Genomic DNA, 72,089 nt, shown 5'->3' on the forward strand with positions numbered 1-72,089 from the left:
CGAAATTTGCATTTGTCGAGGCGCAGTTTAACACCACTGTCGCGAAAACGCTGTAGAACAGCTTTTAGCACGTCGTCACTTCCTGCTCCTTCGGACTCTTGCGCGCCTGATAAGCCTTGTAGAAATGTTTTCATTCTGCGCTGAAAAATGGCTGGCGCAGAGGCAATGCCGAAAGGTAATCTGTTGTAGCAGAACAGACCTTTATGCGTATTAATCATGCATAACTGGCGCGATTCCTCATCGAGAGAGACTTGGTTATATGCGTCTCGTAAGTCCAGTGTGCCGAAATGTTTTCCGCCGCTTAAGGACGCGAACATGTCATTGATTACTGGCAACGGGTACTGCTCTAGCTTACATGCTGAATTTAAAGTGACCTTGAAGTCTCCACAAATCCTAACGGTGTCGTCCTTCTTAAGGACGGGTACAATGGGCGTAGCCCATTCGTAATGCGGCACTGGTGACAAGACGCCTAATGCCACAAGCCTATCAAGCTCTTCAGATACCTTGTCGCGTAGAGCGAAGGGAATAGATCGCGCCTTACATAACTTCGGCGTGGCTCCCTCCTTCAGCTGTAGATGTGCCACGGGTCCTTTGATGAGCCCAGATCCGAGCTGAAAACATCTGGAAATTCGGCGAGCACGTCAGCAGTGACCTGCGTGGTGGTAGACGACTGTGCGGTCTGCGGCTTGGCTGAGAGGCTAAGGACCGGGGAGCCTGCGTCGCTCAGGAGGGAAATTAGGTCTCGACCACATAAGCTTGGACCGGGGCAATCTAGCACCACCAGTGTGCATTCTACAGTTGTACTGTCGGACGAAACCGGCAAGAGGAGCGCTCCAAGAACTGGCCATTTTTCGAGGTAGCACGATAACTTCATGCGTGAAGGCCGTAGCAAAGGCCAAGTGTTTTTGTGCTGCTCAAATAGCTGTCGGGACACTACGCATACCGGGGAACCCGTATCGATGAGCATCGAAACGTCCACACCTCCCCATGTGAAGGTGCGTCGTATTGGGGGCTTCACATTTACCTCCCGTGTCGATTTTAACGTCCAAATGTGCATGCTATCCTCTGTGTCTTTATCTGTCTGCCCTTCCTTAACAGCCAGTACTCTGCCGCGAAATCCCCGGGTTCCTTCTCGAGTTCAAGATCTTGCGCTTTCTTCGTTCCGGCATTTTACTTCTAGGTGACCACGTCGACCGCAGTGATAACAACGAGCATTACTCCAACGGCAGGCATTACTGTTGTGCTTTGTACTGTCACAACGCCCACATTCGGCCAGTACCTCTTCCGTTAAGGTTGACTGCACCTTCATTTTAAACACTGCCGATGTGTCTGCGGCCATTTTATTGGCATCCTTATCTGCAGCTTCAGCCGCCAGTGCCATCGTTTCAGCGTCCTCTACGGACAGATCTTTCTTTGTCAGGAGTTGTTTCTGCAGGCCACTCGATCCTATGCCGCACACAATTCTATCCCGTATCATTTGGCCGAGCAAGGTACCAAAATTGCAGTTGTCCGCAATTCGACGAATTTCCGTGATGAATTCTTGAACGGACTCACCGTCAAGCTGGCAGCGGTTGAAGAAGCGGAAACTTTCGGCAATTTCATGGCGATTGGGATCAAAAAACTCGTTCAGGACTTTCACGACGTCTTCGTACTACAAAGAATTCGGCTTCTTCGGCGCTACTCGCCCTGCTAATATTTGAACGGTGCGCGTGCTTAAAGCTGCTACCAAAAGCGCCCGTTTCTTTGCCGACTCCGTCACTCCCGTTGCCTCAAAGTATGCCTCTGCCTTGATAACATAGGCCTTCCAGTTGTCTCTTTCGTCGTCGAAGTCGGGCAGCTGCTGGTGTGCCATCTTCGAGTCGTCGCTCCGTAGCGTAGCTGCCGTCCGGTGCTTCAAGGTTTTGCCGGGGGTTTTGATTTCCGTTTCTCGTCGCCACTGTTACATCGTAGCTCGGACACTGCGCTTCAATTCAATTCAATTTATTCAACATCTTGAGGATGTTGTGTGCGTCGACAAAAAGCCAGAGAGAAGGCTTGACAGGGGTCGACGCACCCTACAATGACTAGACAGCAGCATCAGGATGGTATACAGAGTGTCATATATGTTAATAACAGGATCATTACATGAATATGAAAATAAAATAAAACGGCAAGTACGCATACAGGAAAGAAAATACAAATAATAAGTACAACTCTCAGTTGATAATAAGTACAACTTTCACGGTACCTAAGTGCACACAAATTTAGATGCCTTATTTAATGAGGACGGAAGTGTGTGTGAAAGCATTCGCCGACCATAATTCGTACGAGTTTTCGGCATGAACCACGTGAAACCAGTACGGGTGGCATACATCAGTTCTTTACATTTTAAGTTCGACAGGTGCGCCATAAATAGATTATTTTTTCTAATACTTGTTTTATACCACCTCAGTAGTATAGATTCAAAGACTTGGGGAAGGGCGGTGATGCGAAGCGATGCAAAGATTGGTTCCGTATGTTCAAAACGTGAAGCGTTAACAATATTTCGAACAATTTTCTTTTGAAGTAAATGCAACCGTTTGATATTCATAAATGATGTTGTTCCCCAGACCAAAATAGAATAGCTAGCAACAGAGGAAAACAGTGCGTTGTACAGCATCAGCTTAATATGCTTTGGAAAGAGGTATCGCAGGCGGGACACCATACCAGCAGCTTTGGACAACTTGTCCCTGACTTTTTCAACATGTTCATCCCATGATAAATTTTAATTAAAAAGCACTCCTAGGCTTTTGACCGTAGGAACTATTTGAATGACGGATGAACCCATTTTTAGATGAACTTTTGAGACAGCAGGATCCTTATTACGAGGTCTAAAAAGTACAGCTTTGCTTTTTCAAGTGTTTATGATCAGTGAATTGGACTCAGACCATTCGTGAAGTTTCTGCAAACAATCTGTAGCTTGCTGTTCAAGATCTCGCACATGTGCTGATCGGAAAAATAGAGTGGTGTCATCTGCATATATGACAAAAGTTGGAAGTTTACTAATGCCGACTATGTCGTTTACATAAAGAAGGAAAAGCTGCGGTCCCAATATACTGCCTTGCGGCACACCAGAAGGCAGATGTATAAAATTTGATGACTCGTTGTCTACTGTTACTTGTTGGACACGGCAACTAAGGTATGAGGTAATTATTTGATGAAATTTTCCGCGAAAACCATAGTGTTCGAGTTTCGCCAAGATTGTGCTGTGATTGATGCGATCGAACGCTTTCGAAAAATCAATAAAAATGCCGAGAGTGAAAAGTTTTTGTCCAAAGGAGTCTAGAATTAGTTCTTTTTGGGTTAGAAGCGCAGTTTATGTAGAAAGTTTTTCCTGAAGCTATGCTGGCTAGGCGTTAATATGTTACATTTCTCGCAGAAACTGGACCTTCTCTTGTATATTATTTTTTCAAAACACTTCGAGAAAATGGGGAGGATAGAAATTGGCCGATAATTGGACAGGTCATTTTTTCTCCACCCTTATGGACAACGGTTACTTTGGCAGTCTGCAATCGTCGGGGAAACATCGCATGTTCGAGGCAACAATTAAAAATGTGCTCTAAAACTGGGCTAATTACATCGGCTACATATTTGATTGGTTGGAGTTTAAGATCGTATATGTCTCGTGACCTGCTGTTACGGAGAGTGAGTAGGCAAGTTTTGATATCATTGGCGCAGTCGAGGCAGACACAAGCTGACAAGCTGGAAGAATGGGCGTTTATTTGCAATGCACGTCCAAATATATAAGACAGCTTAAGAAATGAGGGGAAGGGAAACAAAGTAAGAAAACAAGATAGGCAACCAGATTGGCACGTGTAGCCGTCGACATCATCTGATAACTGATAAGAAGAACATTGCAGTTATAACAGAAAGTGCAAACGCAGACCATAATGGGCACCAGGAATTTGCCGGCTGTGCCCCATGTTACACGGGCGAAGGTGGCCGCAGTCGCTTCAGAGGAAGTCAGGTTTTCATGTTCCAGGACAATGAAGTAAGCTATGTTCGTGAGGACGAGCAGACCGGTCACGAGGAACACACCGCCCATGAGAGACCTTGGGATTATCCGAGATGGACTGGACATCTCTTCCGCCATGCAGGCATTTATAGAGCTGAAAGTGCTTGGCAAGATTTAAACAAAATCGACTGATGCTGGACAGAAGTTCATACCTTCCAGCTTCAGTGAATATGGCCACCGCAAATGCTTTGACTAGATTTCCAGGAGTCGTGGGGCCATTGAAGGACACCTTGCTGAGCAAGGCTGGACCTGTAATCAGAGTTATAAGAGGCATGATTTAAAAAGCGAAAACTTTAAACAAAACTCCCAGTGCCTGCGGGGCGCTAGTGAGCTGCCAGATTACTGTTGTTTTCTGGGCATCTAGCACCCCGTACCCATCTTGGGGGATCGGCCAAGCAGAGAGTGCAGTAGGGAGGGGGGAGGTAATGAGCAGTATATTATTTTGGACAGAAAAATATTAGGCGATAGTACCGTGACTGTGCTTCACAAGAATGATCTAGCAAAGTTCAAAGGAATGGAATGGTGGACGAGCTCGTTCATGGCTTCCTGAAACAATGTGTGCGAGACGGTTCAAAAACGGGTGAAACAAACGGGCAGAGACACGGCGCTACTGCAGCTGGCGGTTTATTGGGCATGTTTCGCCTTATATGTGTAGATAGTGACCCCTTGTATTTGTGCCGAACCGGTTGTGTACTGCGTGCGGCTACCTTGAGGAAGAAGTCACATGGGCGAACGTGTACATGCTTAAATGAACGGCTGGTCGAACACAAGTGATGCGCAAAAACTACCATAAAAAGGCGATGTCGCTGCCTACTTTAGGCAGTGTACGCCCAAGTATTACAACGCACGAGTCATTACAAAGCACAAGCATAAAGGGACCACTGAGATCATCGCAAGATGTCTGATTAAAAAATGAGGTGAGACTTATGGGTGCACTGCCTAGATTAGATTCACTAAAAACGACCATTCATGTCTGGCCAAGTGTGCGCCATGGCAGTGACAACATATTGATGACCAAGATACGCGTTATCGCTCTGAGTTATCACCTTGTTTCTTCTTTTAGCGCCTGGCTATGTTCATCAGACAAGACACGTGCAGTTAAGCCTCGGTTGGAAGAGCACCGTGCCCTGTTCATTCTTGCCTCCCTGTACTCTCTTGTGCGCTTTTTTTTTTCGAGAGGTCTCACAAAAGCAGGGCGGCGAAGAGCGAGATCAACCTTTTTTATCGACAACCGCTTTGTTGCTTCTCGTGCACTTTTAATGGCTTTCTTTTCCATCACTTCATTATGACATTGTTTTATACGACAAAAACATGCACCTTCAGTAAAAATATCGGTGAAAACCTATTGGGTGCCCAGTAAGGTTATGTTTTATGTCGTACTCGTCCTATTACAGTGAGAATGTGTTGAAGCATTCATATTTTGATTTTTCTGTACATCATTTAAATCCCTTTTATACCCTTTCCTAATAAAATTCTATTTGCTGAGCAGCATGTTAGCAGCAATCTGGAGGAGCTTGAGCAGCATTTTATGTGAGGGTCCTGTATGGTAAAAGACTTGAAAAGTCGGCGTGTTGCGACTCCCTAATCGGCAGTGCAGCAATACTCGCCATCGCTGTGCTTGTTGTGCGCATTGCGGAGTTTTTATGGTAATTCATTTTTATGCCACCTAGTTTTTAGCTAGTTACCCGGTGAAAGGAGCTTCTTCTATTTGGAATAAAGTTCATATAGGCGGAAGGCCGGTAGGCAGTTCCAATCCTTTAATTCCTCGCTGATTTGAATAAGAAATTTTTGTGCAAAAAGCACTTGAGTTCACACCTCTGAGTATCGTATGTGTTTTTTCGTTGCCAAAGAACTACGAACTGAGTTTTGATTTGGAATCTATGCACTTATAATGATAATGGTTACGGTAAACCGTCAGTACAGTTTGGCACCGAGAATTTATAGTTTGCTGGCAGCGGTTATCAGTCTGTGCCTTGGCATTTCTGACATTCCACCTATTCAGATATTTGGGATCATTAGAGAATAAATATATCGGCTATAATTATTTATGAAATATTTCTAGTAAGGAGGAATAACAAACAAACTTAGGTTCAGACAGTATTACACGGATGCTATAAAAGTGAGCGCACCGTAAAAGACCGCGCTGGAGGTGGGGTCTTAATGAACGCTCAAAGTGACTGTACTGCATATTGACTACCCACCCGTAGACAAACCCTTCAAGGAAGAAAGGTAATTCAGAGTTTTTCCAATTGCTCTCAGCCTCTCGTCATTCTCGGCAAAAAGTGTCCTGTGAACGCCTCGCTTATAATAAGAAATTTCCTTGTTCCGCCCGATGCCGATGTGTGAATGTCGGCAACAGAAATGAATGGTATGCTATAGCCTGTTTACCTAGCGTGCTGGTACGAGCGTACGACGCTCACCGTTGGTATAAATTAGCGCGATATTGAGGACCGGATCGACAATAGAATCTGAAGAAGCGCGTCCTCACAGAAATTGAAGACGGCTTGGGAGGCGAGAAGTGGCGGCGGCTAGGCGACAACACGGCGGCAGTTTCCGTTACTTTGAGGTTTCTACTCTGCATGTAACCGATCCCCCTTCTTTTCGACTTCAGCGCTGAAGGTGGCACTGAAAAAGCATACTTTGTACTAGCTTGTTTATCTTAGAGTGGTGTGTAAACACTAAAAACAACTGTCGGCATCTTTACGCATTCATGGCTGGTAAAACGCGACCGAAACACATGGAAAGTAGGAACGACATGGACAGGCGCTAACTCGCAATTGAAGTTTATTCGAGAAAGAACCGGGGATAAGTAAGAAAGCGAACCAAAAACCATACACACAAAAAACCAACCACCAAATAAAGGCGCCAATCTTTTCCCGATACCTACACAAAAGAATCAAACGGACACCTCTAGATTATCTTTGAAACCCCAGCGATGCGGCCTAAAACTCAATTCATTGTCAGTCAAACAAAACGAAATTTGGCTGATGCACTTGTTCTTATCTAGACGTGTATAAAAGGTTTCCATGATCTCGCGAACTATTTGGTCACGGTGTCTGAAAAAAACCGTAGTTCTTCCAAACGCTAGCGCCTTTCCATGCCGTTCCTTCTATCTATGTATTTCCTTTCACGCTTTAACAGCCAGGAATATGCACCAACTTGCCCAAATTTCTGCTCTTGTAAGTATAATCCTTACGTATTTATGAGAAAGGTAGAAAACAAGCCTAGAAGAAACAGTGCGGCGTACTTCGTAGAAAGATATCACGTTGATGATTTATGCAGAGATTTGTGATGATAGGAGAAAATTAATATATGCATGTCACTCGCAACAGCAGGAAGGTAAAGAAACAGCTCGGAAAAGACTAGTTGTCATTGGGCCAGATCAGCAGAGGTAAGAATATACGAATCACACTTTACTGAAATAACAGCAGTGATCGGTGCACATGCCAAACGGTACGCACCTCAAACGCGCCACACGCCGCTAGTTCCAATGACGGCTAGAAGCACGCCAAGCTTCACCACAAAGAGTGCGTTCTGTATATTCATGGATGTCTTCAAAGAAAAAGTGTTCACGACTGCAGCGAGTACTGGAAAATGAAAACCATTTGTAAACATGAGAAAATGAGAGACCACAGTCTGCTCGTTGCAGGGTTTAGTCACGCGAGAAAGAACGAAATCAATAGAAGTGAAGGTGCGATGAATGCCTCAGAAAGCAAAACAAACAAATATGAAGTAATCAATCAAGAACAAGTCTGACTACTTGCTTCGAATAATATCCAGAAAATAATGGTTATGTTTGTGAGTTGCTTGTCCAGAAGGGGAGTTAATATGTTTCATACTTAAAACGTGCTAGTTACATTCCAAAACTACTCTCAAGGCTTGTCGCCACTAAAGATGACGGTGACATATCGGCTCCCAAGCTTTCTTTTCTCGAGAATTAGAATCAGACGCAAAGAGATGAATGAATGACTTACCATTATGGTGCCTCATTTTTTCCTTGATAAATCATTTTGCAGATTTTCGTTTCACGTAACCCGGACATTTTTTGGAACACTCAGTCCAAGGTTTCCGACAAAACTACTTTTGGAAGCTGTGTTTAGTGTTGACAGGGAATAATGAAATGACATCGAATTCACTCCGCTCTACTGTAGGCTTTGAACAAGCCTGTGGTTCAAGGCACCGTGAATTCAACCTGCAGGGATCTGAACGCGCCAGTTTAACAACTGAGTTCTACAGAGTTAAGAGCACATAAGCGAGAGCATCGCCAGCTTCAACGCCCTGAAAAGCTGCGAGAGACGAACTCATGCGCAGCGCACGTCCGCTGTGCTGCGTTTTAACAGGTGTTCGAGCGCGGCGAGTGCATGGCCACGATCCACTTAAAACACCACTTGGAGTCCAGCTGCACAATCTTCGCCTCGACTCACACGCGACACGGAGAGGAGGGGAAATTGTTCGTGAAGGCTTCGGTGCCAGGACGTGAACTTTGGTGAGGTTTTTAATAGGTCGCTTTATTTAACCACCATGATCTGTGAGCGACGAATTTTTAGTGAGCTCAATATTTCGAGAATGAGGATGACGTCACTGTTTGACAATATTTGGCGCGCACTAAAATTGGCTAAGCAGGCGTAGCGTGCAGAGTCTTAGTTCTCTGTTATTTCCAGAGACCCTCAAGGTTTTTGACGCGGCCCGGCAGGTAAAGTCCCGGCTATGGTATTAAGGAGCACGCGTTTGCGATCAAGCTCTTCTCAAACTTTACATAACAAAAATTAGGAAGTGCGTTACATATGTAAGTCAATACTGTCCAGGTTAGGTTCGAAAGAACCTAAATAAACTCTAAATTGAAAGGTTGAAGTTGCCACCTCCTTAGCTTAGTCAGTAAAGCACGTTACTGAACATAAGCACCTCTGGGACTGCCAGACTGCATGCTGCTATGGTAGGGTGGCTAGCTGCAGCACCGTGAAAGGACCGGTCATATACTCTGCTACTCTGCTGGGGACTGCGCTTGAATCCCACTGATGCTACCAGAGGTGAAGACGGAGGGACCCCTTGGGTTGACTGACTTGTTCAGCACCACAGGTCCCGGCTCCGAAGGATGGTGTCGGACTGCGTTAAGAGGAAATTGTACAGTAGGTTTATTTTTGCATATTTGCAGTCGAGACAGGAGTGTGTCTGTAACAAACCAGCACCCTGCTAAATACCCTTCTTATTCCCCAAGTTCCTGAATGGGGAATAAGGTTCGAAGAATGAGGCCCAATCAAGTGAGCAGATGAAGAAAGTGATGGTACCGTCCAAGGCAGGTGAGGGTGCTGATGCTCTCTCGCAGCTCGGTCGATAGAAAGGGGAAAAGCCAATGCCCCAACACTGTTGTGTCGATGACGCCATGGTGACCAGGCCGTTGCATTTGTTGGAAAGGAAGGGCACGCAGATTCCCAGCAGTTGGAGAGGGATAAAGAAGTAACCATTGTGGCGGGTTCGGCGCCACCGTAGTAAAGGAATGTCAAGCCGTCTCCAAACAGGTTGATTAACGACCTTCTAGTACCCGACCTGTTGTGCGAAACGCGGGAACTATCTCGTGGTCACAGCCGTCTTTCAATTGACAGGCGCAGCGTAACTGTTGCAAGCCCCACTCCGTCCGGCGACCCGAGGACAGACTCGGCCTCCTGACGCCGCCATTGTCGCCGTTGCTTCCGCGAATGCCAATCCTCGCAGCTGCGTGTCTTCTCGACGACTCATTGACCTCCATGTCGGTCTTCTAGGAACTCCTTCCAGGTCCGAGTTCGGCAAACTCAACAGCTGTGCCTTCACGTTGGCCTTCTAGGAAACCTCTATGGGTTCGAATTCACCATTCTTAACAATTTTTGAAGGGCTTTTGCTATCCCACCTCGAGACTAACGTCACGCTCATGCAAATGAAAAAAAAAAGAAGTTATTTGAGAATAAGAGCACCTGATAATTTTTTCTCTCCACACTATTAGCATAATGATGGTTTCTTAATGTGTGATATTCGTTTAATAGAACAGTTCTTTTTTTTTTGTCTGCTAGCACACGTAATCGGACGGAGCGGGTAAGACAGACAATATTTCAGGCGTCAGAGATAGTTTATTTCAACTAGATTAGCAAGACATACGCGAAAAGTTTAGAAGCGAGTCACTATAGATCTTTTTCGTAAGGCGTCGGAAATTGAAAGGGAAAGAGGTGTCAGGTTTTCGTGAGCTACCGTCTGCGATGTGGCCTTTTCTGGCGGTAAAGAATATGATCGCTCCTCTTTCATACTGATATGAGCGCACGGCTCGCACACGAAGAGTTTCTGCAGAAAAGTGGACACATCGGACATATAGGGGAAGACGCACTTCCAGACATGAAAAACAACATACACTACAATGCCGGAAAGAAGCACGATACCTAAAACAATAAAGATGACGTAATCAGTGGCGTGCATCACTTTCACGATAATTAATATAAGGTTTAAAGAAAACGTTATAAATACAAGAAAGCAAGGGACACTAAACGGCCTCGGAACGTCCTTCATAGTAAATCGCAGCCTGGCCTGAGCCAACGATGTCAAGATGTTAAATAGAGCTGCGACCAACTGGAGGCTGCTTACCACGGATTCAACAGAGCCCATTGCCGTGAAGGCCACAGCACAAAGACCTCGAAACAATGTGGAAATAACGGGAACTGAGGACTTAACAGAGATCAATGATAAAAATGAAGGCAGGTGGCCTCTCCTAGCGGCTGCAAAACCGAGGCGACTGTTGCTAAAGAATCCTAAAGACAGAGTTCCGAAGGTGCTGATGGACGCTATTACTGATATGATGACTGCGCCAGCCACTCCCCAGCTTTCTTCAGCAAAAATTAGTGCTGTGGCTTCGGAAGCAACAATTGCTTCGGATTCCAGGACAACGAAGTAGGCGACGTTTGTGAGGATGTACAGAAATGTGACTATCCCCACGCCGAGGATGAGAGCTCTTGGAATAGTGTGGAACGGCTTCTTGATCTCTTCTCCAATATAGCAGATGCTGGGCCTAGGAGAGAAATGGAACGTAATGTAGAAGTCACCAGAGTCAGTCATTGTTACAACTACGCGGACATCTAAATCTCTGCAATGGGTGTGTAGCGATGCACCTTCCGGTTAATCTAAGGCAGTCAGTGCTGTTTACTACTCTTAGGGGTATGCTATGCCATGCGACTACAGCTCTTGGTTTCAAGCATAATTGGTTGCTTTTTCAGGTGTAGTTTAGTTCCTTCTCATCAAAATAGAATTTTAGAGTGCTAAAGTTGTCATGAGAAGGCGTTTTGGGGAATTCGAAGAAGCTAAGGTTATGATGCTGAAATATCAGCTCCCCTACAGAGACCTCCACAGTTACAATTCGCTTTCCCCCTAATTTAGATTGCCATCAAATTCACATTTGTTTTGAAACCGAGGGCAAAAAAGTTTTAACCTTCTTCAGAGACGGCTTGCTTAATATCACCTTTGGGTTTTTTTCAGAATTGTTAAAATTTGCACCTGACTGGCAATGCAGTAACGCAGCCAAATTTGCTGTGCTGCCATACTTGAAGACCTACGTCAAGCGTGAATGCTATATCACCTTGGACAAGGTTTTCTGAACACATGTATCTCTTTACTTATGTTCTATTTATGGCCTTCAACGCAACAAATCGACTCAGATTATGAGGGACGCCGTAGTGAGGGTCTGCGGGAATTTCGACTACCTGGGGTTCTTCAAATAGGTAATCGCGTCAGGAGGTGAACGCGACAGCGGCAGAATCTGTGCCCGGACGATGTGGATCCGAAACCGGTGCATGGTTGCCATGGGAACCAACCGATGAGTAGTTACCCTGGTAGGGTATGCAGGGTTACTGTGGAAGGAGGAGGGTACTGCGAGAGCGCAGGAAGGCGTAACCAGAGGGTGTTTACCCCATTATCGTCCATTCGCACAGTATCGGCTACTGTGCAAGTAGAATTATTATATAACTACCTAGATTTGCGCGTTTATTTTCAATGCGCAGCTCGTGGACTCTATTAGCTAAACACGATCACATGGTTGAAAAGCATTCATTCTTTAGGGAGAAGCAGCTCCTTTGCATCGTTTCGCACTAAATCGTCGCTGACAGTCCATTCATACACTGGCTATTCTCCTGCTTTGCTACATTTTATGTTGCCCGAGTGCGCATGTTGACAGAAAACGACGTTTTCTTTTCAGTAACGCGCAATTTTGTAAGAAGTGTTCGCCGAATGTTAAAAAAACGATTCTGATTGTGGCTTTAAGAACGATTGACTGGCCCATTTAAAAGCACAAAAGAACAAAGAAATTGCCTTTATTTTCGATCCAGTAGTAAAAACAGTTGCAAGAAAACAGCGCTTACTTGCAAAATATTTTTCATTTTCCCAATGTCTCCATTCCTAGTTTTCTGACTGCCAGTTATTTCCAAGCCGATAGTGGAAACTGCGCGGTTCCAACAGCACTTGTTCTAATGCCATGAGATCTGTACCAGTGGCACATCCAGCGTGATAAAGCAAATTCCAGCGTTTTTTTCATCGTACCAGTGGAAACAATGTTTTCCCGTCGCATCTCTAGTGAATTTCGTCTACCGCCAGCGTGCCCTTCTGAAAACAATGCGAAAAACGAAATGGATTCGCACTGCGAGGCGCTGAAGGAGGCTGGCAGCAAGAGGGCCCGGTTGCCACTGGAGCGAAACGGAGGGAAATTATTTTTTAAGGACAAGGATAAGGTCAGAGCGTGGGAGAGCGTAACCAGAAGGCGGTTACCCCGGGAACTGTCCGGAAGTTCGTTACTGCAGAAGCAGCAGGACGTGGCGCCAACGGGTATTCGCCAACCGGAGAATGGTTACCGCGGAAGGAGGACGGTTGGAGACAGTGGAGGAAAACTTTACCGCAGGGTGGTCCCCGTCAAAGAAAGGTATGGCTAGGGTAAGGCCCACGCAAAGGGTGGTTGCAAAAAGAACCCGCCTGAGGGTCGTTGCATTCGAAGAAGGAGGGTTACCATGAAGAAGGCATGGCGAGAGCGTAGGAAGGCGTAACTGGAAGGTGGTTGCCACGGGAACTGTCGGGAAGCTGGTTACCGTCGAAGCAGGAGAGTATGGGGAGAGCGGAGGAATCGCCGACCGGAAAATATTTGCCGTGGAAGGATCGCGGTATGGCGAGCGTAAGGCTCAAGCGGAGTGTAGCTGTTGTGAGAATCCCTCCGAGGGTAGTAGCGTACCAAGAAGGAGGGTTACCGTGAAAGGTGATGTGGATAGCGAGGGCGTAGGAAAGCCTCACCGGAGGATGGTTGCCACGAGAACCATTTGGAGAGTGGTTACCGTGTAAAAAAGGAGAGTATGGCCAAAACGGACGAATTTAGCCCGGTCCCTCTGCAGCAGCTATTGCGAAACGCACCGCCCGAGGAGAGGATTATCGGCGGATGTCAAGCACTCCACGATCCTCTACAACCTCCATAGCACAAACTGTGGCCAGCGAGTCTACTCGTACATCTGCGATTTCTTTACAGGCAGAGCCGTCAACCTCAGCACCGGCACAAAACAAACAACGCAAGTGAAGACGGGCACGAGAGACACTCCGCAAGGGTCAGTACTATCCGTACCTCTGTTCGACATTGCACTCCTGAATCTCCCAACCCCTCTCAATCAGGGACAAGCGCGAGCCGAAGCTATTAAAACGCATTACGGTGGGCGCGAGGGCGTGTTCTATGTCTATGATGCGGGTCCGGAGCAGGGAATGACGGCCGTCGCTGTAGTTCACCAATATAAAACAATGGACGGACTAACACTGGCTCGCCAGGACGTATAGCTGCGGAAGAAATGGCGATTGCTATAGCTGCAACACCATATAGACAACCATGAGAAGTATGAGAATGTTTGAAGAACAACTACAAACAGCGATCAGCAGCAACAACACTTCAGAATCAAGCACGGGTGTGTAAACTAACATGCTCTCTCGACTAATCTGAACTCATAGTCTTCCGTCACCGCAAGAGTCAGGACACTATCGACATCCACGCTGACAACTCACCTATCAAAGAAGTTCAGACCCTCAAAATACTGGGCCTGTACGTAAATTACAACGGCAGCAACCTCCCCATCTTCTAGAAACTGCGTATCGTGAGCAAGCAAGTCGCCAGAATGATCGCCAGGATAACGACGCGGAAATAAGGAATGTGCGAAGAAGATACTCTGCGACTGGTGCAGGCTTTCGTTGTAAGTCGCGTCCTCTACACAGCACCTTATCTCCGTCTCAATAATCTTGACATCAAGAACCTCAACATCATAGTCAGTAAAGCCTACAAAAAGACCCTGGGTCTCCCTCTTGCGACATCGGCGGACACGCCCTTAAGACTGGGCGTCCACGAGCTGATAGCGGCGCAGGTGGTACGGCTCTCCAGTACTCGGACTGACCGACAAGTCCTCAGCGATTTAAACATCAATTGCCCCCGACAGCTAGACAACAAAAACAACATCCCAGCCTCATGGAGAAGACAACTGAAGGGAGCTCCACTACCAAGCAATATGCACCCCGTTATTAACCAGTCAAGACGAAAAGCACGAGCCGGAGCTATGTAAAGGCACTACGGTGGGCGCGATGGCGTGCTCTATGTCGATGCTGCTAGTCCCGAGCAGGGAATGACGGTCGTCGCGGTAGTGCACTAAAATAAAACAATGTACGGAATAGTAATGGCTAGCCAGGATATACTGGCTGCGGAATAAGTGGCGATTGCTTTAGCTGCAACATACATTACCTCGGAATGCATTCTCACAGATTCACGGACAGCGTATCGCAATTACCTCATGGGCATGATAGCACCGCTAGCTGCTAAAATCCTGCAAATTAGCAACACCCGTGGCTACCAACCCGCAAATAAACACTTAATATGGGTACCAGGTCATCAAGGAATCCCAGGGAACGAGAGCGCCCATGCCTCAGCCCGAGCACCCAGTACGACGGTCGTGGAACCTCCTACCCCACTACTAACTTACACCGACATACTTCAGCACTTAAGATTATTCCGTCGGGTCTAGCCTCCGCCGGTTAAGACACTGGACAAAGGGGAGGAATTACACCTCCGAAAGCTACAGTTCAACTCTTACAACAACCCTTGAAGTCTGAACGTAATAGATCCGGAGTCATTTTACTCGCCATGCAAATTCTGCGGGGAGAAGGCGGATCTGCACCGTACGGTATGGGCCTTCCAACGAAATCAGGCGGTCACTATTAATAACCAGCCAAAGCAGGAGGGGTGGGAGGCAGCTCTGATCAGCTCGGATGAAACGAGTCAAAAAGAACTCATCGACAGAGCCCGTACAGAAGGCTACGCGATTGCGGTTCCGGACTGAGAGCTCCAACTGCCTCTGCAACCTCCTAAACATTTTAATTAAAATATATTCACCACGACCTATCGGCGGACTGGAGAAGACAGGTATTGGAAAAAGCAGTATTTGGGGAAAACTAAAATTAGTTCACTAGAACTATACAGATAAGAAGTCGCTCTTATAATCTCGAACTGAATACGTCGTGAAATATAAATGCATTAAGAGCTGTCGCTGGATGTCAGGTTACAGAGCGGTAAACATCTTGTGAGTTTTTTTCGCCCATCGCATATATGTGAACAGTACTGGGGTTCCTCTCTTCTCTTTCTGCCCGCGGGGTGGAATCAACTCTAATATTGCTATCGCCAAAGAAGGCACTGCGAATTCAGATATTTGCGACACAATTTTCCTTTTCTAAAAAGCAACCACCAACCACGTCAAGTGTAAAGTGTGAATATAAGAAAACCAGACGTGAAGTTTTTAAGGTATGCTACGCCTTTACGAAAATAGAAATTACTACTTGCAAATGAGGGGCCTGTTTTAAAATCAATAATATATTAGCCTTATCGTGATGTTTAACTATCAAAAATTAAATCATTTATATTCAAAATATGCGCTTTTCATCTGACATTATTCATAACATTAACAGATCTTATCCTAAGGCAAATTGATTTCGTAAGTGTACACAAAAAGACATAACCTCGCCAACAAACCCCAGTAACTGCGATCGCATAAAATTTCATAGTATAATAGTCGAATTATATGTCACTGTAGTTTTCGTTTAGGAATTTTTCAGGATTAATTGCCACAAAATAACCACACGATTTTAATTATTGTCGTTTGTTTTACGCCTAGATATATCAGAAATACTAAGTTCAGGTACTCGCAATAAAGAATTATGTAGAGGAATAAAGTTAGGACTACTCGCGTTAGAAGGATTGTCAAGGATTTGAGGTGCGAGAAAAATGACAAATATGTTTGGGAAACACTTCAAATGCCATGAAGCCAGGTTTAGGAGGGTTATTAACCACGGAATTCGTAGTTAAGTTCTTCCTTAATTTTGCTTTCCGTTATTTTTTCTTGCGTGGAGCTCCTCTTTTCTTCTGTGTTTTGAACGCATCAGTAGACGGACATGAACTTTTCCAGATACGTTTTTGGTCAACTGTCATGGGATTTTTCCGCGTGTGCAGACCAGCTCGATCCAGTGCGGTGTAAAATGTCTAGTGTCTTCGGTTGCCATTATTGAAATGCCTCTTTCTATCCTACAAACCATCTTGTAATGGTGGTAGGCTGACATAACCATCCATTTCAAAAGCGTCGTGTGTTAATTTTGTGTTTTATTTAATTACTACTTAGAAAAATGAGCGCCGATGGCAGAAACAATGATTACTAGTGTACAACTGAAAATTGAGCAAAAATTGACTAGTATTGCAAACGTGGCGCAATTATTTGGGTAGAAAACTTTTAGTTTCGGTTTCGCGAGATTTGGAGCTGGTTGCAGCTATGACCCTAGTTTGGGAACGGCGTTATTTAGAAGCATATTTTTTTTTGGTGAGCTAAATCAGGAATGAACACTTATTTTGAAGGAAAAAAATTTATTTTTTTTTTAAATTTACGTACTTTTGAACTGGCCTCGTAGTTAAAAGCGAAAGAAACAAAACTGGTCTCAAGCTATCAAATTGCGTTTTTTGCACATTAAGACAAGCACACTCACGCTCCATGCACGCATAGCAGGGCGGCGAAAAAAGCCTCAAGCAAGCCACCAGCCGTGGTATCAGGGCTGAGGAAAGGACCGTTGATATGATTCGTTCCTAGAAAAGACAGCAGATGAAATAATTGCCATGTCTTCGAAACATTTTCTTGAAAGGAGCAGTAAGGGACAAAAAAATTAACGAAAGGCGTCAAAAGCATTCCTTACATATAGAGTCATCACTAGCATATGCTGCGATACTTTTACATCGCCGTAAACTTTCATTTAGGTTTGTCTTCCTTCTTTATAGCGCTTCTACTTAACGCCCACCTAAGCACTTCACTAGATGCGTGGTTTCTTAACTTCTTGTGAACACTTCCTGAAGTAACTTCACTCCATTCGCCAAGCAAGTGATAATACAATGGAAATGTTTTTTTTTCAGTTCCAACATCAGAGCTGGAGAGTATTTGTTTAGAGTAAACATGGCGTTTTGTTAATAGTGTTCTATTCCCTGATCCGGAGTTCCCGGGTTCGAACCCGACCGCGGCGGCTGCGTTTTTATGGAGGAAAAACGCTAAGGCGCCCGTGTGCTGTACGATGTCAGTGCACGTTAAAGATCCCCAGGTGGTCGAAATTATTCCGGTGCCCTCCACTACGGACCTATTCGTTCCTATCTTCTTTCACTCCCTCCTTTATCCCTTCCCTTACGGCGCGGTTCAGGTGTCCAACGATATATGAGACAGATACTGCGCCATTTCCATTCCACCAAAAACCAATTATTATTATTATTATTATTATTATTATTATTATTATTATTATTATTATTATTATTATTAACATTATTATTATTATTATTATTATTATTATTATTCTCTTCTCCTGTTTTACTCTAATCGTCATGAACATCATAAACATGAATAGAAATTCCACTCGCGCTGATCTCTAGTTAACCCTAATCTGCTCCCGCTCTGGCCACGTGATCACTGCTAAGTCGCAAATATTATCCGTCCTCCTTAATCTGCGGCCCACATGTACCCAACAATTCTGAACGAAGCAATTTTGAACGGGATATTGTTTATCAACGCATTTTTCATATATTGTAAGCTGTCTTTATAACAATCAATATATCCGCCTTATCTCCCGGTGCCAGGCTTGCACTTCTTTGCTGTTTTAAATTTTTACGAGTTTTAAAAGTATTCGCCATTGTTGTTTTTTTTTGTATGGCAGTCTTAACTGCTCAATGCGAGCGAGAGAAAAACTTTAAAAGAAAGATTTTACTACATATAGGAAGAATAGAGCATTACCTGCACTGTTTTCATAACAGTAGCTTACAATTTTCCAGTATTCAAAATTTTCGTCAAAGAATGAACGAAATGACAAAATTTGTCATATCTTCCAGTGAATTCCGTTATCTCTAGCGGCCGCCAGCAATTATCCCTTCGCACTGCCGGTTAAGGGAAGCAAGGATATCATTAACTTATGCTCTTCTCTCACCCACTGTTCCTACTTCCAGTCGGATTGCATTAATCTTCCCATTATCTTCTGCACAATATGCTACGCTGTCCTAAGTTTTATTTCAACCCTTTTTCTTAACCGAATTAAATGAAGACAACATTCAATAGATATAGCTTAATTGCTTACCTTTATCGGGGGGCTTCAGCACTAAGCATTAAGTGCTCATATAGAAATTTAAAAGGTTCAAACACAATACTTCCAAAATCTCGCATATCTCCCGCATAAAATTAGTCCAAGCAGCAAAAGAAAACTTAATAAAATGAGGCGTCAAAACATCGCACTTGGAGGGCTCTGCCTAGAGAGTCTTAAGCTTGTGAGTGCCAGTTTGCGGCGTCAAGAAAGATACATCGGAGGACTGAGCGATGTTCAGCACTAATTTTTGAAGGAAGATGTTTTAAAACGTAAAGATCGCTTTTGAGGTGCAATAATACGAGAGACCTCCAGCACCGTCTTACTGGTAGTGAAGCTTCCGAAAGATTTTCATACAGGGACAGATACTGCCGCTAGGGGCGCACCGGCGCTCCAGGAGACAACGATACGGCACTGGGAATGCAGGGATGTGGCTCAAGCTACCGCTTTAACAGGAACTTCTACGCATTTATTAGGAAATTATTATGCTTTTATCGTGTGAATATAGGCAAGCCACGACAGCAGGAGAAATATTTCTTCGTGCCTTTAGGAGAACAAAATTACCGGAGACGAGTGCACACTCAAGAAATACATAGCCGCCTCGCACACCTCAAAGCTGCTTGAAGGTGTGGCGTTCACTATTTTGTTTCCTTTTCATCTCTAAGTTGTGGTTCTTACAAGGAATCAGTTTGGCAGAACTTCGCCGGACCGCGAGAAAGAACGCAAAATTTTACCCCTGAGTTCCGAAGTCTTCGTAAGATAAGTTACCGCAGCACTGCCGGAGTGGTCAAAGGCTAAAGTGGCTCTGCAGATATGCGGCAAGCGAGTTTAAATAGAATTGCAAGAAATTAATTTATTCCTACAGTAGAAATTTATTCCAAAAAAGCGAAAAATTATAAAACCAAAATGCATGCAGTAAAACCAAATGGGTAATTTATTTTCATCCCATGGCCAGTTATAAAACGTAGTCAAGAAATCCACATGAGAAAAATATTGATCGTCCTTCCCTAATGGCGTGTTGGGTGACAGCTAGACGCGTGCTATTCTTCCGAGTTAGCTTTCTCGCCCTGTCAAAAGCGCCGCCTGTGACAGTGATGGAGACGCTGTTAATGGAGTAGAAATGCACTATATCTTACAGCAGGGCCAAGGTGCAGTATTTCGCCTGCTCCGTTGGGCATGCCGCACTTACATCTCTGTTCTCGCCTAGACCGAAGCGCGCAGGTGCTGCTGCGAATGTACGTACTAGCAGTCGTTTATATCTGCTTCATAATCAGCCGATCAAGTACTGGATAAGCATAATTTTCCGCTCCATCGTGAATATGTGACGCGTCTTGGCGGCGTTCCTTGCGGGGTTGTCGAGCCACCAGTAGCGATTAAAATTTCGACGTCGACAAACACAACGCCTGGCCTCCGGTTGCGGGTCGGAGCATCGAAAAGAGATGCGTTCCGTCCTCAATGCCTACCAGCGCCAGCGAGTTTCTCCTTCTTTTGTACTGCGACCGACAACTTCGACGACACAATTGTTAGCGTTCACGTCGAAATGCGTTCTGTAGATGCAGACGGTCGCAGTGCCGACAGAAACACATTCCGCCGCCCTGTCGCGGCTGGGCCCATTACAGGAACACCCCACCCCAATCTCAGCGACTCGGCGAAGGGTTCTAGTGCGTTCTCCAGCAGCTAAAGCGGCAGCGCGGCGCACAGCTAATTGGCAGCTGGCGTCCAGGAGCCACAGAGAATTTCTGGAACACTACACAGAATGAACTGAACATATAAGGCGTCAACCCGTCTCAATGCAAGCGCGTCAGGTCAGTGCCAGTAGTGGGTGCCATCTCCGCTGTTCTGGATGAATGGAAGTTTCGAGCGTGCCCTCTGTAACGGTGTGGTGGCAGTTGCCACCACTCTCCCCACGGCTAGATCGGGATGTAAATAATTATTCGGGTTTCCTTTCTATCAGGGCGGTGGCGAGATTCACCAGTCCATTAATTCCTAGCGTGCTCGGTATAATCGGATTAACTGCCAGTTTTGCTCCCCTTTCTAAACTATTCCTTTCACTTCTTCCAGCAAGACTTTTTAAAAATTGAACATATCCTGGCTATTCCGAAACCCTAGTGCTTCGCGAAGTCCTTCGGAGGTATCGTGCACCGAGAAGCGGAGGGTCTTTTACGGGATCGGAATGTAACAACATGTCTTGTACGCTACTTCTAGCGCCGAGGCATGAAAAACCCTGCAAACGTACAAAAGTCTTCTATAGTGTTAAGCACAACATTCATGACCAGGCAAAGGTAGGGGAGGAGTGCGGTAAAATTAGCATTCGCGGACTTTACAAAGGAAGCAGATAACGTTAAATAAGGCGCCCCTTAACTGAATTCTTTTCGAGTTGTGCTCATCGTTGAAGGCAGGTATTGTCGGTGCACATTAGTAATAGCCATATCAGTTTTTACAACTTCGAAAACCGCGGTTATCCTCGCCTTCTGTCTTTCGAAAACCAAGCTGGTACGGACAGCGCACAGGACCACCCAGCATTAATCACACCTCACGCCTGTGCGCACGTGCCGCGCGTCATTAGAAACATTTAGCATACCGCATATCGCCACCGTTATTGCAAACTGCCACTGTGCATGCGCAGATCGCCCTGAAGGCGCTAGATGGCGCCAAGTGCCGGCCAGCTTCGAGCACGCTTGCCGCGTGTGGCCAATCAACGCGTGTGCGCACTGCCGGCGCTTAAGTGGTTCACGGTAGCGGCCGTTTATCGCGCTATGCTAGTTATTTCTACTGCGTGCCGCGGTGCCAGCTGCTCCTGGCTGCTCCAGCTCACGTGCTAGATGAAGGTCACGTGCACATGCGATTTAATAATAAATAATAATAATTGCTTTCTTGGAAGAGGAAATGGCGCAGCATCTGTCTCGCATCTCGGCGGACACCTGAACCGCCCCGTAAGAGAAGGAATAAAGGAGGGAGTGAAAGGAAGAAAGGAAGAAAGAAGTGCCGTAGTGGAGGGCTCCGGATAATTTCGACCACCTGGGGATCTTTAAAGTGCACTGACATGGCACAGCACACAATCTCGGTGTCCTAAAAGAAAACGCTAAGGCGCCCGTGTGCTGTGCGATGTCAGTGCACGTTAAAGATCCCCAGGTGGTCGAACATATTCCGAAGCCCTCCACTACAGCACCTCTTTCTTCCTTTCTTCTTTCACTCCCTCCTTTATCTCTTCCTTTACGGCGCGGTTCAGGTGTCCAACAATATATGAGACAGACAATGCGCCATTTATTTTCCCCCCAAAAAAACAACTATTGTTATTATTGTTTTTCTCAAAAGGTGATATACGTGGCCCAATTTCGTAAGGCCACAGCGCCGATGCAAACTGGTTTTCTTATGTCCCGTTTTGACTTAGTGAAATTCGCAGGTTCCTCACAATGTTCGACAATTTTTTTTTCTGAGAAGAGGACCTATATATGTTTTGCTGATAAGCAAACCGTGGCGAGGACTCGCTAACAAGGCTACTATTCCGATATATTCCCCGCTCAGAGTGCAATAAAAGGCGCGCGCGCTTTACCTGTAGATGCTGCCACGATTCCTGTAACGATGATTGACGTGAGCATAACGACTTTGACCACAGCCAGTGTGTTTTGCAAGTTGGCCGATGTGGTCAGAGAGATAGCGTTCAGGCCTGTAGCCAGCGCTGAAATGAAAGAGATGCCGAGAGGCGCTGGGGTTAAAAAGTATTTTTTAGAAAGAAAACGCGAGGGTGAAGCCACCTTGTGGCACATCTCGCTTGATGTCAGACAGGATAACAAAAAAAATTTAGCACTGCTACCCCCCCCCCCCCCCCTCCGAACTTTAATACCCGTGAAGTTGGTATCACTATCAGGATAAATAAACATATATGTTTTTAATCAGAATAAGAAAATTTCCTAATCATCGTTTTAGTGTTCTGTAAAGAAACTTTACGGCAACTAAAAAAAAGACGAATTCTGGACAGCAACATATGAAATATCAAAGAGGTAACCTTCCGAATAAAATACTGGAATTAACAAATCTGAGTGCTAATCTCTCCAAGAACACGCTTAGAGCTCTGCTGCTGGAAAATAACTTCGAATTTACTTAATGTGCCATGCTTCTGTTTATGATTTGTATTTTTAGGTGTGCATTATCGTTTTTAATCCTGCTGTTTGCTGCTATTATGATGATGCTATTATGTTGTTGCAAAACTTGCAACAAGCATGTTCAGAATCGTGTTACATTTGCATCTTTGTACTAAATATATTGTGCTGGCAGGAACGGCTCATTGTTTGCTGCATACGCTTATTTTTCTCGTTACATCATTTATTTGTCTTTTTTTTCCTCACCACTGTGTGACATTTTCTGTGCGAATTTTTTCGCTTAAAGCTATGTTAAATGACTGTTTGTGCCAAACTGTATACAGGGCAAAAGCCATCGTCAGGCGTTTCGCCTTTTGCTCTTGCTCCTCTTTCTGTATCAGAAAGGAAACAAATAAATCAATTCACATGAAATCAAATGAGCGATGATAAATAGTTTTAAAGAAAATCCCGCCGGATACCCAGTTCATAGTCCTTCCATTTGCGTGTTGATGAAGTAAAGCTGGAAAAACGGCTCTAATACACAGCTCGCATAACGTGTGTAAATTTTTATCTAATGGGTAAACTAAAAATTCATTCTCTTAATTAGGTTTGTCGTCTACATGCAGTACAGCACCAGGTAAAATAATTTTATGCTGTACCAAATAATGGCGTCAAGCTGCACGCATTCCCGCTGTCGAGTTCTTTCCAGTGCACAGGTGGCAAGGAGCTATAATTAAAAAGAGTAGCAGGTAGTTTAGCATGGCAGAGCGCGGAATATCGTTCAGTAGCTGTAGTTAAGGTGGGCACTTAAGGTCCTCACGTGCTTGGAATGAAAAAAGCATACTTTCATCTAAAGTCCTTTACCCTAAAGGCCTTTGACCTAAGGGTCTTTGTATTCTTTCTGTATTCCTTGCATCCGTTTGTATCCTGAAGAGCGACGCTTGAAAAAAATAGTAATTGGGTAGCAAATATATCAACCCAGTCCACTTTGCAATGTATTGGTTTCGCTAAAAAATAAGACAGGTATGCAATTCACTTTTACAATACGTATTTCGGAAAAATAATGATTGTAGAGTTTTTGCAAGAAATGAATGTCACTGTTTGAAATGTGTTTAGCCGTAAGTCAACGACCTTAACATTCGTATCGAATGTCGCACTGCTTGTATGAAACTTTTGTCATGATGAGAATTTCCGAAGCCAAACTTTTTGTTGTGTCTTTATTCTACTTTACCCTCACTATTTACACCATTTGTTTACGAGTTAAACGGAAGCACTTGTGAAAGAGCATACTTTGAGAACTGTTTAGAGCAACTATGTTGATGAGTATCGAACTTATTCGCTACTCAAGAAGCTCCCGACTAGATGTTTTCAACGCCACAACTTCTTTTGTCAAGTTTCTTTCTCTAAAGAGAGACGTGTGGAATACGCGGAGAGAGAATTTAAATGGTCTAAAAATTTTCTGTTGAGAACCCTTTCTTGTTCTAGATGGCCACAGGCACCGTGTATTGAATTAACTTTAAAACGGCACAGAATAGCTCTGGATGAGATATTGAGTAGAAAAGCTCTTTCACATCAATTGAAAAACCTACCCTGGTTTCACACAAAGTTTCACATCCAGAAAAATATTGAACTTCAATTTTTTTTTTACCATAAATGAACCGTCTAGCTTGGCGCAAGGCATCACATCAAGAAAAATTGTTCAATAGCCTGAAAAGAGTTTTTTTTTTTGCCAGGAATGGGTTGTCTCATTCAGCTTAGGTCCAGCGTTCGTGGTGCCTACACTCCCTCAGTTGTGTTTTATGTGCATTAGAAAGATGAGTCACAGAGTTCCTCTCACTTTCAAGTTAATGCCGAATTGAGGAGCGTAGGGCGTTTCGATTTGCTGCAGAGCTTTAATACCTTTCAAGTTCAAACGTGGACGACAGCATATACGGCAGTATCAAGCTAAACTATTTGACTCGATGGTGCAACGAAGAAGGGCTGCACCTGCTTATTAAACAGGAAAAAGTGTATGCAACCCAGTAGTGTCTATGCGATCAGCCCATTTTTATTTCATTTCAAGCGCAATTGTATCTCCAGCCGTGGCGTGATTCTTACATCAGATACTGTATGCTGGGGAAAGCACTTGCACTTAAAGTCTCGAGACTTCTCCGTGTAAGGCTGCAAATTTCACGAGTTCCGCACACAACTCATGCTTTTAATTTTATATGCTGGAACAGTTCAGAATGTACGGGAAATCTCAGGTGAAACGTCGAAGCGTGGCAGATTTGCTGGAGTTAAATATAACAAAATAATGAAGTAAAATTTAGTTTCCACTACCAAAAGGAAAGGTTTACGGAAGGCGAGTACGCGGAAAAAATTTATTTCGGCGCACTACCGTAACCCAGCCACCTCAAATATGCGAAAGCGTAAGGAGGTATGCATGTTTTATCCAGCTGGTAAGATTGCCAACGACGTGGGTTTTGCGGCAGAGCTACAAAAAAAATAATTTTTCCGGAGACCTTCGTACCATACGCTTGTACTTCCGTATGTACATGATTCTTTGAATGCTGTATTTTCGTGTACCGAAGATAGAGTGTTTCTCATCACGGTGCACAACTCGTGAAAGTGATTAATTTATGCTATTCTCACAAGTGGACCGTGAATTTTGGTTACGTTCACGGAACCCATCCACAAGTTTGTCCTGCAAAATACATGCGATAACAAATGTAAGGAGCTCCATTCAAGCTTAGATGCACAAATTGCTTAAAGTTGAAAATCGCAGTTTTTTATCCTGCGCGTGGCCTACATGCCACACTGACGTTACAGCCATCGCTCGGTTGTTGAAACCTAAACAGAAACAGCATGAGAGAGAAACTCGATTATAAATTTTTTACCAATCGTAGTCGAATACCACGTGGTAATCTACTTATACTGATGCCTTATATAACATTATGAAGAAGAAAGGACGCGCCCAAAAATTAGATATCTAGCCTCGTTTAATGAGGGCTTCGGTTCCAGGAGGTTTTACGCCATAGGTAGCAAAACAGTTTTATCTTTCTAACCCCTATTCCCCATCCCCAGTGTAGGGTAGCAAACCGGAGACTCACATCTGGTTAACCTCCCTGCATTTCCTTTTCATTCCCTCTCTCTCTTAACGCACAGCTGTCATCCTAAAGTTTTGACCGCGCTCACCTGGCACTTTAAGTAGTTGAGGACGCTCACCGTCCGCTTCTATGGTCGAGGGTGGTGCTGGCGAATGCTCGCAAGGTTCGAATACACGCAACATGAGTACTGTCAAAAGTACTGGTTTGACATCATCCACCGTCCCTTGGTTCGTAGAGGACTCTACCTTATATGCTGTGGTCCAAGTCCCACCGGTGGCATTTGGTTGCTTGTCATACTAGTTTGTAATTATTTATCTGTTACGTAAAATAGATTTCAGTGGCAATTTTCTAATGATCAACAGAACGAATAAAACAAAGATTCCGCTATGCTTGCCTTCCTTTCATTGACCTTTTTTTACATGTATGTCGTAACGAGCCCCTTATTTCCTTGCTCTTGTCTGACAACAGCTGCCTAGTAAGGTAGGTGATACCGCTTAACAGTACAGAGTAACGGCAGGGAACAAGTATCCAGGATTTCTCGGAATGCGTAGGACTGCGCAGCGCTTTTATACAGTATTGTGCGTTTTTATCGCTGACATTTTCAAAAATTTCCCCGCCTCAACCGCTGGCTCGTTTGCGGTGAAACTGCACACAGAGCTTGCGTATTATGGTAACTTTTGTATCGTAGCAAGTTTGACAATGGTACTTACTTAGTTCAGGCGCACATGATGCGAAAACGTAAGCGTCTACGAGAGATCGGCGAGCCAAAACCCGCAGACGACGCTTTTTCGCTGAGAACCGGCAGTGGCGCCATCTGTTTTGGGCAGTGGAAACCGTCACGACAAGGCCGCCGAGGCGAGCATTGCAAACAATATTCTTTAAAAGGTAAAGCCTCGTTAAATCATTTGTTCTGATATTTTTCCGCTTAATTAGTCGAAAATGTTGTAAGCGCTTCAGTAGAAGCAGACGAAACGACAGGAACGGCATATTCAAACGGCCCGCGCTCCTTGCAACGCTCTCCTCGACGGCCTTGTCGTGACGCTTTGCGCTACCGCAAAAAAAATGGCGCCACTGCTGCCCTTCAGCGAAAAAGCGTCGTCTGCGGGTTTTGGTTGCCGATCTCTACGTAGACGATTATGTTTTCGCATCATGCACGGCTCAACTGAGTAAGTACCGTTGTCAAACTTGCTACGATACAAAAGTTACCATAATACGCAAGCTCTGTGTGCAGTTTCACCGCAAACGAGCCAGCGGTTGAGGCGGGAAAATTTTTGAAAGTGTCAGCGATAAAAAAGCACAATACTGTATAAACGGTACCAAGTGCTGTGTGGCTAACATGGCTTAATGTGCTCAACGGTAGCAATCGAGTTAGCTTCTAAGAGGCCGCACCCAGGATGAGTCCCATTCTTGCCGCCAAAGAAGGGGCATGTTGTACAGGATGCATACAAAGGGACGTTTATTCTCTTAACAGTGGCACATAACTCTCCGTTGCTGTCCCCGCGCTTGTAATGGTGCACCGTGACGAGCAGTTTTATCTGTTTGTATTAACTACGGGCAAACTTGATATGCGACTGAAGCTTTTACTTACTGGTGAAGGCAACCGCCACGAGCACAGTCGCTTCGTAAGGCGGGTCGCAAGAAGGGTACACCAGCCGCAGCGCGTAGCTCGTGAACGTCAACGACTGCAATGCCGCGGCCATTGGGTCCGACATCAGTATGCGACCCCAAACGGACATGAAGGCGACGAAGTCACCCGGTCGGCCCATGGTGTCGGCAGCTGCGCAGAGATACGCGTAGTCTCCGCCTGCTTCCGGCACCAGAGCAGCCAGTTCGGCGAAACAGAGTGCCTCTGTAAGTGAATAAGCAGCCCAAAGGAACAGCTACTCAGGGCATATGGTAAGAGTACGGTGAACGATGCAAAGGAAGATGCCAGGCCTAACATCAGTGTGGATGAGCGGAGCTTTGGATGAGTTCAGAAATTAACGTGACTGAATATTTATCTGGAACAGAAAGGAGATAACGGACTTAGTCAGGACATGCAGCAAGCAGAAAAGTTGATTATGATTCTAAGAACAGAGGGATACTTTGTGAAAGGGAGGGAAACGACGAGGTGTGGATACGAAATTAGAAATCTACTGGCGTATGGAGGTGCAAGATTGCGCTTATTAGGTATTGATACAGGAGGCCTCTGTACCAAAGTAAAGCTAACTTGCTGATGATGTAAGTGATGAGAATGATAATAAATAGTAGTCGGAAAAGCTACATCATGCCTGGAACTGTTGATAATGCTCTCTGTATCTGGTGTAGCTGCGGCAGCTCATAATTATGATTGTTTTTTTTGCTGGAGTTCGCTTCCAGTTTCTCCAAATTCCTACCTACCTTCGATGCCTTCTGTTGACTGAGAGTTGCTTACGTACCATGGGATGAACGACTCAACGCCACCAATCATTTTCTTTGAGGAGAAATGACGGCATGTTAAGGAATGCGTTTTTTAGAATGATGATAAACAAATGTTTAGCGCTCGTTAAAGGATACAACGACCGCAGGTGCTGTGTGCACCGCATAGCTGCAATGTGATTTTCGGCAGTTTCACTTCATTCAGCTTTGTTTATATCGGACTTCTGTAACGTGAAGCGCGTCCAGATATTTGCGATACACTAAGGACTGCCCTGCCAGCTTGGCACCTGGTAGGTGCAGATGTTGCGGCATGTTTTAAACTGTCCAGTACGCGTCTAATTCAAGGCTTCCCGGCATGTGGGTAACAAGCATCTACAGGCTTTGCCAAAAGTAACCAGGCTATACGGTGTGGTTCCCAGTTGTATATTGAAGCTATCATGTCTGCCCTCAAGATCTAAGTCTCTGTATGTCAAGCAGAACTCTTGTCCTCACCTTCCGAGAGCTTTTTGATGTTTGCCGTAAGGGCTCTACTATGCGAATGAGAAGCAAACCATGCAGCCTGGTTACTTTTAGTAAAGGCTGTACTTCGTCACGGCCACATTAAATTGCTCGACGAGGGAAGGCCGTGAAATGTAGCGAAATCTGGTCCACATTTGCATTACTGGCCTTAATGAATTTCAGTACGTTTTTGCTCGAAACGTTAAGAAACCTATAAGCAGCCGTGAGGACAGTACAGCTTCCTAGTTTGGCAGCAGTCACGCCTCTCACGTCTTGTACTCGTTGACAATGAACGATCTTGGTTGTCTTTCGAGGAAGCCACCGGACGTTTCCATCCGGCGGCGTACGTGATACCGACTTATTTCCCTTGTGTCTGCCGGGTCCCTGTCCACAGAAGACACATCACCGAAGTACTAATGATGATGCGGCCATGAATGAGGTTCTTTCTGGGTGCCGACAAAGACCTAATATTAAATGCCGTGGAGTGGAAAGAATGCTATTGGTTAGATCTTTACGCAGGCGCTCACATAGTCATGTTTCTTTCTGCGCGAGCAGAATACGACAAATAAACCAGGATATACAGACCACGCAGAAAAGGAAATATCTTTCCACTAACAGCTAGTCGTGTACAAGACACATAATGCCACTGTGCGTTTAGCTAAGCATTGCTGCGCTGTAGTTTTGTCAGCAATCCTTAGCAGTTGCTACTCACTCGAGGCAGAGTGCTACGAATAATAAAAAATGCCACCGGATTAACTAAGACCACATGATCGTCCATTTGTGTTTTGCCACCTTTGAAAAAAAATCTCTGTTGTACACTTTTTCAAGTTTCTTTCTTTCTGGCGCAGCCTTACTGCGCATTGGCTTCGGCAGCGGTGTGGCGATAGGCTGACATCACAGTCGCGCTATTGGGCCCCAAAGAGAATAACAAGCACTGGCACGATGTACCGCAAACGCCACTGCCCCGATCAGAGATGCTCTGCGCGATCTTCGCAACCGTGATCTTCCGACGTTCACTAGAGCGGCCCAGCGTATAGGCGCCCTAGTCTCAGGCCATCAGTGCTTGCCAACGTTGGCCGGCGTATTGTGTTGTCAAACTTTCCTTCTTGAACGTGGCTTGGAAAACACCAACACAGAACAGAGGCTTGGGGAGGGAGTTGAGTTGAGGTAGTGAATGCTACAGGTGGGATTAGCCTTGGGGAGGGAAGCAGGGGAGAGCTGCGAATGCAACGAAGAGTGCTTGGCTACTGTCACCAAAGCGCATTAGTTGCGTGCGCTCTCAGACACATTAAGAGCGTGTAGTGGTAGATGTTTTTAGCCGCGAGCAACAAGTGTTACGTTGTTCCAAATTATCGTAGGCGCTTTACATGCTGTATCTCAAAATTTCGTCATCTTTAAACAGAGCGTGGCCGAGAGCGGCTGCTCAAGTCAGCTAAATAAAGGGTTCCTTTTAGAAGACTTTCGCTCTTTCTCTGTCATCCGGACTGCCCTCACCACTACGGTACAATATCATGCATGACCTAGAGCATATTGCATGCGTATTGGTTCTCGACACATTCTTAGAACAACATGATATGAGTAGAGTGAGGTCTTTCTAATCCTTTCACCCATTGCTATGCACTTACCTATTATGGCAGCGAGTCCGGCCCCCAACCACATGAGGAGGCTGACACCAACAGAGTCCGAGTACTTGTAGACCAAACTCGGAGCCACCAGTATCCCGGATCCTAAGAAATGAAAAGGGCAACCTTGTACTCGCGGTTCAGCGCACACATCAAGAGATCTATGTTTCAAAATGTTTTGTCGAGCGCTATGCTAGGCCTTATTAAAGACTTGCGTTACTTTAAAAACTGAAGTTGTTTGCTGCCTTTTGTTTTTAATAAATTTGGAAGTTTCCCTAAAGAACCCTAAATATCAGTCTATTCCTTTTAGGAAAAGTTCTGTACAATTAAGCTACGTTAGGTATGTGCTCTATGACCAATCTCCCAGGAACTATCATCGTCATATTGAGTGCCGCACAGTGTCCTTTCCCGTTCATTTCTTATTAGCCATGATTTGTTCTCCGCGGGGATCTGTTGCTTGCATATTCTCAACTATAATTTTCTTACATCATTATTTACACCAGCGACTACACTTTCCACCTTTTTGTATCCACTCTAATACTCTTGGGCCACTGCGTCCCGATTACATACTTGGATATCGGCTAAATGAAACCTACCGCCGCGGAGAGTAAAGAATTAAAAAAAATTTAAATATCCGATACGATTTTCTCCCAGTGGTACATTTCACGTGTCTTGTCGCGTAGCAATCGCGAACCATTTGTCGTTGTCCAAAGCTGCTTGACCGGTCTGAAATGTGAAGAGCGGCTTGCACCGGCACTTTACCCTAGGTTATTGTGAGCGCCATTTCAGTCCCATTAACCTGTCCAACGCGCCTTTAAATTGTCTACGAATATGTTACAGCTGCCTGGCAAATGTGATTTTTTCTTCGTGTGTTAAGGCGCAACACAGTAAGTTAGAAAAACTAGTTGAGTACTCCAACGGTGATAATACTACTATAAATAACATTGCCTTAACTGACCTTCATTGCTGAAAAAAAGTTGTAATATGCAATAGCGTCACATTGGCTTCGTCATAAAAAAAATATGCAATTTGGAGGACGTTCTGTGACATCTGTATGATAATTGTATGATTTTGTAAAAACGAATGATATGTGTAGGATGGGGGTATGACTTTTGTATGGAAAACATTATGTGGTTATTGCATCATACAACTTTTTTTCATTAGGGATTGTTTTAACAAAATCAGAGAAGGGGCCTTCTAAATAGAACACTGGTCTAAATTAAAGCGCCTGGCAAGCCGTTAAGGAAACGAAGCGTTACTACATGCGGGTTGGAAGGAAAAAGTAAATAATTAAACGAGAAAGTACATCAAGCCAAAGCAAAGAATCTGAGTCAAGAAAAACACACTGCAGACCAAAATATGTGACGTCTCCTAGCGGTTAGGGCGCTTGCTATTGCCTGCACTTTTGTAAAGATGGAAACTGAGATTGTACATGAAGCGGCGAGAAAGTTGAGGTTGAGGTTGAGGTGTTTAATGCTACAGGTGGGGTTAGCCTTGCTTTATCTGCCGGCAATTGCTCCACCGCAGCGTCCCTTCGATATTAACAATGCCGCATCTACCCCGCTAGGCGCACAGTCTCTTCTAATAGCACACATTATCTCCCGCAGTCACCATCTATGCACACAATCAATCCACACAGTTCACATCACAGTCCACTCCAGAAGTCACCATCTATGCACATATTCAGTCACAGTAGAACATAGGCCATTGTAGTGCCACACTCCATACACACATTCTCTCACAGTATAAAGTCTCGATTGTGGCAGTATTACAAATCAACGCTCACGCGCAGGCATTTTTAGGCATCATCAAGATCGTTTGAATCATCATGAAGATGAGGGGACACCAACATCCTGTTCCGCACTGGCGTGCTTTTAAAAGGCTCGGCAGAGAAGACGACCCAATGAGTATATTTTTTATTTACATGAACACTAAAGGAGAGGTTGGTGCTGTATAGCGGCTCCGGCTACAACTTTTCACCAATTCGTAGCAACCACTTGGCCATTTGTTACCAACCTATTTCATAAGACTAATAAGCTTAATGACTTTAATCTACACAAAAATGTCTTTTTTTAACCGAGATTTGTTTTAATGACAAACCCCTTTCTATTTCTGATCCCTACCTATGAGGCTGCCAATGACAACCGCAGTGGCACTGAACAATCCCAGTTCCCTTCTGAGAGCTCCGCCAGTGGCTTCTCGTCCTTTGTCGGCACTTATAGGCATTTTTTTATTCAGAGCCAACTTGCTGACTCCTCGGAGGTTTGGAACGTCAGGACCTTTGGAGAAAATGGCAAATAGATTGTATGAGCCATCATTCAAAAAGAAGACTCTCAGAGGCAATAATTACGAAGGAGCCAACGCCAAAGGTTGCAAGAAACTTTGCTTCAGACAGGCTTTCAGTCCTTGTCGTAGGCTGCCAACACGTCTCGCTCGCTGTAAGCACCACAGGGAGGCAATAGTGCACTTTTCTCAAAACTGTTATCAGTACTGCTTGTTTCTGTTCATAAGGAATGACTGCAAAATGCGTGCAGAAAATGTCGCTCTTAACATTTGTGTTGAATATTGCTGCGTGTTCAGCTGTATCGCGATTTTATTAGTTTTTTGTGTGCTGCACGTGCGTCAATTATGTTTCTGACGTGCTTAGATTTAAAACTAATGGACGGAGTTTTTGCCGTTAGTTTTTCAATTACTTCGTTTTTCTTTTGATTTGAATTTCAGTGTTCACACCACTTCTACCACCTCTATCTCGTCACCAAAAACCAGTTATGGCGGGACATCAAGCGGCCATCTGGGCGGCATCATGATTCACCAATATAAGTTGTTTGCTGTGAACACCAAGAAACTGGGCAGAAAACATCAAATGATGTTTGTTGTTCGCTGCTACAAGAGGTGTTGACGAACTAGCTGTTCTCCACCTTACGCATGAACATTAATTATTTTCTCAACAACGCCTTAAGCCGTACCAAAGAGCTGCCTCTCATGACAAAGAAACTGTCTATGACAAAGCAAAGAGCAGACTGATTAATAATAAAGAAAAGTCTGCGTTTGTATAGGACGCCAGGAAGTTAATCTATTTCGGATCACCTCAGTGTTGATTTCAGACTAGTTTCCTTTAACTGCCGGAAAGAGATCACCTCACGAGCGAAGTAAACAGTTGAATTTTCAATCGCACATTCTGAAAGATGTGAATATCAGCACCAATGAAAAATGTTGGATTAAAGTTAGAGCCTTCTAGTCACGGAAGGCACCTTCCGGGTTCGCCACCGATCATTTGAAAGGAAATAAACGAATGCTTTCACACCTTCCTGCCGAAAATGCAGCATGGGCGTTCTAACCAGAGCTTCTGGTCGCAGAAATTATCGCGTGCACCATAGGAATGCAGTGTGGCTGTAAATCATAAAGTGTGACGAAAGCTCCCTGAAGAAGTAGCAAATACGCACTTTACCTTTCCCTTCGGTAGACATGATGTCTTCGGTTGTGTTTTACTTTCTGCTACAATTTGGCTTCTTGGAAGATCTTCATTTTCTCCGTGGAGGCAAACCTAAATTGAAATAGTGTTATCACTTCCTTTCTGCTTCCGGAAATATTCCAGCTTTCAGTACTGGGGCTTACCGGCAAATTGTCAGCTGCTTTAAATAGTGGTTTCTTGAATTCCCTCATTTAAATGTTATTAGCGCCAGTCATGTGTGAAATACGTCCACTGCAGGAAAGATGTTTCTCAAATAATAAATACTTTCTCGCGCCAGCAGCCGACCACCTTATCGCTGTAAGCTTTGTATTCTCATCCGCCCAGGAGACATTCTGATTCCCCCTGCTACTCTCCCGTTCTCTTGGACTCCACTAAGCTACACAAAAAGATTTTTGGGTACCTACGCTTTTCATTACGTCTTGCCAATACGCGTTTATTCTTCCTGATTTTAGATACTATTTGAATAACTCACGATTGTTCCCTCGTTGTCTTTCTAGCGCATAACGTTACACACATAATTTCCTTTTGCATTCCTCGCTGAGGTATACTCATATATATTTTCAACCCTTTTCGTAAGCCTCGAAGTTCCTGGCGAACTAGATGACATGTCCGTAGTTTCAAGACATCGCTGTGATAGACCTTCCTCTAGGAAGATACTGGTCAGTTTGCTCCATGACCTGAGAATACTGGTCAAATGCACTACACTTCGTTCTTAACCTCCTCGCTATTTCACCTCCCTGGCACGGATCTGGAGTCATTTCCTGCTGTAAGTATATACTAAATAAGGTGATATGCTTGTTGGTCGATGCCAGGCACCTGTTATGCAACATTACTGACCAGCTAGCCCTTTTGGTGGTAGACGGCTGTATCGAGGCAATCAGGGCGGTGAAATTCTATACCAAACATCAGACGACCATAGACCTGAAACGCTCACAGACACCGTTCCTGGGCCTGTAATGTTTGATTTCACATTCGCACACTTGCTAGCTCTACACTACGCTTGGTAGGAAAAGCTACTTCATTCTAGTAGTTAGCGATAAGGGAGATGGTTACCAAGCGCTTGGAGGAAGGAAGCACCGTAAAATTCGTGGGGCATCTTAATACTAACGGCTTGGACCAGTGGTTAATTGTTCAGTATAGGAACGTGTGGTTACACAGGAAGCCTTCTGATTTCCGCGTGTTAAAGCTTGAAGGGTGGCCATCGCTACAAGCATCGGTGAAAAGCCACGGTAAAAAACAAAACAATCTCGTTTACAGTGCTCGCGTTTATGCATGACATTTCGCAAAAATCGTGAAATAAAATAAAAATCTCTGTGACTGTGTGCGAACTTTGTGCGGTGAGCTCTGGATAAACATAAAGGCATGTGCGGCAAGGTTTATGCGGGCTGTCTTGTAAAACCCGCACACTTCGCGGCACCTACACTTATTTACGGACCCTGCAGCCGCACCGCCTTTGCAGAAAAAAGGGAGTAAGTTGCCTTCTAGCGCACTCGCTGTAAGGGATATAGTGTGCTGCCCAAGCACTGGGGTAGATTTGCATGACTGGACATGCGGAAGACTTACGGTTGCTAACGGAAACAAATTCTCCCTTCGAAACTTTTCAAGCTCTAGCAGGAAGCAATGTTTTAACCAATGTTTCAGACTCTTTCATTTCCTAAACTCAAGACTTCCGACACTGCTTTTAAAAGCCTCCTCCAATGGTTAATTGCATCAAGTTACGATGCTTTGCAGTGAAAATATACATTCGTGGCAACGAGTATGAATTCCGTATATGTAGTGATCGAAATCCACTGAGGAACTTGGGTAGAATACCTTGTACCCAGAAGGGAGTGTACTAGGTGACTGGCTACTCCATCTTTACTTCCTTGTAGGTGCATTCGTGTTCAGGCTAGAGTACTTTTTGACAATCACAGACAGTTAGGAAACAATAGCAGGGCTCTACACCCATCGTTACTGTTAGTGTCATTGTTGTACACACTGGAAAACACAGGGTGTGTTTGAGTGGATATCTACATTGTAAACGCGAATACATCTTTATGGGAGTGAAAAGAAAGTAAGGTGTCCTCTAGCATACTCTCTTTTATGAAAGGGAGTGCATTAGAAGACAGTTTACTCTCTCTTTACTGCTTTCTGTTGAGAGCTTAGCCAATAGGGAAAACATTTCTCTCGTAAGAACTCCAGGAGTGAATCGTCTTAAACTTTTTAAAGCTGTAACTAATAACTGATTTATGTATTTAAATTGCTACGTTAAACCAGGATGCTTTCTAAGTTTCGTGCAGTAGTGGGAGTGTGGCATGCAGAAATTGCCACTTTTTTTCATCTTTCACATTCAGCGAGCTTCACATCATAATTTTTTCCTCCGCTTTTACGCTTGCCATGTGGAATTGAGGCCAATTCTCGCATTCGCGTTTAAATACCTTGGACCCAGATCTGAAGCTTCAGCTTCCATCCGGCCTACCAAGGTGTAGCATTCACCAAGCACAACTACTTCTTAATAGGTATGGCTGACAGCCTTGCATGTGCCATCTGCAGGTGTGATGAGACTATAGCACATATTCTTTGTGAATGCCCTGTCTACAGCGCCTAAAGACCGTCTCTCTGCCGTGCAATGGAGCATCTAGACCGGCGCTCACTGACGGAAACGAAGATTCTGGGCCACTGGCCGCGGCTGTCGTCGGCGGTGAATGCCTCCAAGGCACTGCTCCGCTTCTTGCGAACCTCTGGCTTGCACGATAGGCTGTGACTTTACTGAACGCTGTGACTTCGCATAGTGTCTTTAATTTCCTGCAACTGTCTTTTCTCCTTCATCTTTTTCTCCCCTCACCCCTTTCCCCCCGTGCGGGGTAGCAAACCGGCTGTTCGACTGGTTATCCTCCCTGCATTTCCTCCTCCTCCTCCTCCGCTTTTAGAGAGGCCAATCTTGCTCAATTGCAGTTGAGGTGTAGCACGTAATTAAGAATAAATATCCCATTCGATGTTTAAATTATAGGTGCTCCTAAGTAGCAAAAATGTCCCCCACGGCCTCATTTATTTATTAGAGTCTTGTAGCACCTGAAGGCCTTATTGCAGGGGCAGGGAGAATGACTATTAACATTCCCTGGTATAGCGAACAGGAGAACAGGAAGAATGCCATTACACAAATAATAATGGGAAATATCAACTCAAGAAAGACAGCCGCACGCAATAAATACAATGACAAGAACGAATGAAAAAAAGCGCAAAAAGAGAACTGCACCCCACGTCACACATCAGGTAAATAAGCTCGGAATCTATCTTCCCCTTCTGCTAATCTGACATTTAGACCCAATAACCGCTAAATGGTGCATTAAGTGCCTTCCAAATTGAGGGAGATTATTTTGGTACAATACATGTAAGCGAAACTCCGGCCGAAGCAGTTAAAAAGCCCAGCTAGCCAGTGGGGGGTTTGGATAGAATATAACTACCTGCCGAGTCACTACATATATATACTTTTCACGAGCCGGACAGTTCTGGTGAGTTGTGCATCGGGGATATTTTTTTCCCGTTCAACAGTTTTAGAAAACAAGTTAAAGTTTCAGCCTTACAATGGATGAGTTTATACGAAGCGAGGTAGCGTCAAGCTTTTCAATTTGCCTGAAGTTGTGATGAAGTTGTGAGTGCGAAAGCGCACCGCGGGTGTTAACCAAAGCGGACACCTTGATTACTTGGTGCGCTCGTCGCAATCGGCGCGAAGGTGGTAGAGCAGCACTGATTTAATCAATACGGACAAGCTGTGTGAACCTGCCACAACGTGAGAATTTTTTTCTCAAATTGTAGTTAGGGCAAACGATGCCATCTCATTAAGGCGATAAAAAAAGACAAGCCCTGCACAACTCACCAAAGTATGTGATTTCGTTGCTAAACTTGTATCGCCTCGGTCGGTTGTACCTGCTTGTGCAGTTGGCAACGGCGCATCTACGGCCGGCCCACGTTTTTACAGTTTTTAATTCAAGTGCGTTGGCATGCGGGGCGTAGTCACTATAATAGGGGGATAAAAATAGGCGCACCTGGCAGAAGTTGACAGGGGTATGCAGTCAAGCTGAATGCCGCTATGACAGCAGCTTTCTTTCTGGCATTTTCTAGATAGTCGAGCTTTTCAGCCTTTTATTGAACTAAAAAGCAGCCACGAGAGGAAGCATACTTTGTTCTCAGCTTGTCTTGGAGCTTTGTGAGATTATCAAAACATTCCCTACTATATATATATATATATATATATATATATGTTCGCTGTTATTCTCAGAGATTTCCTCTGTTGCTGACGAATTTAACGAGACATAGCGGGCAACTCCTTCCAAATTTTGTTCCTAGTAAAAACGGCTATTCTGGCTTTTTCTGAGTATATTGGCGTTTGTACGGCAACAAAAAAAAAGTTTATATCTGACAAAATTCAATCTAAAAATTCTCGCTAAACCCGATTAGAACTCCTGACGTCATCAACAAGGAAGAATGGTTGTTGTTTTGAAGTAATGGCGGTGTAGAATGGCCTCTTGGATCCGCGTGAAAGTAGGCGTCGACGTATGTTTTTTTCTTATGGAATTGACGCGGGATGGCAGCACCTGTATTTTTTTTTAATTTTGTTGCTTACAATACATCTATTTTCAGTGAGAAAGGTCCGCCATCGAACTCTTCAGTCTATAGATACAAGTCCATTTCAGTTCGTCATCACTTTCTCTTAACAGAGAATACTCGGCAAAACCAAAGAGACAGGCGTGTTGCAGAGAAAGGCAGAAGAGCAGAAAAAAATGGGGCACAATTTAGCATGTTTAAGAAAACTGCGAATTATGTGCGCTAGAACTTCTGTTTTGCTTTTGGTTCGAGGGTCGGTTTTCAAGCTCAAGCATGATTCAGGCGAAGGTCGGCGAAATCGGTGAGTGGGGCTCAGTGCTAGTGCACTAAAACTGGCGGAGACACTTAAGCTTCACCTTATGGCTACGATGCGATAGCGTTAATGAGTTAATGAATATATATGAGAATATATGCTGAGCTCCCAAGCAGCACAAGTAATTGGCCCAGCATTGGAACTGTATTGGCAAAGCTGGCCCTACAAAGGACCAGGATGGGACCATCCTGTTGCAATATTAGGCTGATGACTTGTGCTGCTTGGGCTAGGGGCCATCTTAGTGGCCCACGCAGACAGCGCAGCCAGACAGAGAGTGGAAGCAGACAGGCAGTGGAAATCGCTGTAGGGAGGTCTCAATTTGAGTGCACTAACACTTCATCTACCTGGTGAAGTAGGAATAACATGAAAATTCTAGTGGATTCTTTTTTCTGCGGAATGCTGTTCTCCAACCACACATCTTGTAGGGGCCAAGAGAGAGGACTCCGGTAAGTTATAGGGATTTACAGATAATACGTCCAATAGGGCATCCTACATGACAGAAACGGGGCTAAAAGAACTAAGGAATAACAAAGGAAGAGAGGAGTAAAGGGAGGAGGCAGGAATCGATAAATAGTCCTTGATGACTGTGGACTTCCGCCGCTGCGGCAGAATTTGAGTGTTGTATTAGTGTATGCAACGATCAGCCCACAGCCTATTGTACCCTGGCCTAGAGAAAATGCTTTGATATACCAGGATAGGTGATTTTGAAACATCTCGAACACAACCAGCTACTGCAGTGTCAGCAAACTCACCGAGTAGGCCTAGTGCAACCAAACATGACGCTTTGGCTATGGGCAACTGTGCTGTTTTTCTATACTGCAGAGTGGAATATCGCCATCACTTGGACACATACTTCTTGTGTTGATGTGCGGAGTGGCTTTTGTATGCAGCTTTTCCATTTCTCCTGTATGATATGAATCTTAACTTTTTTGCCCTGCATCACAGGATTCATCGCATTACATCCTCCAAAACATTAAAGCTGCGAACTGTGTTCAGCGCTTGTGGTGTCCTTTCTTCGTTGTGTCCCGTTGTTTTATTGCGCTGTTCAAATATGAATCCTCCAAAACGTTCAATATTACCAGCTTATTCCAATATTACCGCAATGTGATGTTCTTATAACTTTTAAAATTAAATGCATACCGCTATGATTTCCATTCGCTATGCGTACAATTTTTATAACATTCCGTACGGCTTCCACGTGAATTCCATTGACGGCCGTCGGCTCTTATGGAGCCCATATGAAGTTTTAATTGCCATATAAGTTGTTCAAGAAGTATACGAACTTCTTGAGCGAAATACGATTTAGTAATCACATACGGAAAAGAAACAATTATGGGATTCGTCGCATGAGGCGTTCCACTGGAGTATAATGCAAATTTCGACTCTTTTCAGGTGTGAGACCTCTTGTAGGCTTGTTTGTTTGTCACTTATAAGGGAGAAATGCCCGCTTTCGGAATTTCAATACTAGCAGCTGCGCGGGAAATAGGGTATTTTTGGTAGGGTGGACGAAAACTCCGCCCGGATGACGCAAGCACGGAGCTTTACTTCAGAGAGAAGCAGTGTTTAGTACCGAATAATATTTGCGAAAGGTAACTCAACACTGGCTTCACTTGTGACATGTTGAAAATTGTGGGCAAACGCAGATACACAACCTAAAGGGGCGCCTTTGAGGAGAGCTACATCTGATCGCGCGTTTTTTTTTCTTATTAGCTGCATGAAAGGATCACACTGATTAGCGGATTGCAAACTTAAGTTTTAGCGCAAAAGCACCATTTCACAAGAACTTATGGAAAAGGCAAGGTGTTTTTGAGGCCTCTCAAATACCTGAAAAAATAAAAAGTTACTCCGCTACTCGGTTTCGAACGCATGGCAGCGCGAACAGATCAGCTTCGCTGGCCACTGCGCGGGAGCTCTAAGCTATTGCCGCTTTCTTTTCTTTATTTCGTCTTCACGAACAAAAAAGTATTTAAATTAATATTGCTATGCTGTAGCCGCAGCCGTACACGACTCGTTTTAAACTGCCACACTTTCGCAGTGCGTATTTAACGTCGTCATCTTCAGCAGCGTCGCTCTGTGCGCAAAAGTCACGAAGGGAAAGAAAAGAGCATAAATGGATCCTTGGGCCAGTGCACACCTCAATTGTGTTTTGATCGTACACGTCAAGTGCGACTGTAGGGGATGCTACGGTGGAGCCATTTCCGGCAGAATAAGCAAGGCTGATCCCATCTGTAGCATTCAACACCTCAATTCAACTCAACTCAACAGTGGGGGCGAAAAACCACGCAACCTACAAACACGCCGCACGAAGGAGCTGTTGGAGGCCGCTCTTTCCAGCTCTGACCTGACGATCTAGCGTAAGCTGGTGTCCCAGGCAAGAGAAACAGCCATTGCCATTGGAGTCCTGAAATAAAGACACCACCCGCTGCAGAAAACTCCGTCTTTATTTTGAACTACCAATAAATGCCTTCTGCTACTATTACTTCAGCTCCGTGGCGGTAGTGACGCAGAAGTGCGTTGCTTACTTTTGCTTTGACGTTTTCGCAGAAACACGGCACTGGAGCAGTAGGCCATGGGAGTTCGTTATGTTGATTCGCATTGACGATGACAAGGTTGCTCACTCCATTGATTCTGAGGAAAGGAAAGGCACATAACTGGCTTCCTGAGTCACTAGACACCTCAATGGCGCATTTAGGTACGTGACGGTGGTGTCAACCTGCAAAAACCTGCGTTTGCACAGTATTTCATAATTAGCAATGGTAAACCGCATCAGTTTTTTTAATTGTTGGCAGAAGCCGTATAGACGCGAAAAAGCGTATCCGGAGTGTATTCAAGCCACTCACATCCGAGGTATGGTCTACTAATTCTCTTCTTAAAGGGTTTAGCCCAAAATGATGGTAAGCGTGTACAGGCAATCCTTCCTGACTGCATCCTATATTTTCAATGAGTTCTCTTTGCTTTTGTACAAATTTAAACATGAATTTCAAGGTTAAAGAAAGCGAAGCTTCTTTCCGCCTGCAGGTGCGCTTCGGTAGGCTTTCAAGCTCAGGTGGCAGCCCTTGGAGACGGTGGCCTCTTCGAGTCTCTGTCTTCACTACTGTCTTGAACCTCCAGCTAATGTGCCATGGAGGTGACAACGCCGTGTAACATAGACGAGCAGAGTGAAGCGAATCTTAAAGGAATTCTTTATTGGGCTCAAATCTGCCCCACAAAAAGCTTTACAACTAGGTGGTCGTCATGGCGTGCGTGTTCGGCGGTCGTCCAAGCATAATATCACCACCGCTTTTGGCCGCACTCAACTTACAACTGACAATATTTCCAGACAAAACACACAAATCAGTTATGACCATCTGGAACAATATAGAAGCTATTACGTGTGGCTAAAGACATTCCAGATTAGTCTCGTGGCATCGATAAAAAGAAAGGCAATTATAATCCTGGCCATGTCATCTTGTAAGAAGGATGTAAACCGGAGGAAAAGGAACAGAAAGGGTTGTGGTATGGAACGAGGAAGTGGTGGCACGTTCATTCGCTTACGGCAACTAGAACGAGGAGGAAGTGGTAAGGTACAAGGGTTAACCAGAAGACGTTTCCAGCTGTCCACCCCGGAGGCAAGCGGGAGTGTAGCACAGTGAAAAAAAAACAGGGATAAGCTAATAATGCAATTCTTAAATAAAGGAGGCCGGTCGCACTAACTGTCGCGAAATAATTACGCCATCTGGAAGGGTGCCTACCATGATTTCTAGTGTCGCGATAAAAGTGGCCAGCATCGGAGAATATTGTTTTTTTTTTCTACCGATGAGGATAGAAACTATATGTTGCAGAGCACGCTTATTTTCCTGATGTACAGTCTTGGTCAAAAGTCTTAAGGCCACAGTGTTTAGGTGCAGAGAAATGAGAGTTCCTATCATGCTCCGTGTAGCGAATCATTCAAAACATATGTCATGCAGGAATCTTCTCTACCTCAATAAGAAACTTTCTGCTAACAATTCAAGGTCATTCGGTCTTTAATAGTTCCGTATTGGCTCTGTTACACAGCTGAAGCGTAAAGTCTTTGGCCTCAAGACTTTTGACCAAGACTGTACGAGACACCGGGAATTTACGAGAAGGGTATTCTGTTCACTCCCACTCGGGCGGAAAATATTCTGCTGAAAAATCGCAGTCAATTTTTTTTATTCTGAGATTTACAGTAAAAAACAGTAGTTTTAAAACTCGTGCTAATAGAGGCGATAAATGCTAGTCGAGTGGTCTCCTCTCGGCCTTTTTCAAATGAAAATTTTCCAGTTTGCCGGCTTGCATAAATTCCAAATTCCATTTTATATTATGTTTCACGCAAGGCTGCACTGCCTCGCCGGACGCAACGTGAGGACCCTGGCGTCTTTAACAAGTGACTTGTCTTTAGCATGGCGCAGTCGAGGACGCTGCCGTCTTTAACGGGCGCCTTGGAGGTCACGCGCCCGCATCATGGAGGTCGCATGCGCCTTCTCTTTGGCCTCAACGTGATTGCTTAAGCAGATATATCGGCCGTTCCTACGCTTGCGCCTCTTCACGCTTGCGTGGCCTGACGCTCCTTTCTGCACCACGTTATCCACCCCGGCCTGTGCAGAACATTCTTACTGCTTGTAACTGACCGAACTTCACCCGCAAACGTTAGTAACTCCTGGATTAGTGTCAACTCTCAAGATCTCCTATTTGGCGCTTTCTGTGTGGCGGCTTACTGGCTACGCCAAGGTCGGAAACCTACCCTTTAAGAGCTAGTGCTTAAAGAAAGAGTTGTTCATGTTAGTAAGCCGGACTCCTCCCACTGACCGTTCCTCCTACAAACTGCCTATAAAGCCGCCCATGTCCAAAAGCGGTCGTCCCCGCGGAGGAGGAGCAGCAGCCGCTCATGCCCTTTTTTGTTTCTGGGGGACCTGAGAAACTTGGAAGCTTGTCGTCCAAGAAGGATGAAAGCAAATGCAACCGCATAACGGGAAAGCCAAGCTGCGGAATGCAAGAAGAACGAAGCTCATTCCTGAACACTCCTACCTTACACTGATCGCGGCAGAATGCAGCCTTGTAGAGCGAGTTGACATTGAAATTTGAAAAATTGAAAATTGGTTTTTGGGTAAAGGAACTGACGCAGTATCTGTCTCACATATCGGCGGACACGTGAACCGCGCCATAAGGGAAAGGATAAAGGAGGGACTGAGAGAAGAAAGGAAGAAAGAGGTGCTGTAGTGGAGGCCTCCGGAATAATTTCGACCTCCTGGGGATAGTTTACGTGCACTGACATCGCACAGCACGCGGGCGCCTTTGCGTTTCGCCTCCATCGAAACGCGGCCGCCGTGGTCGCGTTAGAGCCCGGGTACTGCGGATCAGTAGCCGAGCGGCCTAACTACTGAGCCACCGCGGCGTTCGAACGGCTTTTTCAGGATATATTTAGAACCACCGAAGCCGAGAATCCTGAGTGGAACAACAGAAGCTTGTCCACTCAAGAAATTATTTTTGCATAAATTTACTCGTTTCTCGATTCAACCATTGGCTTCCACCGTTGTTGGATTGGCGGCAGTGAAACGATGGGCCTCTTAATAGCCTCCTAAACAACGGCCTCTACCTTTTAACTCTTAGGATAGCCGCCCCGGAATGGCGTGCTGTGAAGGGTTGTTGTACGGGTGTCATACAATCTTCTTGCAGATGAAAGCAGTAGTGCCACTTTTTATGGTTGTTAATATTTTATTTGGCAGTTCCCCTATGCACAAACTTACGGCCGCGGTAGCGATTTAGCGATCTACTAAATGATGTTTCTGTGCACATTTTACAAGACAAATATGTCATGAATGATGAGGATGAAATCAGTGGTGTAGCGCAACTAGAGATGAACCCTCGGGATGCAGCCAGTCCGGAATAGGTGTATTGCGTAGAAGGCTGTCACAGATCTTGCTTCCAATGTGTAAATGAGACAACTTGTGCTGCATTTTCAAAAACTTTTTAAGCGAATATTTTGAGATTAACCGCAGAATTTTTAAGGTTTTAAACTACGCGTCACAAATAAAAGGCGTGCAGATTTTAACAATGGGAAGTTGAAGAGTTATTACCTTAATGCAGGCCTACCAACTCGCGCAGGTGTTGAGTACATATGGTAGCGCGGCATCCGCAAAAAAAGAATAAAGATGCCCAGCCCGCAGTAGGGGAGTTAAGTAAGAAATGGGAGAAGAAACCTACTGGAGTAGCAAAGCTCGAATCGCGTTGAATAATTTTCATTTGGGTGCTAGACGTATTCGGCATCTAAAATACATTGCTTCGGGAGGAATTTCAGTGAGCTCAACTTTAAATCGAAGGCCCGTCTAGAAGCGGCTGACAATAAAGCTCCTTCTTCGAAGCGAGCCATATACTGAAAATGGCTCTGTGCATTCCTCAAACACACGGGCTTGACGTCCCGTCTGTTCTCCGTCAGGTAGTTACACGCAGTGACCGAACTCTCCGCGAGATCTACCTTGAACGATTAACAACTGGAAACGCCGCTCTAGTTGTAGTCAACATAGTGCTGTGCGTGTGTGATTTAATTCCTCTAAAATGAACTAATCACGCGCACAGCCTGGACACATTTCTTATTGTGTAAATAGTTTGTACATATTACTTCTCCCCCTATCCTCTCTTCCTGCCCCCTCACCTCTTCCTTTTTATTTCTCCATTCTGCCTGCTATCTTTTATTTCCGCTGCCCCAGCTCAGGTGCTTCAGTATCGGTGGCAGATGCCGGGGCAAGCAAAAATATTTTCCTTCTTTTTTATATTTATTTTAATAAAAACCACTTTCCTTTCAATCACAACGCTAGCGGTCACACACGTGTACGCAACTACGCTGGATTATTCTCTCTCATCCACCATACAATCCAGAACTCACGCCTTCTGACTTCCTTCTCTATGGCCCACCCAAGAACGGATTCTGCGGGAAGAACTAAAGCAATGACGAAAACAGTATTGATGACGCAGACCAGAAGTGTGGCCCTGGCCAATTCCCCACTTTGCTTCTTTCACTCCCTCCTTTATTCCTTCCCTTACGGCGCGGTTCAGGTGTCCAACGATATATGAGACAGATACTGCGCCTTTCCTTTCCCCCCAAAACCAACTATTATTACTATTATTATTATTATTATTATTATTATTATTATTATTATTATTATTATTATTATTATTATTATTATTATTATTATTATTATTATTATTATTATTATTATTATTATGTGCCACTCCAATAGAGGGCAGCAACCAGAACAGTGGAAGCATTAAGACATGCAGGCTGTCCGAATTGGGCGGCGTAAGGCCTTAGACTTGAACAGAGAATGTGGCTTTGCAGCCAAATAACGGGAAGCAGTAAGGTGTATTTAAATCTTTAATGAAATGATCGTGTTTTTAGAAAACAAAAGCTTTGCACTGCTTATTGAACTTCTCTCTATGAACGACTAGAAACGAAGCAGCAATGCAATGCTCCCTTGCTTCGCAGGCGGACGTGTCGGTGCGCAGCGTATATTTTGGATTGCAGGTTTGGACTGTTCGGCAAGTGCACTCTAATTAGCACACTGTTTCTTCTTGTCTGCAGCATTCAACAAGATATCAATAAACTTTAAAAATAGTGTTAGTATGTTATTCAGCGCTAGCGTCTGACGCGTATGTATCCATGCAAAATGTGTTGGCGTCGACGGCCAACAGCGTCCGCGCAGCGAAGGCTGTTCAGAAGGGTGCGATCACGTGATCACGCGACATGCGGGGTTCAATGATTTGCCCAGCGCCTGCTTCTAGAGCATGCCTTGCACCCGTAGCCAACTTTCCCAAAACGGTCAGTGCGAATGTACCCTAGAAAATGCTTCAACTCAAGTGTTCATAGCCATTTTGCGTCCGTGTGGCACAGCATGACCGGGAAAGGAGGTAGGCAGCCAGGGAAGAATTGGGAAGACATGGACCCCACACGGGCAGCTGGAACGAGCTGTAGATTTCTGCGCGCATTCATTATCGCTCGCTGCCTAGCTTTGATTTTTCAATTTTTTTACTCAATGTTTTTTCTTTATTAGAATAAATGGTTTATGGTTCATGGGGTTCAACGTCCGAAAGTGACTCAGGCTATGAGGGACGCCGCAGAGGAAGACTCCGGATGATGTCGACTGCCTGGGGTTCCTTAACGTGCACTGATATCACAAAGTGCATGGGCCTCTAGCATTTTCCCCCCATCAAAATGCGACCTTCGCGGCCGGGACCTGACCTGCGTTTTTCGGGTCAACAGCCGATCACCACGACTACTGAGCCACCGCGGCGGCCTTAAAATAAATATCATGAGCTTTTTGCGCAAATATATTTGCACAAAACAAGGAAAAAATATGTTTAATACAAACTTTCGCGAGGTATATGAATTGCCAGTCGAACAGTAAAAAAAAAAAACAAGCTTCACATTGAAGCCGGCCATAAGGAATGACGAAATCGTGTAGTGGTACTGCGCAGTGCATCTGGCCACTACATACACGGTCGGGGATTATAGCGAGACTATCGTCACAAAGGACTTGCACTGATTTTTTTTTACACACTGACGCCAGTTTTATCCAGTATCTGTGAGAGGTGAGTGCACCCATCCCTTTATTTTTAGCATGACTGCTGTACTCACGGATTATTGCAGTGACTTGAGCGCCAACCCATATGAGGAGACTGACGCCGACTGATCCCGAATACCTAAACACCAAACTCGGAGTGAGGAGTATCCCAGACCCTAGAAAAGAGAAAGAGGGATTTTTAACACACGCATTAATCCAACGTCCAAAAGCCATGTCTTCTAATACGCTTGGCCGCAGTGTATACATGGTTTAGTACTGCCTTGAAGAGGTTTGGAAGCTTCGATGAGTCGTCGCTGTTATGTTAAACAAAGGTCTATTCACGGAAGAAAGAACCCAGAAAAGTAACCTGTTTTATCACAAAAAAGGACTTGCGTGCATGCTAACAACATAAACTTTCAGAGCGCTTTATTCTGAGAGACGAACGAGCAGCTAGTACCAGCTTATGCTGAGAGCGCGTTTTTGTTGGTCAACCTAGTGTTGCGTGCTCCGAGTCGCCAAAGTATGCCACAACACAATAACCTCAAATGGCCTAAAACCCAGCGGTTATCCGAGTTTCACCACTCTGTGTGCGCAATAAAATGAATTTTGTACGAGTTCCGAGCTGAGAGGTGGTTCATAAACGCAGTAGAACCATGCATCTGAATGAGTGAAATAGATGCAGCGAGAAAAAAAAATGCAGAGACCACTTAAGACTGCATCTGTGCTGTGAAGGTGAAAGCATCAGTGTGTAATCGTCGGCGTTCGAGCCCTACGCAGGTTGGGCACTGACAAATGAAACGAAGACGCGCCTCCGAACGCTGATTTCAGAAATGCTGAATTCACAATGGTCCGTGTGAAACACTCGGTTCGAATACCTCTCGTGATCTAGCTTCTAACCTGAGTAAGAGACCTATGCTATAGGAAACGAGAAATCACGTGACACCACACACTAGGCTGTACGACAAACGGTTGCGTCGCCACTTTAATACAAAAATTCGCTTTTGAGGAAAGGAAATGCGCAGTAACTGACTGGCATAACAGTGGAAACCTCAAGTGCGGCTCAGGAAAGGAAGTATAGAGCCTGGGAAGGCATATAATTGAATGTGCATAAGTCGTCGGTCCGAATCACTGTCGCAAGCTAGCCTCGAATTTGACCAGCACATGCAAACTACATGCAACGCGTAATCGTATGACACAAAGCTGCATGACAAACCGTTGCTCACAATTTTTGCCAGATGTAGTTAGGAGAACTGGCAGCGCATTGAGGTCAGCCCGTGCGGACATATATATATATATATATATATATATATATATATATATATATATATATATATATATATATATATATATATATATATATATATATGTGTGTGTGTGTGTGTGTGTGTGTGTGTGTGTGTGTGTGTGTGTGTGTGTGTGTGTGTGTGTGTGTGTGTGTGTGTGTGTGTGTGTGTCTGCGTGTGCGCGCGCGCGCGCGTGCGTGCGTGCGTGTGTGCGTGCGTGCGTGTGTGCGTGCGTGTGTGTGTGTGTGTGTGTGTGTGTGTGTGTGTGTGTGTGTGTGTGTGTGTGTGTGTGTGTGTGTGTGTGTGTGTGTGTGTGTGTGTGTGTGAAAAAACGGATATGATTGTCCGAAATGGCGGTGCACTGCTTGCTGTGCTCGTACTACCACCGCTTCATGACGTCACTCCATTTTTCTTGCCATCGCTGAAATTTTCTGTACCATCTGCCTGTACCCATGCACACACTAACACATATCGCGGGCTTTTATCATAAGATAGGCATTAAGCTTCCGCTTTAAAATATTGGATAGAATATCCCGAAAAGCACATTCGATGCTAGTCCCAGCAATATATTTAACTCTTAAGAAGTAATGGCAAAAAGTATTCGAGAACTTTTTGTTTACTGGGACCACCGTTACGTAACGCTGGCGAAGTGGCCATAAGCTTTCTAGTGGGGCTTCATAAGTGCGGCGAACAAAGAGTTCCGCAGTGGAACAGGTTCGTTTATCGCTGTTCGACTAATAACAATTTTCACCAGCGTTGGAGCTCGTAGGTGGGGTCCTGCCAAGATCCCTGCCTAGTGCAGTTAAAAACAGGCCAAAGCATGACAGAAAAAACTTCAAATTACCAATCATTACCGTACCCAGGCTTCCTTGAGTAACAAGATCCTACAAGAAGTCTACTTCAGATAAAAAAGCTTCACTCATCAGACATTGCAATTAATGCACTTACGTCATGTTGATTCATTAACAGCAACCTTACTAGATTTCCGCAGACTGATAATTTGCTGCTGGCAAATGTTAATGATATTTATGGGAATCAAATAATTTTGTTTTCAGCAATAACATTTTGGAATTCGCCACCTTCGTACGTTAAAAGAATTCATTCATTCGGTTTTTTTATGAACAGGATCAAAACAGTTTCGTTAGAAAAACTTTACCTGCGCTGTGTTGCTGTTTTCTTATTGATTTTAGTCAGATATCATTGCTGTTCCAAACATTTATTTTTGCTCATGAGTTGTAACATAATGATAGCGTTGTATTTCTGAAAACGTTTTTGTGTTTGTATTAGGCATTTTGTAATCAGATATCCCCCGATAGCTTCACTTTGGGTCCTCCTTCTATAGCACTTTGCAAAACCACTCATTTCTGTAACACAGTTCTGTCAATAAAAACCTGAAACCTGCCTCGCAGTCGGCGAGTCAAGCATACTCCTTCCTTCTAGACAACACGACTCGAAAAAATGGAAACAAGAAACTTTAGTAACCGCCATGATGCACAACACGAATCTCCATTTTGGTTTAGACTGACACGATTCTTGCACTGTTGCTAGTATTGAAAACATTTTCTATTATAAAACTTGACCAGATTCAGGAAGTAACATGCTTACCAATGACGCTCCCAATGACAACTTTGGCCGCTTTGGGTTATTCACCTTTCATTGATATCGCCCAGTTAACCGGGCTCCATTTCGCTTTCATTAAAATGCGAGCGCTGCGGCCAGGATTTAACCCACGTTGTCTCGGTCAGCAGCCGAGCACCGTTAGCACTAGGCCTCCATGGTGTCTGCGCGAAAATTCGTAGAAAACGGGCGACATTAGAAAATAAAAACAAACATATAAATGAATAAATAAAATTAAATAAGTAAAATTTTAGCATGCAATTAACCTTCTCTTTTCAAGCAAAATCGAGAACGCTGAAATAGCTGCGTGACTGCTTGTGACGAAGACAATTCGTAGAGGAGTTCGGATAGCGTTGAAATCCAGCTGCCTACAACTGGTTGCAGCCATTTAGAGCACATCATGGTTGCGTTTTGCTTTCTTAGTGCCAGTTACAAAATACAAGCTTTCTGAAAAAAGAAAATTAAGCTTTACCTTTGATATAAGCAGTCATGATGTCCTCGATAGGGTTGCTTACAGGATGCTAGGAGTGGCTTGAGGCACATATGAGGCTTAGGTCTGAAGCATACATAACAAATCCCTTATCATAAGTAATTAAATTACAAAACTAATAGCTTCTCTAAAATTTCCGACAACCTAATCCAGTTTTTTTTTACCCATCCAAGCTCACAGTAATGCAATTGTATAAAAATAAATCCTGAAAGCTAATTTAATTTGTTTATAATTACTTGTTAGTTAAGAAGTCTTAAGTTTGCTGTGCAGCCGCTCTTCTCTACCACTTCAGAACAAGATAGTTACGTAGATGGTACCGCTTTTGATTTTTGTGATGCTACTGAAAATTTGCAAAACTGCCTGAGGGTGTGTGCGTGCTTGCCTCATGCATGCGCGCGTGTGCAGACTCAGAAACTGCGTAGCGTTAACATCGTTGCACACGGTTTGGAGGCAGCGGCAAAAACAATTTCGGTATACAACTTTCACGTGCTTTCCTTGCATCACTGCTGCTTTCATGGCGCATTAACCGAGAAACGGTAGGCTATAGCTTTACCGACACAAAATGCATTGGTGCATTTTTGAATAAAAGTAATCTGGTAATTAGATAACTATTACAAAAGTAGAGCCCAGAAACGTCGTTACAATACAAAACTACTTTTTTAAAAAAGAACTCATTACATTAAAACTTAGATAAAAGGTAAATAAATAACCTAATTAAGATGCAGTAGTAATTTATTACTGCTACTTCTGGCCTGGAGAACCATACAATTGTCTATGGCGTGCTATCCCAGGCGCTTCCAACACAGTTTTGTGTTGTCTTATGCGATATCGTTTTGGAACATTAGTTTTAAATGTACTTCTTGTTGTCTTGAAACTCATTCAATTATTAATTTACATAGATGCAAAATCGTTTCTTTTTGTTGCGCTTCGCTTACATAACAATGTCGGAACTTCGTAGATCAAGCAAAGACAACTCATGTACGGGTAATGAAACGTAACAGTGGCTCAAAGATAGAGAAGGAATCAGCGGATCCGAGGAAAATAGCACGTTTGTGTTACTCTTTTTTGTTTAGGGGCGGACAAAATTAACAACAGAACAAGTTGAGTTCTTGCGGGTAAGGGTAAATGGTCACCAGACATATCTGAGCACAGTACCACTTACCAGGCTACAACTCTAGTCAGCTGCTCTGCTAGTTCTCAACAGTGGCACGAACACGACAGTGCCATTTTAACGACAAAAAAGCGGGCTCAAAAAATGACACGTTACGGTGTGCCAAAGAACTGTCACCGAAAAACGTCGCTGTCCATACGTCGAGCGGATAGGCTAAAAGAGGTCGACTTGCACTCGCCATGCGCAGTTAAGAATAATCAGGGTGTCTGTTATCTGCCTAAACTTACGCCTTGCATGCACCTGTGTTTGCTTTTAAACCAATTGTGAGTAGATGCGATAGGCAGTGGTGGAGGAGATCGCAGTGAGATGTGTTTTTGCGGCCTTCGGCTGAGCGACGGCCAGGTGTCTCGTCTATGGCATTGCTTTCAAGGCGTAATACAATGTGCCCTTCGTATGGGTACTTTTACACTTTTTACTTATATCCAGCGTCATAACTAGCGTAGCGTTCTTCACTACGAATAAAAATAGACTGCAGACGCCGACGCATGTCCGTCACAGTGCAGTGAATGCATATGCTGAGACCAATTCATTTTTCTCCTCTTAACGCCTCTAATCCACCCTATAACGGCACGGTTCTAGTAATCATTATTTTGTGATTGTTATACTGCTCCTTTTATTTGCTCACAACAACTACCTTGTTTTGGAATAAGCTTAAGATGTTCTCACTACACCATCTCTTTCTCAAGTCCTTCTTTCACATCGTGGCGATCTTCAACGTACACAGATATCGTGGGCTGTACGATTTCGGTCAGCGTTAAAGAAACCCGGGTGATCGATATTGTTCGGGAGCCTCCACAATTTCACTTCTTCACCTTATTATAGCAGCTTTATTGGCCTCTTTAGGCGCTGCAGGCGCCCAACGAGCAGTGGGAAAGTTACTGCGCCCTTTCCCATTTTAAAAAACAATTTTTCTTCTTCCATCTCTTTTAACACTGCATGGATAATTTCTTGACAGAGAGTGAAACAGTTATCGTGTCTTTCTTCTCCTTAGATTCATTACCTGTTTGGCAAGTCACTTTTAACATGTGCCCAAACATCGGGCAAACTTGCCTTCCTTTGAGCCTAAACAGCGCCACTCACGAAGGAACACCTAAAACCCAGATGGACTGTGCAGTCTTCATCCAAAAGGCGCAGAAACATCAGTCGCGTTTGTTTTAAGCTTGTGAACGAACCCAACGCCACGCGTTCTCAATACGTGGCGGGCAGCAGCAGGCATAGACGCAGCGCTTGTCAAATGAACGTTTCCTGGAACGTTGCTCAGGACCGACGTGAAACACCGTGTGAAGTAGCTCGTCACCGTAACTAAATACTTTCATGACAGTTGAAAACAACTGCCAACCTTTCATCAAACGCTGAGCAGTGCCAAGCCAGCGCAGAATCGGAGAATCTGACGTTGCTGTGAAGACCGCGAAGAGCTAGCGTCCCTTGAAAACCTGCTTGGGACACTGCAGAAGGTCCGGCGCATGGCTTAAGCCAGAATACAAAACTAGGCGATTTGTTCTAAATCACGCCGTCCGTGAACACGACGCAGCTGCGATGAACATAACGGCAGCCGTAAAGAGAGACGGTGAAGACCGTTACGCATCTATTCCTGAAGGATTGCACGCAACCCAGAAATTCACGTTGGTATTATAGGTAAACATTCTAGCTAGTACGATGAAGCGTGCTCTTCTCATCCAAATCATTCACAAGTGAACGGTAGAATTCGGACGTTCCACTTAGCTGCCCGAAGTCCTGTCTCAAGTCGCTGTTGCTTTATTATTCAACCATCGGTATTAATTGGCCCGAAACATCGCCCTGTGTATCGCAAATCATTTTCGTGCACTTTTGCTTCTTCCATCCCTGCATTTTCTTGTTTTTGGAAGTCGTCTCTATAATACCTAAATGCTCGGTGGCTCCTTTATTTCTCTACAGTCTCCCCAGGTTTTGCCACACTGTGTTCAGATGTACCGGCGAATCAGTGTTTGCAGCTAGTACTTTCGGACATTGCTAAAGACCTAGTAAAGAAAGGCAGGGCTCTACGCAGAGCGCCAAAGTCAGTGTCGGTAACGTGCCTGAGACAATTGATCATTGCTTCATCCTGTGCCGTGATGTCATGTTCTTTTGGGACATACTACAACGAACTCTTAAGAAGCACATTGAAATTACACCATACACTATTAGATTTCTGCCTGTTGACAAAAACTCTGTTGTGCCTTATGACGTGTTTGTGTTGATGGGACTATTCAGTCTTTGGAAAAGCAGTTGATGGACAGACATGCCGAGCCACCAAGATCGTCCAAATCTGTGTTTCGGGAACAGTGTGCGTTGGTGAGGAGTGTATATGCTGCTCGCGACGAACCTCCAAGCTGGCTGCCGTGCCTAGATGCTTGTGTGTGCCTCCCTGAATTTTGATGTTTTGATTGGGATGCAGTGGTGAGTTAGGGCTATGGGGGGCTCATATTAAGCAGCCCGGTAACTTGAGACGCGAACTAGTCTGATTGAAGTTTCCTCCTTTCTACAGAAGTTCTTCCATGCAATAAAGGGGAAAAAAAGCCGCAGCGGTGGCGAAGTGGTTTAGCATCCGCCTCGCATGCGGGAGGATCGAGGTTCGATCCCCACTGCCGCCGGGTACCCACCGTTGATACAATGGGTACAAGCTTTTCCCTGGCCTGGTGCTCAGCCTATCAGGGGTGAAATTTTTGGAAAGTGGATCTTTTACCCCACCTTGAGTAATCGAAAATACTTTGTGCCATGGCGCTCTTTGGCCATAGATGCCCTTGGGCCATAAAAATCGATCATCATCATCATCATCATCAAAGTCAGTGTCCTTGTTATAACCACTGAAGAGCACCATGACGTTAACCTTTGCACCCCGCCTAGGGAGTGGCCAAAAAAAAAATTCTCTCCTAAGAACTGGAGAAGCGATCCCCCTTAATTTTTCTAAATTATAACTAAAAGCTCATTTTATAATTAATATTCATTCCTTAAATCCAGGATGAATCCTAAGTTCTGAGCAGCACCGAAAAGTTGAGTGCAGAAATTGCCTCTTCAATACTTCCTCGTTTGGCGAGGGTAACCTCACAGTTTTCTCTTCGCTGGTAATCTTTATGGCGAGTTAAGTGCAGATATGGCTGCGAGGTTTCGGTGAGGTGTCCAACTTGTGCTACTGCTTGTTTAAATGTTAGTTATCGCTAAGGAAAAAAAACTTCCTCTTTGCCCCATGTCGCATTTAGGCCCACTATGCCCCGGCTAGAATCGAGGTAGTTCAATTTGATGCAATACATGCAAGTCGCGGCGAAGCAGTTAAGGAGCCGGGCTCGTACTAGTGTAAATACTGGTTAGAACGTGACTACCTGCTGAACCACTAGGGACACTTTTCAGTAGGCGGACGGTCTAGCGTATTGGGGACATTTCTCAGTGCGAAAGCATTACTGCAGATATACCAACCCCGAGCAAAAATGTTGCCTTGCACACGAGAGAACACGCGAGGGAACACAGACGAGCAGTACTCGAGAGCACCATGCTATCTCCGCAGTCGATCATGCCTCATGTTAAACTGCAACACACTCTCGAACAGTGTATTGCACGTCGTCGTCAACTTCAATCAGCAACGCGAAGAGATCAGATCAGCTTAACCTCGATCAGCGTTTAAACTGAGTCTAATATCGTCGCCAGACATGCCGACGAACCATCAAAGCTAACCGGCATGAGCTAGCCAGGCTAAACACAAGCTTTCGCACGTCTATTCGGTTTAACTACGTCATAACCCTGCCATTTTTTAAGGTTCAGCAGCGAAGAAAACATATTCAAGCTTCAATCTGGCGATAGTTACATTTAGAGGATGTGAGGAAAAACAATGCTGCTGAATTTTGCGGCTCTTCAACTGGGGGTGTTTCCCGCCAGTGCTAACGAACGGGGCAGCCTTAAATGTTTGGGGCGATCGCCGCAAATGCCGTGAAGCAGGGTGGAGCTGCGCTAATTTATTAAATGCGGAAATATCTGTTAACCTGCTCCAAACTGCTAATTTTGTTGACATATTGTAGTTAGACGAAAAGGCTACATTTCAATTAGATGAATAAAAATAGAGTTCGCCACCTCACCAATGGATGCGATTTCGTTCCAAGGTTTCTAACGCTTTTGTCAGTTGTACAGCAGGCAAGGTTGAACTTGCGGAAGGTTCTAATTTTTACTGTTTCTTTTTTTTCCAAGGCTTGGCATTGCTGTGCGCAGTGACGTACGGACAGGATGACGTTAGGCACATCTGGCAGAAGGGGGTGAAGGAAACAATGTTCGGCGTATGTAGTCAGGGTGAATGTCGCTGTAAACACATCTCTCGCTCGGCATTGTACGGATGGTCGAGCAAGACGATATTTGGTTAAAAGTAATAAGCAGCCAATAAAGAAGACGCATATTTCGTTCTCAGTTTTTCCTTGGACTTTGTGAAATCTCCAGAACGTTCACAATTATCGTTACCCATTTTAATGCCGCTCTTTTGGACGCCGAAAGCTTTAAATGATTGATGAGGCATTTTTTCTCTTATAAGTCTAGTGAAAAATATAGTAGGACCGGAAAAAAATTTACTATCTTACTAGTTTGACGAGGTTACAGCCGATGTCCTGGCATGACTTAAAAACAGGCACTTGTGTACACAACAAAAAAATTTAACGTTACACAAGGTCACACACGCACTCAGACGCGAGAAATGCATTCTATTAGTGCGGACAGGTAACCAGAATCTAAACAGCGACAGCAATGAAAACAAAATAAAGAAGTATAGGACATTAGAATCCACAATCGGGATACAGTAGATCGTTATCCGTTCTTGAACTCATAATAAAATGGCGGACTTACATGCTTGGTAATATGTAATTTTTTTAATTTTTGCTTCGACGTGTTATATCTCTTAACAACCTGTTCTAAGTCGTTGAAGTACATCGTGCTGTGCTACTGTAGTCCCTGAGCAATAATTTGAATGCGAAAAGGAGGTTAACCAAACTTTCATTTTCCTGATAATAGGTTGTTTGTAGAGTTCTCCTAATATTACACAAGATTATAAAAGTGCTCTTGTTATATGTGATGCTTTATATTTCATAATGAGGTTGAATTTGTTTGAAGTGATGTGAGGAATTAGGATTGAAAGTTGCCTCTTTTGCAGGGGCGTCACAGGGGCCATCTGTAACTGACGAAAGGCCTTGGTCAGTGATATTTAGGAGAAGTCTGTCGAAGTGTTCTGTGTAGAAATTGATACTTTAGCTCTTTCTGGGCGTGCTAACGTTTGTCCGAAATTAAAACAAAAGACGGGTAATGAATCTCGAAACTGAATTTTGAATTTTCCTGCCACTCGATTTGAAATTCAGACGTCCACACTAAGATGGATGGTTGGTTTATTTTTTTTTGGGGGGGGGGGGGAGGAAATGGCGCAGTATCTCTCTCAATTACGGCTGACACCTGAACCGCGCAGTAAGGGAAGAGATAAAGGAGGGAGTGAAAGAAGAAAGGAAGAAAGGTGCCATAGTGTAGGGCTCCGGAAACCACCTGAGGATCTTTAACGAGCACTGACATCGCACAGCACACGGGCGCTGCCGCCGTTCGGAAGTGAACGACGGCGCAGCGTTGCATGTGGAATCCGTGAGAACATTACGGTGTCAATGAACGCGCTTTAGTTGAAATATTCGAAGTTGCTGGCAACACCTCTATTTTGTTTTTTTAGTAGATTTCTAGCTCATAAAATGCCCGTTTATGGAAACATTGGACTGAAAAGGTGAAAATTAGTTTTTCAGGAAAGGAAATGACGCCGTTAACTATCTCACAAGTTTACGTGGATGCTCGAACCCGCCATGAAGGAAGGGATAACGGAGGGAGTAAAAGAAGAAAGTGGTGCCGTAGTGGCAGTCTTTGGAATAGTTTCGACCGCCTGGGGATTTTTAACGTGCACTGACATCGCACAGTACACCGGTGCCTTTTAGGTTTCGCCTCCATCGAAACGGGGCCGCCGCGGTCGGGCTCGAACTGGGGTACTCCGGCTCAGTAGTCGAGTGCCTTAACCACTGAGTCACCACGGTGAATAAGCCCTGGACTCATTGCCATGAGAATGCCGTCTAAAAACTTGCAATAAATAGATGATGGGTACCGTCCCAAATAAGTTCACCAACGGGTACCTCGCAGTCGGCAACACTCATGATCTAGAAACTTCACCACGTGCTTCTTTTTAAAGAGGTGGCCAGTTCGAAACCGTAGCATGTAAAGGTAGACTGAGGACCACTCCGTGCATTTATAGTTATCATTAAAATTGATTTTCTGACGAACTCTTCGCGTACACTCAGGTAAAAGAGCTCAGGTAGAGGGTCTCATCTTCCCTGACAAGATTGCGTCTATGTAGATTCTGTTTCCAGTGCGTATAGTACGAGTGTCTTTTTTCCCTCACTTGTTCCCTGTGTGTCACTTTTTTCATTTGCTACCCCTACTTTGCATTGTCGTTGTCTTTTTGTTGTTAACTTGGAGCAGGACTTTCCTTTTCTTTGTTGCATATATTTTTTCTCCACTCCTGTAAATGCCCTTCTTGGGCTGACAGTATCAACAAACAAACAAACAAACAAACAAACAAACAAACAAACAGTGGTCGTTTATTTCTCTCGACCTGAGCAAAGCATTGAGAAAGTTGAGCATGACAACCTGTTTACGGTACTGTCCCCTCACCTTCTTGGAGAAATGTGTGAGCAGAAAAGGGACGCTGCATTCGGTGCTGCCCAGTCAGTTGTCTTTGAAGATAGAGTTTGCAGCCATTCAAGCGTTACACGAGAAGTGAGCTGCCCAATCTGCCACGAAGTTGAATCACTGCGGCATGGTCTCGAAGAATGTATGGCGTGGTTCTTCTTGTTTCTAATGAATTGTATGTTTGCAGTTTGCCCGCGACAACGTCTTTCGCAAAACCTCTCAACGTTCGAGCGCCTTTTGATCGCAATAACGAAGTATTCACAAACGTGGCAGTTTGGGCATGTTAGTATTGCATGGTAGGATTGAACAGCGCACACGGGACGAGGGCACGTCTCGCCGTTTCTCTCCTTGAGCCCTCGTCCTTTGTGCGCTGTTCAATCTTGCCTTAACGTTGTATGCTCGTTGAAAGCGGTGAGCTTTGGAAGAAGTGCACAGAAGGCGCCAGCACGGTACGTTTCTGCTCCCGAAAAATGTACGCCTCACCATGTGGGCCTTCTTAGAGGAAGAACTGCCGGTTGATAGTCACGTGCTTTCCTTACGGCACTTGTCGACTGCCTTCATTTCAGAATTGGGAAGCCGAGTCGCGCTTCCACCCATGGAGTACTGAAGGAGGTTTTCTTTGTATTTTCACTCTTTCACTAAGTGCCACTCTAGCATATTAAATATAAAAGTGGCACGTATGCGTTGTAACATATGTTGGTCTCATCGTTAGATGCATGGTCGGCACCATGCATCTAGTCATGCCGGTACTCACCTACGGGGCAGAAATGTGGAGGCTAACGAACAGGGTACAATTTAAGCTAAGGACAACGCAGCGAGCTATAGAAAGAAAAAGGATAGGTGCAACATTAACAGGGCGGAAGCGGGTGGAATGGGTGACGGATTAAACACGGGTTAATGACATTCTAGTCGACATCAAGAGACAAAAAATGGGCTTAGGCAGGAAGGATAACCAATGGTACTTGAAAGTAACGGAGTAGATTCCAATAGAAGGCAAGCGTAGCATGGGGTTGGCAGAGAGCTAGGTGGGAGGATGATTAAGTTTGAATTGATACGGTGGGAGCAGCTGACAACGGACAGGGTTAATCAAAGAGACATGGGAGAAGAATTTGCCCTGCAGTGGGCGTAGTTAGGCGGATGATGATGAATCTGCAAACCTTCCTTGTTCCCCATGAACAACACTCCAAAATCAATTCATGCTGCCATTTATACATGATGTACTATGGCCGGACAAGTTCGACCGGCACATTGCTTTTTGCTCCTTGTGCGCCATTATCGGCATTTAAAGCCCATAGAAATCTTTTATTTTCAGTAATAGACACGCTTATTTGTCAAGATATGTAAATGTAATAGGATGGAAAGTTGGGATAGTTGGGTTAAGTACATTTTTAAGGGAAAAAATACAGCGCGACCATAGACGACGGACGAAGAAGAGGTGCACAACACAAGCGCTGTCTCGCAACTAAAATTTTATTCAAGAGGAAAACACATATATAAAAGCGTCCGAAAAAACGGCAAAGTCAGAAATCCCATGAGGCAATCAACACTTGGAACAAACTCAAAAAAACAGACCAGATAGCGCAGGGCGCCCTTTTTTTCTTCTATGACCCATGGCAAATCAGGTGTTGCACAAGAACCGTATCTCCGCATCAAATAGTGTGATATAGGGTTGACTGATGCACGTCTTAATCTTCTTCTTTATAAAAAACGCTTCCATGATTTCTCTAGTACGTTGGTCGCGGTGCCGGTAAAGTACCTCGGTTTTCTGAAATATTGCATTACAGTTGTCTTTATCTTCGCACTGAGCGCAATGTTTAGAAACATCTGACGATGCGTTTTCGTGCTCTTTTAGTCGGATATTTAAGCAGCGCCCGGTTTGTCCGATATACACCTTTTGGCAAGTGAAAGGAATCTGGTAGACCACCGAACGCGCACACTCCACAAATCTTGATCTGTGCCGCACCGAACACATAAAGGGGCGCATTCTTTTCTTCCATTCTTGGACATCAGTCCCAGTCATCGGACACAGGCGTTGAAGCTTTTGGGGTGCTGTGCAGACCACGCCGACATTAAAACGACGAGCAACATTCCTCAGATTGTGCGCCAATCTATGCACGTAGGGAACGGCCACTGCTTTCTTTTTGGCTCCCGTTCTTTCACCTCTGTTCGTGGTCCGGAGACCTCTGAAATTGCCAATTAGTTTTTCGCATGTTCGTGATATCACAGAGAGGGTGAAACCTGCCGCGGTCAGTCGTTGTACTTACAAGGAAACACCGTCTGCGACGGAGTGCACACAAGATTTTTCTAGAGCAGATCTTAGGCAGGAGAGGGCTATGCCGTTTTTTACCAGTTTTGTGTGCCCTGAGCAAAAGTTCAGTATCGGCTTTTTGGAGCGCGGTTTATTAACCCAACAAGTGAGGCCCTCCTTGAACATCAGTCTTAGATCTAGGAACTGAAGTTCATCTTTTTCCGGCATTTCGAACGTGAAATTTAGACCCATTGCGTTCTCTTTAAACACTTTCAACACATCAACCGCGCGCCTAGCATGCCCTCCCTTTTTCATTAGTATTAGAAAGTCATCTACATATCTCCAGATCTTAAAAGCAAGACCGTCAAGATTTTCCTTGATCGCTACGTCTACTTTTGCAAGAAAAATGCTACTGAGTATCGGGGCTACACGAGAACACGAGAACACGAGGGACTATGTGAATGTATAGCCAATATTTAGTTTTAGTTTCTTACAAAAGCCATATATGCTTGTCAGAGCATGCGTATAACTTGCCTTGGACAACCAATGAATTTTCTTTGTTGATATTAAATACATTCTTGAATTATTACGCTTCCGTTATATGGGATCACAATCAGGAATACGCATTAGGCAAAACTTAATACCGGCGAAAGCGTGAAGTTTGCTTCATCGGCTTAGATCATTCAGGTTTCCCCACTGTTACACCGATAAAGTAACGCGTCGAATTGAAACGAGTATCACGTCGGCGTTAGTTCGTTCGCCTAATTTTGTTTCATGCCCTTTATCATCGTTCCACCCTCGAAGAAACTTCTTTTTGCTATTCCCTGCAGGATTATTGCGCAATCACTACTATAACAAAGAAAAACGGATAACGTGCCGCTCGTCTCTTTGCGCAAGATCAGTCCTTCCTCGCACAGTAATAGACTTGAATAACCTGCTTTCACATTCTGCAACTCAAGTTCACCTACCGCCTTTTGAACATTCGTTCCAACGAAATGGTGCGAACTATGACAGTTTGATTTTTATAATGTTAAGTTCATTGTACTCTCTGTGCATCGCTTACTCGAAAGACGCGGGTTTGATTACGGCCGCAGCGTTCAGATTTTGATGGAGGTGGAATTCTAGACGCCCGCGTGCTGTTAAATATCAGGGCACATTAAATAACTCGAGGTGGTCGGAATTTCCGGAGCGCTTCACTACGACGACCCTCATAGCCTTAGTCGTTTTGGAACGTTAAACCTTTCCAAACCAAACCCAACTTTTCATGTATCAAGTGTATTCTGAACTTGTGAGCTGCTGCACGTGCACCATTTGTGTATTTACATTATATTCCTTGGGATCATATTTCTGTGCATTATTAGTGTACTTTATCTTCTCTAGTGCAATAACAGTTTATGTGCGTTATTAATGATATTCTTTATGCGCATTACATCCCCAAGATTCTGGTACATGCGCGTCGAAAAACCGGTCGCGCCATCTCGTGACAGCCGGCGGCGCTGCGGCGCGCAGCTCAATGGCGATGAAAAATAAAAATTAATTCCTCGTCGCGCAAGTATGTAACAAATAGCTCTCTCGCCAAGATGTTAAACTCTTCATAAAGTTTATTTAAGTAGAGTTTCATCAATGTAGCTTACATGCTGCGTTTACCACCCGCAATAAGCTGCGATAGCATGGAGCCTAAGGCGAGGCCCTGAAAAATACCCACTTGACTTCACCTTATCGCTTACCACAGCCCTAATTTACAATATATCGAGAAGCTCTCGGAGCTTCAGGTAGCGTAATGTCTTAGCTTTAAAGAAATATAAAGTTTGTTACATTTTAATGAAGCAAACGATTTCCCGCGCTGTTTTTTTATTGCTCATGCATTCCCAGCATCGGCAAGAAGCGCATGGCGCCCTCTCTCGGTGTTTTGGCAAGGCGCAATTCTTTGCTGCAGTGTCCCTGTTTTGGTAGTTTGCATTGGGAGGTTGAGCCGTGCCGTACGAATGCGCACTTTTATCAAAAGTGCCCCCATCAGTGTGAGGCTATGATCATGGGCTGCTACATAAAATGCTACAAGGAACCGCATGCCTTCTGTGAGGTATATAGAGGAAACTATAAGAAGACTCTTTCGATTGACAGGTACACTTTTAATTAAGCGCGTACAGTGATCACATGGGCATTGGTGATAGTGGAATTGTGTGCGCATTAAAAGTGCAAAACAATGAAACTCCGAAACTCCGGGGGAATGAAATTCTCGGACGCTAATACTTAGAGCTCACTCACCGATACTTGTATATGAGTCTTGCACTGTGCATTGAAAATATCAAAATCATGTATTAATTACTACATTTGAACAATAATATTATTAGGCTCAATAGCAGACAGCTCTTCGAAAGTTTTGTCGTTGTGGAGAAAGTGCAGCACGGATGCCTTGAAGTGAATGTTGTAAATGCCAGGCGGCAAACCTGATGCTGCGTTTTATGGCAGTAGGTGATTTGTCCAATGTAACAATTAGTAGTGTGGTAGTTCACAAATTTTTTTCTAAGTTGGTAAAGTGCATCCTATGATTCGATTGTTTGCCGTCGATAAGGGCTTTACCATTGCTGTAATCGATGCAAGTTTCGGCAATTATATCAATGGTGTACGTAAACTATGAACCACTAACGAAAACTTCATAGAATGGCATGCTGGAAAGTATTCTGAAGACTGCGCCATGTGTTCGGCATGCAAGTAAATACGTCGTTACCCAGAGCAGCAATCAAGAGTCAAACATTAATCAAACGTTCTTGATTACGATTTAATTTTGCTGAGAAATGAACGGAAGTTTTTGTCGTATAACACGAGGTTTCAAAGCTTAATGGGTTTCTCCAGTGCGGCAGCTGGGCTGTCCACCCAGCCCGCTTGTGGAATGTGGCAGTCGCTTGATTAATTAGTGACAGGACTCTACGTGCGCGTGGTCCTGAATATGCAGTGAATTTACCGTGTTGGGAATATGTGCAACAGCCCTTATAGGCACTCTCGGACGAGTGGCGCGAACATATTATTTTTTTTCCATATGGGGTGCAAGTCTGCCCCCGCCTTTTTATTTTTTTGCTGTCGTCTCCTATGTACTCCTCGGTATCCTCTCTCTTTGCCTTTAATTCTGCCGGTTGCAGTTCCGGTACTTGAGAGATTAGATAGCAATCGCCGGGCCAGCAACATTTTTAGATTACTTGCATTTCCGTCAACTGTTGACTATGAAGCGATTGGAAAACTATTACTTCTTCGAAATGCGGCTCCTGGGGAGTTGCACCGACCGCGGGTGTAAGAAGAGGGTGCCATTTCCAGGGAATGATTAACATCCTCCCGCGACTTTTAAATTTGCCTCGATTGGTTTTCACAGCCTATGATACCAAGCACACGAAGCAGGGTATTTTCCATACCACGCCTTAGGCCTTTTCTGTCGGATGCGTGTCTTTGAAGAAGCAGAGGAGGCTTCCGATAACGGTGGCCGGCTTGTGTGTAGTTTGCATCCCTTCCTTTCAGAGAATACTGGCCAAGCTTTCGCTGACACCTTTCGCGTGCGAACTGCATGCGCGTTTTTGCCACTGGCGTGTCCTTAGCTTAAGCATATAGAGTTATTTGCGTTGCTTTCTTTTCGGTTTTGGATGATACATCGAGTGAAGAATCTTGGGTATTCATTTCTTGGAAATGTTTTCTTTTGCTGATGATGAGTTTTAATAGTGCAATGGCAACCTCGCACCAAGCGCAATTGGATGAAGTGTTTTCTTCAACACAAGGTTAGGTGAAAGAGCATTTTCCAAGCACTTTAACTCAAAGGAACCGAGCGCCAGGCTTCGAGAAAGCTTGTGCCCATTGGAAACCAGTTAATTGGTACACGGCGGCACTGGGGAAGGGATCACACACCATCCTCGAGCAGCATGCTTAAAGCGATAAGTCATTGCTGTTGTCGCGGATTTTGGAACAAATGAGAAAGAATTTGGAATCGTATTAACCAAAATTTGTTTGATTTTCACCCTACCTTTCAGACACAATTTTTGGCAATGTTCCCCCCACAAAAGGTACGAGAACAAGACCCACTGTTCGCAGCATCAAACGGATGAAGAAGGGTGAGGTGCGGTAACGTGAAGTGCCAAGGATGTGAGCAGGTACATATGTAGGGAAAAATTCTTTTTCCAGAGTTACACGGACAGCCGGTTGCAGGGTGGTAAGGGGGAGAAAGAAAAGGACAGTGGGGAGGGGTCTTCGGCTGTACCTTTGCCCGCCTTTCTTTTTTTTCCTCCTTTTACTTTTCCTTGAATAGTGGAGCGCATACCGTGGTTGCTTGTTGAATGAAAACTGAACATTTTGACAGATTTGCCTATCTGGCTTCGTTTGAAGACTCATATAAAGTGTATGTCTCCAACCGAAAATTTTAATTTTAACGCAAAGTATCGAAGCTGACTGGGCTTCTTCATCAGGTGTGGTTGATACCTCTTTCACACGGACAACGCAATGGCCTTTAAGAATCAGGTCCTTATATCCAAAGGTCGAATTTTGATGGAGGCGAAATTCTAGAGGCCCGTGTACTGTGCGATGTCAGTGCACGTTAAAGAACCCCAGGTGGTCGAAATTTCCAGAGCCCTTCACTTCGGCGTCCCTCATAGCCTGAGTCGCTTTGGGACTTTAAACCCCCATAAACCAAACCTTATATCCAAAGGCGTAAGGTGTGCAGCTATATGGCACAAATGTTGCGCCTTTGTCGCTAAGGGCCTTGGAGGCGAAGGCGCTCGTCAGAGACCTTTAGAGCCCAAAGGCGCGGCCTTAGAGAACCTAAAATCGCAGTGTCATCCAACGTCTAAAGTAAATACAATAAAAAAGATACAGGCAACAATGTTTGAAATTTTTTTTAAAATACGAAAGGTGTGTCTGGCTTTGCTTTTGGTGCGGGTGTTTATATTCTATGCATAGATTTCAAGACAGTGAAAGTGTTGCAGCAACACCGAGTGCTCCTGGTGGCCAAGGCAATACACAATACATACTGCTGATGATGAGAATAGCTCTTGCAATACTTTTAAGGAAGCTATCAGAATAAAAAAAATTGTCTGAGCTCAACGAATGAAAAGAATACCCCACTTAAACTTTAAAACACTCACTTCAGCCCCCTCGAGCACAGCAGCGGGTGCTAAGCCTGAACGACTGTTTCACCTTTGGGCTACACCGTGTAGGTGCGGCGCTGCTCCTTTAAGCTTCCGCTCCTTTGGTGAAAAAAGGTGCCTTTGCTGGAAAGGCCTTCGAGGAATGCCGTGTGACAGGGGTATGAGGGCAGTAGCTAGATTCTTTAGCGTGGAGGGGAGGAGGCGGTCAAATGAACAAAAGCTGTGATGTGAAAGGCGTGGAAGAGGAGGTGGAAGGGAGGTTAAGGCTGTGAGTCACGTTGTCGCACTGTGGCGAGGCGGTCAATGACGACTTGCTTTCGTTGAGTTGAAGAAAGACGTCCTTGGGCCTATACTGGGGGAGGTTTCCTTTTGTGCGGTTAATGTTGTTCAGGGTGGTTTGGGTGTGCCAGGATTCGAGAAGGAGCCTTTTTTGGTAATTAGTTTCGGTTCCGAGGATGCTGGTTTCTTCGAAGTTGATTATATGGTCTGAGTCCGCGGTATGTTCGGCTACAGGATTGCCCTGTCTTGCGAAGTTGCGGACGTCGTTTCTATGTTGCCGCATTCTTTCTTTGAGATTTTTGGTTTCGCCGATGTAGCTTGCGTCGCAACTGCGCAAGGAATTTGGTAGATAAAGCCTTGGGCTTTTTCTCTCGGCGGCCGGTCTTTGGGAACAGGTAGGTAAAGCACAAGTGTTTGTGGGCTTATGCGAAACCTGGAGACCCCCTTTTTTCAAGATTCGGGCGATGGTTGCACTGACGCCTCCGACATAAGGTAGAGTGACGTATTTTGGTGTTGGCGCTGGTCCTTGTGCGTTGATTTCTTGGCGCATATTGTAGTGCTTTTGAAGTTCAATGGTTTTTTCAATAAAATTTTTTGGGTAGCCGTTCATGGTGGTTTCTTTGAATATCGTGCGTTGTTTCTGCGTTATGTGTTTCCTCCCTACGGTTTGAAGCACGACGAAGTCAGTGCCTTTGCGAAAACGGCGCGGAAAGGTCAGGGACGCACTCATGTCTCCAGGTTGTCAAAAAAAAGAAAAACTTACAACCACTAATGTGCCAGTCCCGGCAAAGGGTCTCTCCACACACGGACAAAAATCTCCGAAAAATGACATCAGAGCTTGTGCAGAAGATCAGTCACATTCTTTAATGCCTTCCACCAGCCTAAGGAATTCCACAAACTTGGTAAAAGTGCAGCGCATCACACAGGTAAACAGTGGCACAAAAACAAATTTCGGATGATTTAGCGTGGTTTCACCCAATGCAACTGGGAGCGCTAGCACATCGGTTTTCAGTGCTATTTCGGTGTTCGGTTCCGTTGCGCACGGATGCAGTTGATGAAGACGACGATATCCAAAACACAGCACAAGATACTGGTATTTTAGGACGCAGAATGTGCGGCTGTGGCGGTGTTGCAGTTGTCTAATGCAGTAACCAGCAAAACTGAGGTGTTCTCGCCGCCCCGGGTTCGAAACTCACTCGCGGCCGTAAAATATTTCCGATTATTTTATTTCAAGTCAAGTAAATCTCAGACATACAGACAGACCACGCCGAAATCCAAAATTGAAGCCTCAGTGCCGGAATAAAAAATGCGACCCCGTTAGCCTGCTGTTGTTCTGCAAGCTTGTGGAGGCAGCGGTTGGTACCAATGCGGCCGCTCGATGGAATCGCATTATCGAGTGGCCATGGTTCTCACCTGCTCACTCAATGAAAAAGACTGCACGCTGAAAGGCTTTTACTTAGAGCCTTTACTACGTTCCTTGTCATGGCCTGTAGAAATGAGTAGAATAGAGCAAACTGTCCATTTCACCAGAGATCATTTGGTGACGATAAGGGGTCGAGCACGGTGCATCGAGTCTCCAACGCCACTATATCAAAGACAAAAGAACACCGCTAAGGAGAACACAAAGATCTGGAGACTCGGTTAAAAAAACTAAACATTTTGACAGATTTGCCTGTCTGGTTGGGTTTGAAGACTTATAATAAACTGCACATCTCAGTCTCATCTGCACAACAAGCACAGAACTTGACAGAAAAAGAGAGCAACGCACGATCTTCGAAGAACTCTTCATGAACAACTAGCCAAAAAACTTTATTCGAAAAACCAGTCGGCGTCAAAACCACAACATGCGTCAAAAAATCAACGCACGAAGACCAACGCCACCACCAAAATACGTCACTGTACCTTATGTCGGAGGTGTCAGCGAAACCATCGCCCGATTCCTGAAGAAAGGGGGTCTCCAGGTCGCGCACAAGCCCACAAACACTGTTGCGCTTTGCCTACCTGTTCCCAAAGACCGGCCGCGGAGAGAAAGAGCCCAAGGAATTGTCTACAAAATTTCTTGCGCCGACTGCGACGTAGGCTACATCGGCGAAACCAAAAATCTCAAAGAAAGAATTCGGCAACATAAAAATGACGTCCGCAACTTCGCAAGAGAGAGCAATCCTGTAGCCGAACATTCCGAGGACTCAGACCATAGAATCAACTTCGAAGAAACCAGAATCCTCGTAACCGAAACAAATTACCATAAAAGGCTCCTTCTGGAATCCTGGCACATCCACACCACCCCGAACAACATCAACCGCACAAAAGGAAACCTGCCCCCAGTATATGCCCAGGGACTTCAACGAAAAAAAGTCGCCATTCAACACCTCCCTGCAATGCGCCAGCGTGACTACAGCCTAACCCCCCCCTCCCCCACGCCTTTCGCATCACAGGTATAGTTGCTTTGAGCCCCTCCTCCCCTTCATACTTAAAGACCCTAGCTACTGCCCTCGTCACCCCTGATGAAGGAGCCGAGTCGGCTTCGAAACATTGGGTTAAAATTAAAGTTTTTGGTAGGAGATGTGCACTTTATTATCAGACTCGGTTACCACTGCAGAATGCCAGATATCTTATTCTTTATTGCCATATATTATCACATTGCTTTGAGTACGCATGGCGCCACTATTCTTTTATTCTTTTAGTCGTGATGTCACTGTGCTCGTATACCTCTCAGCGGGAGAACGTGAGCGCGTGCTTGTTAAGACTTAAGACTTGTTATCTTCTTAGGTGAAAATTTGTGCAAGAAAATGCGGCGTTTTAAAAAAAATAAAGGAAAGGATTGGCCGCGTCATGTGTGCACACAGGTTGACTCATTCTGATGTGCATGTGTGTAAAAGAGCGGCTTCCTGGCTAACAAAACTACGAAGTGTGTCGCCGTGCACGCAAGCCTGACTTTCTTGAAGATAAGCTATTCATCCAGGATAAAATGTCTATTTTTTTATGAGGACATGACCTAATGTCGGATCGAAATGGTGGTGTTTCCTCGAGGTGTCCGCGTCGGAGGAAAGCCGCGCCTATGTTGTTGTTTGCGGCTGGGCGGGCAACCCAATTTTGGCCGGCTTCGTTCAATCGAACACGCTAATTCTTTTAGATAACTATGCCCGCATCTTACAGTTAGTGCAGCGGCGCCGAAATCAAACTTTTCCACTAACAGAAGGATGAGCGTCACTGCTTTGGCAGGCCTTCTCGCTTAGCAGTGCTTGCCCCTCGTTGATGACATTTAGCTTTAGCACTGAGCGATCCCGCACGTTGCTTTTTTGCTCCATATATCTCCAGCTTAGCGTCGACGCGTCGCGGCGCTCTCTGCCTCACAAATATTGTAGAAAAAAGCGTCCCAGTCTTACAGCGTCCCGATATTTTATTATTTTTTTTAAACAATGACCGTAATGAGCTTCCGAATACAGTTTTAGCGCAGAAATTCATCCAGCTCCGACATTCAGCAGACTGAAGCGAAACCTTCCGAAATTCGTTTGACGGTACTAAAAAAAAGGAAACTTTGCAACCACGAGCGCAGAGAGGGATTATGACCAACGCCGCCAAAAATGGGCATTCTTTGTTTCCGTACGCTTCATACCACTGAGCCACAGCAGTGGCATCCCACGCTATGATAAAGTGCATGTTGGTAGGAGTTACCTATATCGTCGTCATCATCATCTTTCATCGCTTCGTTCTCTGGTTCGCAGGGGTCGTGCCGTGAAAGCGTACGAGTGATTAACGATAAAGTAAGACTCGTCTTTGTCACCTACAGCAGGTTTTATGTAGCCGTAAAAAATAAAGGCGAGAAGCGGACCATTTCTTTTGTGATGTGCATACTTGCAGTAGTTTTAAGAGCGTGAGCTCTTACTCATCACGTTACTCGATTTCTTAGGGTCTGCTACCAGCTCTCTTCGGTGTGCAATTTTTTAAGTCTGAGGAATTCAAGATGGCAGCCTCGTTAGTAAATCAATTTTGCAACCAATTTTGTGATTGACTGGCAACATCATGAGTATATCGAATTGGTGATCGATTGGTTACATCAATTATAAATGCAAGAAGTCAAATTTGTATTTCCATTGGTGTCCCCTCACTGTAATCTCATTCATATCAATTCTAGTAAACCACACAGCTAAAGCGCGAACTCCAAGCGCCCTTCGTTGGCGTACGAGCTCAGCGTCGGCGCTCTTGGTGTACGCCAAAACCGGCCTGCGCATGCGCACTGCAGAAGACGCCAGCGATTCTCGGCGAGGCGCCGATATCTGTCCGTGCTAGATATCGTCCGTGCTAGATGTCCGTGCTAGCGAGCCAGCACCAGGAACATGGAGACGCATGCCCTTTTTCGACGTCCGTTCCCGCGTACACAAAGAGCGCCGACGCTGAACGCGTACGCCCAGGAAGGGCCCTTGGAGTTGGCACTTAACGCTGGTTACTTCAATGTCTTCCAGACAGTGACAGGCCGACATATTTTTTTACAGATGACCGCTCAACGTCGGAGAAAGACGGCGCGGATATGCCGCGTTAGCCGCGACCCGACTGTTTTCGTTTTCTTACAACCCAGCCAAGGAAATGAGTAGGGGAGCCGCGCAGTCTGTCCCCCTTGAACACGCTTGGTGAGAAAAGAAAAAAAAGAAACAGAAATGCAAAGCCCCCCCCCCCCCCCCCCCCCCCCCCCCCGCTCGTGAAGCTCCCCGGTGTGAGGGGACGACACACGAAGTGGACAATGCGCGAAGCTTATCGGCGTCTCTCTCCCAAACCAGGGAGGGAGAATGTAAGAGAAGGAGGTGCTCAACTTCATGCGGCGCGTGGTGGCGGCTTTGTGAACTAGCGGCGCGTGAACCAGAATCCAGGCCCTGATTTTGTTTTTGCTTTATTATGTGAGTTATTATTTCGAGTGTTCGTGGTATAATTCTTAAGCATGTATTTTTGTCCTCGCCGCTTGTCCCCCTTTTATATAGTTCCCTCTGCGATGACCTTTAGGAATTTTATAAATGAAAGTAAGTAAACTAAAAATAGTTGTGCGCACTGCGCAATGACTCGAAAATGTTACAAACACTCCATCAGTACTTATTCTGCGTCTCTAATAGCCCCTGATTCGGACTGAGGCACCTGATAAGTCAGGCCTAGCTTAATCCTTTAACCCCACCGTCCATTTTAGAGAGCGCTTCCACTCCGCGGTGCCCCTGAACGACATTTATCAGACGGAGAAGCTGGGTGCGCAGCTTTTACCCTGGATGGGGCAGTTCAACCACGGGTGAATCCCTGTTGTATATCTCATTAAAAAAACATCTTCCAAATGATAGGAAACTTTTTATCGTTACAGGAGATATTTTTTCAGCATTTTGGGACTTCAACTTGTAAACGCAGAAATAATCACTGTAATATCGAATTTTCTCCGCTTTCGCGCAGTGGGCTGTCGGTTACGGCTCTTTTGTCACAACCGCGGATATGCTATTGTAAAAACAAAATGCTCTCGTGAAGACTGGACGGTAGAAAATTGTTCTCGCATTTCGGAACGAACTTGACCTTTATTTTAGACCATGCAGCACATTTGAGAATGCTGAGAAGCGCAACAACCCAACATAAAAGTGAAGAGTGCATTTTTAATGCCATCTGGTGAATAATGAGACAAGAATACTGAAACTCACCGTCACACAACGAACGCTTTTGTAGGATGTAAACTTTCCTTCTGAAGGAAAATCAAGAACGCGGAAATTACTTATTGTGACTGCTTGTGGTAAAGAAAATTTTGAAAGCGGTTCATATTATAATGTTTAAACACAGCTCCCTGCATCTGATTGTCACGCACTCTAAGTTCATGCTTTGCGGTGTCTATGCTCATCATAAGACGCAGTCTGCCTCAAGTAGTCACA

At 44.8% G+C, this 72,089-nt stretch overlaps 1 protein-coding gene across 7 annotated transcripts; it reads right to left on the reverse strand.

The window, feature by feature from the left end:
- Positions 1 to 3,608: 3,608 nt before the first annotated feature.
- On the reverse strand, positions 3,609 to 37,777 carry LOC144103960 (putative L-type amino acid transporter 1-like protein MLAS). 7 transcript variants are annotated; one of them, XM_077636701.1, is made up of 9 exons: positions 36,479 to 36,574; positions 33,822 to 33,917; positions 32,497 to 32,652; positions 30,377 to 30,478; positions 27,445 to 27,705; positions 22,245 to 22,370; positions 17,072 to 17,168; positions 7,495 to 9,136; positions 3,609 to 4,282 (listed from the first exon to the last, which is right to left on the reverse strand). In XM_077636701.1, exons 2-8 carry the CDS (start codon positions 33,838 to 33,840, stop codon positions 9,052 to 9,054), a joined length of 846 nt encoding a protein of 281 aa, XP_077492827.1. In that variant the 5' UTR covers positions 33,841 to 33,917; positions 36,479 to 36,574; the 3' UTR covers positions 3,609 to 4,282; positions 7,495 to 9,051. The 7 variants fall into 7 exon arrangements, with proteins under 7 accessions (XP_077492827.1, XP_077492825.1, XP_077492823.1 ...); XM_077636699.1 differs by lacking the exons at positions 3,609 to 4,282; positions 7,495 to 9,136; positions 36,479 to 36,574 and adding exons at positions 10,112 to 11,057; positions 33,989 to 34,076; positions 37,702 to 37,739; XM_077636697.1 differs by lacking the exons at positions 3,609 to 4,282; positions 7,495 to 9,136; positions 36,479 to 36,574 and adding exons at positions 10,112 to 11,057; positions 37,702 to 37,777.
- Positions 37,778 to 72,089: the final 34,312 nt, after the last annotated feature.

Source organism: Amblyomma americanum, chromosome 9 (genome assembly GCF_052857255.1).
Source record: "Amblyomma americanum isolate KBUSLIRL-KWMA chromosome 9, ASM5285725v1, whole genome shotgun sequence".
NCBI lineage: Eukaryota > Metazoa > Arthropoda > Arachnida > Ixodida > Ixodidae > Amblyomma > Amblyomma americanum.

Excerpts from the sequence above, each read along its gene's own strand:
- LOC144103960 (XM_077636697.1), bottom strand. Across the intron at positions 30,479-32,496 it reads TGTCATTGGCAGCCTCATAG|GATCCGGGATACTGGTGGCT; the intron begins GTAGGGATCAGA and ends TTCATTTCTTAG. Across the intron at positions 22,371-27,444 it reads CGTGGCGGTTGCCTTCACCA|CGCTGGCTACAGGCCTGAAC; the intron begins GTAAGTAAAAGC and ends CTTTCATTTCAG.